This window comes from Lissotriton vulgaris, chromosome 1_1, assembly GCF_964263255.1.
Source record: "Lissotriton vulgaris chromosome 1_1, aLisVul1.2, whole genome shotgun sequence".
Taxonomy (NCBI): Eukaryota; Metazoa; Chordata; class Amphibia; order Caudata; family Salamandridae; genus Lissotriton; species Lissotriton vulgaris.
The window spans coordinates 618,328,005-618,400,093 of NC_141685.1; positions in this window are offsets into that span (position 1 = coordinate 618,328,005).

Genomic DNA, 72,089 nt, shown 5'->3' on the forward strand with positions numbered 1-72,089 from the left:
CACAACAGCAAGCAACTCTTCAGCATCGTCAACGAGTTCTCCAACCCCAGCGCCGGAAACAACGACATCACCCCCTCGCAAGACCTCTGCGACTCACTCGCCTCCTTCTTCCACTGCAAGATCGCCGACATACACAACAGATTCGGCGCACAGACCACGCACCCAACCACCGAACCAACGCCCGCCACCACAACCCTCTGCAACTGGACCCCAGTCAGCACCGAAGACACCACCCGCACGATGAACTCCATCCACTCCGGATCCCCCACCGACCCCTGCCCCCACCACGTCTTCAACAAGGCCGTCGCCTTCATCGCACCCCTTTTCCGGGACATCATCAACGCCTCCTTCCTCACCGCCACCTTCCCGGAGAGCTGGAAGAACGCCGAGCTCAGCGCCCTCCTGAAGAAGCCCACAGCGGACCCCACCGACCACGCTCCTCCCCTTTCCTGCCAAAGTCATCGAGAAGACCGTCAACAGACAGCTCGCCGCCTTCCTCGAGACGAATGGATCCCTCGACCACTCACAGTCCGGTTTCCGAGTCAACCACAGCACCGAGACCGCCCTGATCGCAGCCACCGATGACATCAGATCCCTGCTCGACAACGGGGAAACAACGGCCCTCATCCTCCTGGGCCTCTCCGCAGCGTTCAACACTGTCTGCCACCGCACGCTAGTCCAGTGCCTCAGCAACATCGGAATCCAAGAGAAGGCACTGGAGTGGACCATCTCGTTCCTCGCCGGAAGAACCCAGAGAGTCCGCCTCCCCCTGTTCAGATCCGAAGCCACCAAAGTCATCTGTGGAGTACCACAAGGATCATCACTCAGCCCAACCCTCTTCAACGTCTACATGAGCCCCCTCACGGCCATCGCCTGCCAACACAACCTCAACATCATCTCATACGCCGATGATATCCAGCTGATCCTCTCCCTCACCAATGACCCCGCCACTGCAAGAGCTAGTCTACACGAGGGGATGAGAAACGTCGCAGAGTGGATGAAGAACAGCCACCTGAAACTGAACTCAGACAAGACGGAAGTCCTCATCCTGGGATCATCGCCCTCCACCTGGGACGACTCCTGGCGGCCCCCTGCCCTAGGCACCACTTCCAAACCAACGGACCATGCACGCAACCTCGGCTTCATCCTGGACTCCTCCCTCTCGATGACCAGACAAGTCAACGCCGTCTCCTCATCATGCTTCAACACCCTGCGCATGCTCCGCAAGATCTTCCATTGGATCCCCACCGAAACCAGGAAGACCGTCACCCAGGCTCTAGTCACCAGCGGTCTGAACTACGGGAACACCCTCTACGCCGGAACCACAGCCAAACTTAAAAAAAGACTCCAACGCATCCAGAACGCCTCCACACAACTCATCCTCGACATCCCACGACACAGCCACATCTCCGGCCACCTGAGAGACCTGCACTGGCTCCCCATCAGCAAGAGAATCACGTTCAGGCTCCTCCCCCATGCACACAAGGCTCTCCACGACCTGGGCCCAAAGTACCTCAACGATCGCCTGACCTTCTACATGCCCACCTGCCAGCTACGATCAACCAGCCACGCCCTCGCCTTCGTACCACGCATCCGCCGAGCCACCGCCGGGGGAAGATCCTTCTCCTACCTTGCAGCAAAGATTTGGAACTCCCTCCCCATCCACCTTCAGCTAACCTCTCCTTCAGGAAGCAGCTCAAGACGAGGCTGTTCGAGCAGTGATATAACCCCTCTCCCCCAGCGCCTTGAGACCCTCCCGGGTGAGTAGCGCACTATACAAATGCCATGATTGATTGATTGGATAAATAGCTTGATAATGACCGTCACCCATCACCATCTCAGCCTTATTTAGTATATTTTGGCATAATATACTGATGTGTAGACCTGCCTAGTAAGAACAAGCTATGAAGTAGGGGTTGACTATGTCCCTTTCTGTTTCCAACTTTATCTTGCTTAACGGCAGTGCTTGCAATTGGCTTTGGCATGATCTTATGCAGTCTTGCATACTAATTTTGCTCTTTTGCGTGAATAGTGGCTTATGCTCAAGTGACTCTATTTTCGGAGTTGTCGCCATTTTCTGAGCTTCACTAGGTGAGGAGGCCATGTTTTCCTTTTCACTTGTTTTTTGCACTTTACTGACTAGAGAGATCTGGTTCTTGTCAGGGGAATGTGCTCACTCTGCTCCAAAGCCATAACAGACGCCTGGCCAGCTGAAGCTGTGGCCTTGGCGCGGAGTGGTATGGATTCTGATGGGAAAAGGGGCAGAGGCTCACCAGGAGCTTCGTCTTACGTTTCCACCGGTACTAAAGAAGGTGTCTGGGTTCTGTTTGGTGGAAGTTCATCACAGGGCAGAAGTGCAGCTGTGGCGGTGGGGCGTATAGTGTCACTACTGTCTCCTAGCTCAGCCGAAGAACCGTACTCCCCTTTGGCGAAGTGGGGTGGGATGGACAGGCAGTTGGTGAGGTGTTCCACTAATTTCTAATTTTTCTACTGTTCTTGATTACTATAAATTTATTTTTAAGTTCCATACATTTATATACATATATTTCTACATACGTTTTCCTGATTGCGTTTAGTAATCGTCTAATTGTTAGTTGGTTGTTGGCTAAAAGTACAGATTGGCCTACCATGTATCATATACTACTAATAAATCCACCCCGAAATTTACAAACATGTTTCTTCCTTGTGGCGGGAGATTGTATGTATGTATGTGGGGTTTTCTCTGGGCGAGTAATCTGTTATAGAGGATCGGTTCGGTTAATTGCCTCCTGCACAGCACGTGTTGTCAGAGAAATTGTTAGTGTTCTCCTGGCAAGCGAAGATTGTATAATTATGTTTTATTCCTGCCTTGGGTAAGTATTGTACAGTGTTATACTTTTGGATCCGGAGAGAGATGTGTCTGCATGACCTCTTGTTGACAAAAATTGGGTCATAACAGGTGGCAACCCATTCATAAACTGAAAGGGGTCACAAAGGGAACCCCTTCCCTTTGTGAATGGTTGTAAAAACGTTTTTAAGAGCAGGCAGGTAGGTAGGTCTATTTGCAACCCACTGGGAATCATTGCCAGTGTAAAACATACTATAGTACATCACGGTATGCGAGTACCTAAAAACGAAATACAAAACCTCACTGTTAGGTAATCGCAAACACAAACTTATGTACATCTGTCCCTTATTTATTTGAGTATGGTGCTCTGCTTTCAATCAATCAATCAATCATTTGTAAAGCGCACTACATACCGCGAGGGTCTCAAGGCGCTGGGGGGGCGCTACTGATCGAACAGCCAGGTTGTGAGTATCCTCCTGAAGGTCAGCTGGTCTTGGGTCTGTCGTAGGCTCAGTGGGAGGGTGTTCCAAGTCTTGGCGGTGAGGTGGGAGAAGGATCTCCCACCGGTGGTTGTTCTTTGGATGTGCTGGAGGTGGCGAGTGAGAGGTTGGCGTAGCATAGCTGGCGGTTGGGGATGTTCAAAGTAGGCTGGGCCGGTCTTGTGGAGTGACTTGTGTGAGTGGGTGAGGAGCTTGAAGGATATCCTCTTGTTGACTGGGAGCCAGTGCAGATTTCTCAGGTGGGGGGGTGATGTGGCCATGGTGCGGTACGTCGAGGATCAGTCATGCTGAGGCGTTTTGGATGCGTTGTAGTCGTTTCATGAGCTTGATTGGGGCTCCCGCGTAGAGGGCGTTTCCGTAGTCGAGTTTGCTGCTGACGAGGGCATAGGTGACTGTCTTTCTTGTATATGTCGGGATCCATCTGTAGATCTTGCGGAGCATGCGGAGGGTGTTGAAGCAGGAGGAGGAGACGACGTTGACTTGCTTGGTCACTGAAAGCGTTGAGTTGAGGATGATTCCCAGGTTGCGTGCGTGGTCGTTGGGTGTCGGGGCAGCCCCCAGTGCTGTCGGCCACCAGGAGTGGTCCCAGGCTGGGTGGGAGCTGAGGATGAGGACCTTGGTCTTGCCCGAGTTCAGCTTCAGACGACTGCTCTTCATCCAGTCAGAGATGGCCTTCATTTCTTTGTGGAGGTTGGCTTTGGCGGTGATGGGGTCCTTGGTGAGGGAGAGGATCAGCTGAGTGTTGTCGGCGTAGGAGATTATGTTGAGGTCGTGCTGTCGGGCTACGTGTGCGAGCGGGGCCATGTAAATGTTGAACAGCGTCAGGCTGAGGGAGGATCCCTGGAGTACGCCGCAGATGATCTCGGAGGCTTTGGAACGGAATGGGGGAGGCGGACCCTCTGGGTTCTGCCGGAGAGGAAGGAGGTGGTCCAATCCAGACCCTTGTCTCGGATCCCTGCGAAATGGAGGCGTGCACGTAGTGTGCGGTGGCAGACGTGTCGAAGGCGGCAGAGAGGTCTAGGAGGATGCCCTGGGTCCTGATGTCATCGGTTTTCGGCGAGGAGGGCAGTCTCGGTGCTGTGGTTGCTGCAGAACCCTGACTGGGAAGGGTCCAGGATTCTGTTTTCTTTGAGGTATCGGGTTAGCTGTCTGTTGACGGTTTTCTCGATGACCTTGGCCGGGAAGGGGAGCAGAGAGATGGGCCGGAAGTTCTTGCTGTCTCTTGGGTCTGCCTTAGGTTTTTTGAGTAGGGCGTTGATCTCAGCGTGTTTCCAGATCTCTGGGAAGGTCACGGTCTTGAGTGAGAGATTGATGATGTTGCACAGATGGGGTGCGATGGAGCTGTTTGTTCTGTTGAAGATGTGGTGCGGAAATGGGTCTGACGGAGAGCCGGAGTGGACTGTGCGCATGGTCTTGATGGTGTCATCGATGCTCACGATGGCCCAGGTTAGCAGGGGGTCGTGGTCGATGGTGTGTGGAGGGTCTGTTGTGTTGCTGTCTGTTGGGGCTGTCTGGGTGTTGAAGCTGTTGTGGATGTCTGCTATCTTGCGGTGGAAGAAGGTGGCGAGGGAGTCGCACAGGGCTTGCGACGGCGGGATGTTGTTGGTGTTGGAGCTGGGGTTGGAGAGTTCCTTCACGATGTTGAAGAGCTCCTTGCTACTGTGTGCGTTGTTTTCGAGGCGATATTTGAAGGAGGTCCTCTTGGCCGCCCTGATGAGGTGATGATGGTTGTGGATGGCATCCTTGTGTGCTGCATGGCTGTCCAGAGTTTGTTCACTGTGCCATTTCTTCTCTTATTTCCGGCAGGCTTGCTTGGAGGGTAGGAGTTCTGGGGTGAACCAGCTGGTCCTCTTGCAGGTGTCTCTGTGGGGGGGTTTCTTCAGGAAGGTGAGGATGTTGGCGCAGTCCTCAATCGGTCTTTCTGATGCTCATTAATTGTATTCAATCATGCTTTGCTGTCAGTCTTTGGCATGCTAATCTATTTCATTTGTAAGTATTCTCACTTTTGAAAAAATGAGGGGTGGTTAGTGTAGAGACCTCTTTTTCTAAAATATAGCACCAGTAACCAAATGCAAGCAGTGGTGCTCTTAATGGACATGCACCATTTGGATGACCTGTGCTGTCCGGAGATTTATGGTTAAGCAAACACAAGGAGATGATGGACTTAGTGCTAAAACTTTTTAGACACTCAACCCCAGTCACAGATCTGGGATGAATCCATCATCATTCTTTAGCTCACTTCGCCACCTCAATTCAGACCCAGCTATATGCAAATCAGTCTTGACCCTGTGCCTCATGGGAACATTCCAGCCCAAACTGCCAAGCTAGGTATTCCCTGAACCAGAAACAAGCATCCTGCAACCAGTTTCTGGGTAACACCCTTAATCAGCCAGGCTAGATTGAATCCAGAGGCAAAGTGAGCAAGGGACCCACGTCTGGGCATACCCTGCCGCCTGCAACTAATCTTCTTGTGTTTCCTTTAGTCGCCCTAAGTTGGCAGGGTATGCCTAGACGTGGGTCCTTTGCTCACTTTGCCACTGGATTCAAGCTATTCCCATGAGGCACAGGGTCAATACTGAGTTGCATATAGCTGGGTCTGACCTTAGGTGAAGAAGTGAGCTAAAGAATGATGATGGAATCAACCCAGATCTGTGACTGGGTGTGAGTGTCCATCATCTCCTTGGTTTTGCTTTGGGAGATTTATGGTTGCCATAAAAACTGTTTTGCTGGATTTGGATATGGGCGAACACTTTTAAAGGGTTTTAGAATGTTATGGTTATTCCATTGTTTATTCCATAACCCTATGAAATGCTCTTATTCTGTTGTATTTTCATGAGAATAACTTTGCTATTGTATTTTATGATTCTTTATTTTGTAATAGGTGTTATGATACTCATCTGTATGTATTTATTCTAAATGATTAAGACTTGTGGGTTTTATATTATTTAAAGACCAAGGGTCAAATAAACAATTGAACTGAACTGATTGTAGATGATATTTAGCTTGAAGGTAATCACTCACCCCAGCCCATTTTCCAAGGTTCAACATAGCTAGTGGTTTTTTAGGTTACAGGTTGTATTCGGGTACCTGAATAATTGAATTCATCACCAGATTTGTTAAGTGATATATAGACATTTTTTGTTTTTTCCTAAGTATACATACATATTCTTTACAGAGAGATAGATAATATTATGTGCATTAGGTAATATAGTAGATAGTATAAAAATATAGGAATGTACGAAATGCTGAAATTGGGGAAACTGTATGTATTCTGTTTGCTAATATACATAAATATATCAAGTACATTAGAAATAGATAAGAAGGCCTGTCATGAATGGTTGCGGCAATCGAAACACAAATACAGTCACAAAAACTCCAACAAATTACCCTATTTGTTCAAATATCATCTAATATGGGTATTGAACTATGCATCAGTAATGCTAGGATTCTTAATAGACGTATGCAAAGTAGATTAACCACATTGGACATTCACTTGAGTATTGTTAAAAGATGAAACTTTCATTACAAAGTTAAAACCAAATGTTAACATAGCTCTAGCTGAAAACACAATCAGTGGCATACCATTTAATTTAGGACTTACAAAAGGACACCAATATTAGACAGCACATGCTACACACTCTAATATAAATATTTTGGGCTTAGATAGCCAAAATATTTGATTAAAGAAAACATATTGAGCAAAGTTAGAAATAAGATGAGTATTAGCATAACAGCAAGATATTAATTTTTTATTTTTCAAAACTATTCTTTCCATACTGACTGTTAAGATATATGGAATACTGATGTACAAAATCTCCTTATATATCTTTGAACTAAACAATGGAATATGCACAGGAGCTTTATCATCTGAAACCTAGAAGCTAGCACAAGTTATCACGGGGCATATTATCAAGACAGGCGATAAAATTATCACCATTTTAGCAGCAGAAAACGACCCGTAAAACTGTTATAATGGGCTTGAAAATATGCTTTATGTAATTCCAATTGAAGCCCATGTTAGATGTCCTTCACATCTAACATGGGCTTCAATTGGAATTCCATAGAGCATATTATCAAGCCCATTATCGCCTTTTTAGCTGCAGTTTACTGCCGCTAAAACGACGATAATTTCATCGCCTGTCTTGATAATATGCCCCCATATTTCTTAAGAAAAATAAAACTCACATAAAACTCAACTTATATCAACTCATATCACTTCTATGCAATGACTATAAGATATTAACATGGTTCATAGCCAAGAGAATTAACACAATGAATAATTATCTAGTCATTCCATTGCAGCATGGATTATCCTTGAATAACAAATACAAAAGTATAATTGACAGATTGGTCAGAGGCCACTAATCAAGCCCTTTATTTAATTTCATTTCATGCAGAGAAGGCCTAAAACTGTGTTGAATGGCCTTTTTTGATAGTATTAAAAAGATGTAAATGACGATTCTCCAATTATTATGAGGGGAAAATCTTGATTTCATTAAAGACTTGCAAAGCTTATCAAAATCCCTATTAAAACATCAAGCACAGAGACCTCAAAGATCACGCTGAAATGCTCATTGTACACATATATTTCTGCATACATGGAAACAAACTAAAAAAGGCGTTTTGTTCTTCACCCATGGCACAGTGCTCTGGAGCATAGTCCTCTAGAAATCATTGAAGATCTAGAAAATCTATCCAAGTCTGTATGGCAAACAGGTTTCAAAAGTATCCTCTGCTTCATTTAAGGCAGAGAGGACCATCTCAGTTTATCAAAATGGAAACATCATGATCTAATCATCAGACTTCAACCTAAAACTCTTTGACAAAAATCTTTGGAACGCCCCTGAACATAAGGACAAAACTAACATTAAACAAGAACCATAGGTGTAAGTGATCCATCATGATTCTGATTCTAATAATGCATAGCCCCTCAGACAGCATAAATGACAAACTCACCCCACCTCACAATTCATATATGCCTAATAACACAAATGACCCACTAAACAAACTCAGAGATGAGACACAATCAAATAACACTAATTACCCGGGTTCTCCATCTACCAAGTCCCATACCACACCACTATATCCCTAGTAGACTCACTAGCACCTTCCATTCATACCTGCTTAGTACTCCTATTTTCCAGCTCCTTGCTTAACCTCAGCAAGAAAAACCCATTGTGTTTAACTATCTTCAGCTCATCTTCTTACTAACTATTTACTCTGTCAGGCTCAGTTCCTTTGAAACAATGCTCTCAATATGCCCTCCTTCAGCAAACACTGACTCTGAGTTTGATATTACACCAGGGTATCATTATGGACAAATGTTGGGAAGGGAAGTTAGGACGAATACTGCAAGTAAGGAGACTAGGAAGGAGACCATGAAGAAGACCAGGAAGGAAAAAGGTTAGTCAACAATTCTTAGTTCTACTTTCATGATGAATAACTTTTATATTTCCTACAAGAAAACACCAATTTATCCCCAAAGTACAGAATTGCACTTCCTTATGTAAAATAAGACAAAGTTCTTGATACGCCTGAATCAAAAGCTCTAACAGTTCTTTTTCAAGGTTCATTGTGAGGTCCCAAAACAAGCCTACATATCCAAAGACAAATCTCTACTTAAGCGAACTAGGAGTTAGTTCCCCCTGTGTCTCTTGTGCTATAGTTGGGTGATCTCCATTCACCAACCACTATTGCAGACCTAAATATGCCTCCAGCTCTCTACCTTTCTGGAATGCAGTTTTTTCCCAAATCACCAGAAAAGTTTCTGCTCGAGCAACAGATGGTGGTACCTCTTTCAAACATCTGAAGAAGGTGAGCAGGGACTGGAAACACGCAATTAGAGATTACAGTTTCAGAAAACACATACAGTCTTGATCTGTAGGAAGACCAGAACAGCTCTCTAAAAGGGTGCAAGCTATTTAGATGTGCTGTCTCAGAAGGCAGGCCCCTCAGGCATGTTCCAGAACTTAAACCTGCTGCCAACAAATAAACTTCAATAAGGTAACCAGAGTCAGCACAAACAGCTGAGTCATCAGTGTCAGCAGGTCATTTGAGCATGTTTCAGACCCACTCCTGAATTTGAGGGAAACAACAATGAAGTCAGCAGAGTCAGCCAAACAAATGAGTCATCAGGGTCAGCAGGTCACTTTAGTATCTTCTAGAGCTGATGTATTCTGCCGTAGCGAAAAAAACAATGAGTTATCAGAGTCAGCACAATAAAATGTCACATATAGAGAAGCTCCTTACTGGCATGAGTGTTAAAGCACACAAAACAGTAACAATAATGGCATTACAGTAAAACAACATATCTCGTTGTTTAAGCATTGGAACAGTACTGGTATGAACATGTAGATGAGATGGACTTTTAATACTTGCATTTATGACACCCACATTGGAAGCTATCAAAACACGATTACTACCTAATATCCACAAACATAACCACCTAAGGACAAAAACATATCTTCACTCAACACCATCACATCCAAACGGACAGTTACTGTATCCCACCTTCCCCATTTGCGACATCGACCATCTAAATGTACCAAACCCGGTAAAGCCCCATGACATCAATGGAGTCCCTATTTAGGATAATGCTGCTTTGGAATTTTTTCGCACATATGCAGTCCCTAAGCTTACCACATTGCAAAACTCATTCACACAATATATCATTGATAATATGAAGGCATCAACCTCCACTGCAACTGAAAATAAAACAGGCAGACCTCCCTAGTCTTGCATTGTTCTGACATTTCTGGAATGCCTTCTACATAGCTGTAGATATGCCATTAAATATAGCCTTGAGGTTACAGAAGTAATAACCATAAACAATCTAGGCATGATGTTCCTGAATCAAACCTCATGAATAACACATCTCAAACTGTATAAAACAGACATTGGATGTGCTAACACCCTAAGAATAACCTATTATTGGACTAGACAGAGGCAAAAGAATGGCAACAATGTGGCAACAAAAGCTTCATAGAATGCAGAAACATACTGAAAGATTAATTATTTATCTTCTGCTACTTCTCCCTAAAGATAAAACCAATATAAACAATGTCTACAATCCTACATAGACATATCATCTTCCCATTGACAAAATAAAGTTCCCAAAACAATGAAATGCTCACCAACAGTGCAGTCAATGCATACCACAATATCATCAGAGACTTTAAATTTGCATGCAGCCAAACAGAATCACTCATATCTAGAAAGCAATATTCTCATTAAATTCCAACACAAACAAAAAGGATCCTTCTTAGGCATCCTCATTGCCGAAGAGGGATTTCTCAAGAAAGGTTCTCCATGGACAGTAAATTGACCTGACCACCACTGAATAGTAACTCTGACAAAGCTCCAACTTATTGCAAACCAAAAAAAAACACAAAAAAGGTTCAGAGCCCTAAAAACCTAGACACATATACCATACGAGCCGACATTGATCAAGTGCTACATCCCACATAGGCTGTCCATAAACTCACCAATCAGTTCACAGTGGTCGTCAATTAATGGGATAATAGACAAAATTTGACCCAAAATGAAAAAAAATATAAACAATCGGTCTAGTGAAATTCTATAGAACTCATTCAGAGAAGGGAAATCCTCAAAGCAACCAAAAGACTACAGGGTCCCCTCTCCACAGATTCTCACTCACATTTATGGGCAGGACTTTATACACAAAACAGGCCTAAAAATCCAAATGCATTTTCAAAAAGGTAGTAATTAATTAAGCAATAATTTACCTTAAAAAAGTATTTTAAGTTATATAGCAAACCATGCTACCTCGATCATTGGTATTCGCCGTGGAACTCTGGAACCTCCTCGACACCACATCACCAGACGTCGCCTTCCTTACGGAAACCTGGATGAACGCCTCCTCAGCACCCAACATCGCCATCGCCATCCCGGACGGATACAAGATCACACGGAGGGACCTCGTCAACCAGACTGTAGGAGGCATCGCCATCGTCCACAAGAACACCATCCGCATCACAACCAACTCCGACGACACCCTCACAGCCGCCAAACACCTGCACTTCCAGATACACACCGACCCCAAGACCACCCTCAGAGGCACCCTCATCTAAAGAACCCCGGGACCACGCACACAATTCAGCGAAGACATCGCCGACTTCATCAGCCCGCACGCCTTCCCCTCCGCTGACTACATCCTCCTCGTGGACCTCAACTTCCACCTAGAGAACAACAACGACCGCAACACCACCACCCTACTGGACAACCTGGGACTCAGGCAACTGGTGACCACCCCCACCCACTACGCCGGCCACCCGCTTGACCCCGTCTTCTCCTCCAGCAAGGACATCTCCTTCAGCCACGCCCCCAAGACTCCACTGGACAGACCACAGCTGCGTCCACTTCAGCTTCAGAAGGACCACGCACCATCACCACCCGCAACAGGTCCCACGCAGAAGCTGGAACAAGATCACAGCCGACCAGCTCGCCACATCCCTGAGCCAGAACCCTCCCGCCAGCTCAGCGACCCCAACCAAGCCGCCATCAACCTCACGAGGTGGATCAGCAACTGCGCAGACGACCTCCCTCCACTGAGACCCCCCGCCAGACCCGGCACCAAGAAAGCATCCTGGTTTACCGATGAACTCAAGAGCTCCAAGAAGAACTGCGGGGCCCTCGAGAAAGCCTGGCGCAGAGACCCATCTACAGACAACATGACCACCCTCAAGCACGCCACTCGAAAACATCACCAGCTGATCCCCACCATCCAGAAAACCGCATTCAAGGAACGACTAGAAAACAACGCCCACAACAGCAAAGAACTCTTCATCATCGTGAAAGAGCTCTCGAACCCTAGCGCCGGAAACAACGACATCACCGCATCACAAGAACTCTGCAACTCACTCGCCTCGTTCTTCCACAGCAAGATCGCAGACATTCACAACAGCTTCTGCACACAACCAACGCACCCCACCAACGCACCAACGCCCCCCACCGCCACCCTTTGCGCCTGGACACCGGTCAACACCGACGACACCAACCACACGATGAACTCCATCCACACCGGATCACCAACCGACCCCTGCCCTCACCACGTCTTCAACAAGGCCAACGCCGTCATCGCACCCCATCTCCGGGACATCATCAACGCCTCCTTCAATTCTGCCACCTTCCTAGAGAGCTGGAAACACGCCGAACTCAGCGCCCTACTGAAAAAACCATCAGCGGCCCCACCGACCTCAAGAACTACCGCCCCATCTCGCTCCTTCCCTATCCAGCCAAAGTCATCGAGAAGACAGACAGCTGGCCGCCTTCCTCGAGACGAATGGATCCCTCGACCACTCACAGTCCGGCTTCCGGGCCAACCACAGCACCAAGACCGCCCTCATCGCAGCCACCGACGACATCCGAGCCCTGCTCGACAACAGGGAAACAGCGGCCCTCATCCTCCTGGATCTCTCCGCAGCGTTCGACACTGTCTGCCACCGCACCCTAGTACAGCGCCTACTCAACATCAGAATCCAGGAGAAGGCACTAGAGTGGATCACCTCCTTCCTCGCCGGAAGAACCCAGAGAGTCCGCCTCCCCCCGTTCAGATCAGAGGCCACTGAAGTCATCTGCGGCGTACCACAAGGATCATCACTCAGCCCCACGCTGTTCAACATCTATATGAGCCCCCTCGCGGTCATTGCACGCCAACACAACCTCAACATCATATCCTACGCCGACGACACCCAGCTGATCCTCTCCCTCACCAACGACCCAGCCACCGCCAGAACCAACCTGCACGAAGGGATGAAAGACATAGACGAGTGGATGACGAACAGCCGCCTGAAACTGAACTCAGATAAGACGGAAGTCCTCATCCTGGGATCATCACCCTCCGCCTGGGACAACTCCTGGTGGCCCCCTGCCCTCGGCAGTGCACCCAAACCAACGGACCACGCACGAAACCTGGGCTTCATCCTGGACTCCTCCCTCTCGATGATCAGACAAGTCAACGCCGTCTCCTCGTCATGCTTCAACATCCTACGCATGGTTCGGAAGATCTTCCGGTGGATCCCCACCAAAACCAGGAAGACGGTCACCCAGGCCCTCGTCACCAGCTGACTGGACTATGGGAACACCCTTTAAGCGGGAACAACAGCCAAACTCCGGAAAAAACTCCAGCGCATTCAGAACGCCTCAGCACGACTCATCATGGACGTCCCCCGACACAGCCACATCTCGGACACCTGAGAGACCTGCACTGGCTCCCCGTCAGCAAGAGAATCTCGTTCCGACTCCTCACCCACGCACACAAAGCTCCCCACAACCAAGGCCCCAGATACCATTAACGACCGCCTGACCTTCTACACTCCCACCCGCCAACTACGATCGACCAGCCACGCCCTCGCCGCCGTTCCCCGCATCCGACGAGCCACAACAGGAGGAAGATCCTTCTCCTACCTGGCTGCCAAGACGTGGAACTCCCTCCCCATCCACCTCCGCCTGACCCAAGACCACCTCCCCTTCAGGAAGCAACTCAAGACCTGGCTGTTCGAGCAGTAGAGGACCCTCCCCCAAGCGCCTTGAGACCCTCCGGGGGAGTAGCGCGCAATATAAATGCTTGATTGATTGATTGTTTGATTGATTGACATCTGAAGAAAAATGAGAAGAGTTTCCAACATTTAAAAAAAGAATATCTAGCTGTCTTCTATCCCCAGCCCCTCCTAAAAATGACCAGAACCAGAAACAAATCAACCAGAAATATAAGGCATCCTGGTTGTTGACAGTAATTCAGCCAAAAGTCAGGGGTAGTGAAAGTGATATCACACTATATGACTCCTCCCTTCATGACATCACAGGGAGTGACCTCGCATGCCTTTTGACCAAAATGACACATTGTTATGTCACCTACCTTTGAATATGTTAGCATTAAAGCAAGGGAAACCATTGAGCTTCGAAAACACACACAATAAAAGTAATATAAATAAAATAAAGAGAAAAGATATTGAACTGCATAAACTATAATTAATGTATAACCCATAGAGAGCTGCTATGGTTTTGTAAAGGTGCAACTACTATAGAACAAGTGAAAGGCAATCCTTGGCAGGCAGTACTGTATTCACGTTCACAAGTACAGCCTCAAATGGCCTAGTACAACATATTTTCCTCAGGCTCAATCATAGCATTGTCCTTTGAGATGTCATCAGTGATGTCATCAATGATGTCACTGACCATGTCATAAGTGATGTAATTTGTGAGGTCATAAGCAGTGTATTTCAGTGGCGTAAGTTATAGTTAGCTCAGGTAACTATAACTGCTGAATTTCACTGTTTTTGTACCAGTGAAATTTGAGTCTAACTTTAACGTCCCTGTAACTTTTGTTTTTTTCAGTGAATTACTAAGTTTTTTTAATTTCTAGTCCCTAACTCTAACATCCCTGTAACCTTTGTTTTTTTCAGAGAATCTCTAAGGTTTTTTATTTACTAATTGTAACGTCCTTGTGACATTTTGTTTTTAGAGTGAATATATACTGCTTATTAGTAAGTGGTACCTCGTTGGGTTAATGTCTAATGCACAGTGTACACTCCAACTGTGTAAAGGACCATGAGGTATTTCTATCTTTGGTGGAACTGTCCTCATATTCCTGGCCACCAGGAATGTGTTAACAAAATTGTTGAGAAACTTGCTCAAGAGCCCTTTTGGCAAACATTCCATCAAAATGGGAAGAGGTGTGATGACCTTTGCCTACTATTATTGTGGATGGTGGGGAAGCAAATGAGCAGTGCTTCTAAGTAATTTTGTACATTTGCATTCTCGTAGTAATAGAAAGGAACAATGAGTCTGCTTTCACGAGTACATGAGAAGAAAAAACACACTTGTAACACAATCAATCAATCAATCAATCAATCAATCAGGACACTTGTAAAGTGCACTACATATATGCGAGTGTCTCAAGGCGCTCGTGGGGGGGGGAGGGGGATGTGCTGCTACTGATCGAAGAGCCAGGTCTTGAGTAGTACTCTGAAGGCCAGTAGGTGGTGGGTCTGCCGTAGGTTGATGGGGAGGGTGTTCCAGTTCTTGGCGGTGAGGTTGGAGAAGGATTTGCCTCCGGCTGTCGTTCTTCAGATGCTGGGGACAGCGGCGAGGGAGAGGTTGGATTCCGGCGTCGTGTAGGCGTGTGCATAGGGTGTGGTGGCAGACCGGGTCGAAGGCAAAACTACTATGCTCCATATCCAGCGCTGGATGGACCTTAATCATTTGAAGCTCAACCCGGGCAAGTCGGAATTAGTGCTGTCCGGTAAGAGTGATGTCTTCTGGGGCCCGCATTGTTGGCCCAGTGAATTAGGCCCCCCTGCCCCTTTCCCCTCCGTGAAAAGTCTAGGGGTCACTATAAATGCAGATCTCTCACTCAGAGGACAAGTGGGTGCAGTGGTCTCCACCAGCCTCTTCCAACTGCATAAAATCAGGAAGATTGCTCATTTGCTGACCAACTCAGCCCTCACACAGGTTGTGATAGTGCTGGTTCTCTCACACCTTGACTTCTCAAACTCTCTCTACATGGGTTTGCCACTGTTTCTGCTTAAACATCTACAAATAGTTCAGAATCAGGCGGCAATATTAATTTACAAACAGCCGAGGTGGCAATTGGCTATGCCTTGGCTGTCAAAACTTCATTGGTTGCCTGTGGCTCAACGTGTTTCATTTTAGACAGGTTGTCTAGCCTTTAAGGTGCTGCACTGCAAGAGCCCAAAATTTATCAGTGATATGGTCATAAAGCATGTCCCTTGGCGCAATTTACGATCAGCCCACCTTCATCTACTAACCATCCTGGCCATCAAACTTAAAGGACAGTAAGGCTGCAAGTTCTCCTACCTTGCCTCCAAATTTTGGAATTCTCTCCCATTCACAATCCGGAGCTGTGTCAACCTCTTGGGATTTAGAAGGGCCCTGAAGACAAGGTTGTTTGAGCAAGCCTATTAATAGTCCTTACACAGCAACACTACGCATGATTAGAACCATGAAACCTCTTGGTGACCGTGCGCTTTATAAGCTTTTGTTAACATAACATAACATAACACTTCCTCTCCACTTACCATCCTTCCTCTTTGACATCTTTTCCCTCTGCTCTCTTCATTCTCCTCTGGCATTTCCCATTTTCAGTCTTTCCACAATCCTCTTTCTATGTTTTGTTTTAGCTATGTTTGTCCTTCCTCTTTTCCTTTAGTTCTTCTCTTTCTGTCCCACCGCTACTAACTTTTCTTTCTCTCTTTGTCTCTTTCATCTCCTATCAACACTCTTCCACCATCCTTTGCCTCTCTCTGCTTTCCATCTTTCCTCACCTTATCTCTTTCTCCTCTTACTTTATTCTACTCCTATTTCTCTTACTTGCACCACATTCCTCCTTTTGCATCTGCCTATTTCCTGCTATTGCCCTACTACTGGTGAATCATATTCATATTTAGTATCCTTGCCACTTGGAGTGTGAACATCTCTTTCTTATGTAAGGTTTAATTACTAACAGTTCCTATCAGCAAAAAGCAAGGGGTCTGTTACAAATGCCCCCTTACTTTTAAATCCGTCTTATGTATTCTATGATTCATAGTTTTACTTTTTCAGATTGAAATTAAATGTCCTAACAACAAAGTGAGGCAGGAAAACAATAAATGCTAAGCTATCAAAAATGACAATACCACCTATCAACTATGACAATTGAAGTAGCCCTCTTGCTATTTTGAGATCTACTAATGCTAAGCTGGAGCCACGGTGCTTCTGATTTGCTGACACATCAACTGTGATGAGGCATTGCTCGTTTGGAAGTTTTCATTAGGACAGGTGGGGGTGCTGATCATTCCAGATGCACAGGCTGGGATGTGGGGTGGGGGTTGCAGAAGCATGCTGATTGGGTGAAAGCCATTCTACACATTTCTCCAGTAAAGAGATGCAGCAGCACTTTTGCACAACCCAGGCGCAAGTACAGCCTCAAATGGCCTAGTCCAACATAATTTCCTCAGGTGCAATCACAGCATTGACCTTTGAGGTGTCATCAGTGATGTCATCAATGATAACACTGACCATGTCAAAAGTGATGTAATTTGTGAGGTTATAAGCAGTGCATTTCAGTGTTGTAAGTTATAGTTAGCTCATATTACTATAACTGCTGAATTTCACTGTTTTTGTACCAGTGAAATTTGAGCCAAACTTTTATGGCTGAGATACCCGCCACCCCCTCTCAACACAATCCCCAAAAGGAGGGAAACCGGAAACAGTTCTTGAAGTTTTTGGAAGAGGGAGGGAGTGACCCTCCCCGGCCGTATTTATTAAAACAAAATTCAAACGTTAAACAGTTCATATTAATGTACAATTTCATAACCACATTGCGATGTTTGGCTAACCTTAACAGATTCTCTAATACAGAGGTTCTCCTAGCCGAACTACCAACCTGCAAAACATTTTCTTGAAATAATGAAATTGTACATCCTAACGTTTAAGGGCCAACGGCAAGGTCGTAACCGGTGTCAAGATCCCTAACCAGAAATACCCCCCCCACTTGGGAGGGGCGACAGCACTGAGGCGTACCCCACGTGCAACTACCAATTTCCCTTTGACTTGTCGGGGGCCCCAATAAACTCGACGCCACTTAAAGGTCGTTCGAGAACTCGTGTGAGTATCTAGAAGGTAGCGTAGACCTCCCCCCAAACCCCACACAACTTACCACATCTGCTGTCGCAGACGTCACTGGCCCCGGGAAATTCCCCAAGAGGGGGCTGTAACCCCTCCTACACAGGAAGGGGCCTTGACCGCCTTTCCTTTCCTTCCGGCGGCCTCTCCTTAGACAGGACCGCCTCCCCGTTGAGGGGCCAATGGCCACCTCTCCCGAGCGCTCCCATCCGTGTTGGGTGACGCCCACTCATAGGGATCTTCCAATTACTGCTCACCGATCATGACCTTACCGCCTACCAAATAAATACGACAATGCTACCTAAACCAACAATCCATTGGCCACTATGACCCGAATAAGCATGCTTATAACGGACAAAAAACAGAATATCTTTAATCACAGAACATACAAAATTCGTCCAACTTTATTACACACTCAATATCAACATGATAATACCAACGGACAAACTGAATATCTTTAATCACGGAACATACGTAGAAACGTTCAACTTTATTACACCTCAATATCAACATGATAATACCACAACCTGTAAACGAAAAATTAGAATTATCGAACCATCTTAAAACAACTAGCTGTCCTCAGGGGCTGGTGGGTGGGTCAAAATTGGCTCTTCGTTCCGTCTCGAGCTCACGTGCAGCGGGGAGGTGCAGCTTCAGAGCACAGGAACAAGAGGATGTCTTCCGGTCTTGCGTCCCTTTTTATCCGTCTTCAGGGCGGGCGTAAACCCGCCCCTGCCTGCCCCGAGGGCGTGGCCAGCTGCGTCAGTGTCTAGGCCAGCCCACTCCAGGGCGGGAAAGAGCGCGCCCCGGCTACGCCGCTTCGGGCATACCAGCCGAGACGCGCCTCCCGCCCAAAATGGCTTCCCGGGGGGATCGAGGTACTCTGCCATAAGTTCGGGGGGACCGAGTGGTCGCCCCTTTCCATATGGCTGAGATACCCGCCACCCCCTCTCAACACAATCCCCAAAAGGAGGGAAACCGGAAACAGTTCTTGAAGTTTTTGGAAGAGGGAGGGAGTGACCCTCCCCGGCCGTATTTATTAAAACAAAATTCAAACGTTAAACAGTTCATATTAATGTACAATTTCATAACCACATTGCGATGTTTGGCTAACCTTAACAGATTCTCTAATACAGAGGTTCTCCTAGCCGAACTACCAACCTGCAAAACATTTTCTTGAAATAATGAAATTGTACATCCTAACGTTTAAGGGCCAACGGCAAGGTCGTAACCGGTGTCAAGATCCCTAACCAGAAATACCCCCCCCACTTGGGAGGGGCGACAGCACTGAGGCGTACCCCACGTGCAACTACCAATTTCCCTTTGACTTGTCGGGGGCCCCAATAAACTCGACGCCACTTAAAGGTCGTTCGAGAACTCGTGTGAGTATCTAGAAGGTAGCGTAGACCTCCCCCCAAACCCCACACAACTTACCACATCTGCCGTCGCAGACGTCACTGGCCCCGGGAAATTCCCCAAGAGGGGGCTGTAACCCCTCCTACACAGGAAGGGGCCTTGACCGCCTTTCCTTTCCTTCCGGCGGCCTCTCCTTAGACAGGACCGCCTCCCCGTTGAGGGGCCAATGGCCACCTCTCCCGAGCGCTCCCATCCGTGTTGGGTGACGCCCACTCATAGGGATCTTCCAATTACTGCTCACCGATCATGACCTTACCGCCACAGGTCCGGATAGTTGACCGGCTATCCGGACCCCCCACAAAGCTCCTACCTAAAGGTCATGCTTCAACGTTTTTAACCATGCTAGGAAGTCACCTATGAGTAACTCATTCCCCACCCGAGACAAATGCACACCATCCCCCAAATACACACTGTCACCATTAATACATCCATGCGGAATAGAATGCAATGTCCCGGAACGGAACAACCTACCCACTTTGTTATTAAGCTTCCTAACAGAGTGATTCAAAGCAGGAACAGAAATAGCCCCCCGCCACACCTTTCGTGGGATCATATGGGACCACGCAATTGTGCACCCCGGAACTCTCCTCGCCAACCAACTTACAGTGGAAAGCATTGCCTCCAGGAGAAGTCGTCTACCGGTGTTGACCAAATCATTACCCCCTAGATGTACTATGACTATAGACGGCGGTGACCTCGTCCGCCCTAACAAATCTTCAAAATATGCTTGAAACTGGTCAATACAGAGACCGCCTCTTCCGTAGAAGGACACCCTGTACCCGTATTCCCCAGCTACGTGAATCATGTCACCTGCTTTGAATACGTCCGCGGCACGCCTCACGTATGAGTGGCCCACGACCCACACCTCCTCTTTCACAGCCAGTGATGTCTGACCGCTGGCCCGGTGTTGGGTCGACTGCACAGTCCGCCCCGCCTCGTAGGCTTGCGCAACTGAAAACCAAACAAAAACAAGAGGCGTGAGTACATCATTACATCTTTACAACATGTGTAACCGCACATACCTCTTATAACAATTGGAGGACCAACGCCCCACTCGTTTCACTTGTTCAACATTAAGACCCCTGGCCGTAGCTTCTGTAGCAGCCCCTATCCGAAAGGAATGGGTCCCAAACTCGCCCGGGTTCAAGCCCGCAGCGGCAATTGACATCGCAAGCACCCGCTGAAACTGAAACCTCGTCAGTGGGGTGGCGTCCGCGTGTCTCAACAAGGTCCCCCCCCATACTGCCACCCTTCGTGCTAGGTAATCTTCTAAACACTTTACCGGGCATATGGAGGACCCGGGAATCCTGCGTATGATTATGCAGTCACCCCTCCCATCTTGATCGGTCTTGGACTTGACAAAGGAGACCGTCATTGCCTCTTCTCTGATCTGAACGTGTTCTTGGCACAAACCCCCCGCCACATCCTGTTTGTTCCTTGCCACCAGTTCGCTTACTCGCATCGCCCCGTGAAATGCTAGCGTAAAAGCGGCTCGGAACAACACCGCCTCAAAAGGAGATGAACATGTGGCAGGGAGTGTAGCCAACAACTGGGCCAACCTATCCAAACCTATCGGGCGCCTCTCATCTACTCTGCGACCCTCAAGGCGTTGCCACCCACGCAGCGCTTTCTGTACAACGAATGACGCTGTCGGGTCCTGGATACTATGAGCCCTGGCAAAGAAGGAAATAGAAGCACGATGCCTCTGAGCCGTAGCCACAGATTTCCCAGCCCTATGTAAGGACATCAGGAAATTCACCACCCATTCCTCATGGCCCCAAAGCTCCTCTCTATCAGTCCCCAAGAAGGCTAAATAGGACCTAAACGCCCCTTCGTATGCCTTCCTCGTCCGTGGTGCTAGACTCTCTCCCACGAGGTGACGAAGTTCGGGGCACCGAGAGACCAGAGAGCTTCTGGGAAGGGTGCCGGCTCTGGGTCCGCTGAGGGAAGGAAGCCCGAGAAAGCCTGCATATGAAAACGAGACAGTGCATCAGCCGCCTGATTCTGTACCCCTGGGACATGTTTTGCTCTGAACAGCACATTTAGTTGCATGCACAACAAAACAATCTCTTTGATTAGTCTTAAAATCAGCTTACATCGTGCTGCCTGACTATTGACGCACTCAACCACAGTCATATTGTCGGACCAAAATATCACAGAGTGATCCTTGAACCCTTCTGGCCAGGTTCTCAAGGCCACAAAAATGGGAAAAAGTTCCAAGAAAGCAATATTACTTGTCAGACCATTGTCGTGCCACCACGTCGGCCACCTTTGTGCTGACCATTTTGTGCCGAAGATGGCACCAAAACCTGTGCTACCTGCTGCATCTGTCCATAGCCCCAGCTCCGCAGAGGATACGGCTGGTTTGTTCCATATGACTCGGCCATTGAAGTCCGCCAGAAATGCTAACCAAATACGCACGTCCTGGCGGACCTCAGCAGATAGTCTCGTGCGGTGATGGCCCTCCTTTATGCCGACCATAGCTTGGGCAATTGACCGAGAAAAGGGGCGGGCCATCGGTATAACTCTAAGGGCAAAATTCAACTGTCCCACTAACTGCTGTAACTGATGCAGCGTAATTTTAGATCCATTTAAACACTCTTGCAGGCTTGCCCTGAATTTTAACACTTTGTCAGTTGGCAAACGAAAACAACCTTCTCTGGAGTCTAACTCGATCCCCAGAAACTCGAGGCAAGTCGTAGGACCCACCGTCTTACCTGGTGCCAATGGCACACCAAACTGTTTCATTAATACACAAAATTCGGCCAAGGCCCAACCACATTCAATATCCCCGGCTGGCCCCAGGAACAGAAAATCATCAAGGTAATGCATTACATGTTGGAAACCCGTCTTCTTTGTGAAGACCCATTGCAGAAAACTACTGAATTTCTCGAAATAAGCACAAGATATAGAGCACCCCATCGGCATACACTTATCCATGTAATAACAACCTTGAAAATTAAAACCTAGGAGACGCTGATCGTCCGGGTGTACCGGGAGCAACCGGAACGCTGACTCGATATCTGACTTCGCCATCAGCGCCCCGGGCCCCAGGCGATTCAAAATGGCTACGGCCTCATCGAAGGATGCGTACCGCACCGAACACACTTCTGGGTCAATTGCATCATTTACAGAAAGACCACGTGGGGCAGACAAATTATGAATCAGTCGGAACTCACCCGGGTCCTTCTTGGGGACCACCCCTAAAGGAGAACAAACAAAATTCAGCACCGGAGGTACAGTAAACGGGCCGGCGACACGACCCCTGATAACCTCTTTCCAGATCTTACCCTGCACTACAGCCGTATGCTGCAGGACGGAAAGTTGATTTTTGCATATCCCGACACCCTGAAAGTCCCCCACCGGAATGCGGAAACCATATGAAAAACCGTTTCGCAACAATCCAGCAGAAGTACGATCTGGGTATTCACTGAGCCAGGGAATCATCGCCAAGGTATCAATCGGGGTTGGTAAAGGCGCCCCTCGGACTATATTAGACCTGTTTGGCGCCTCCCCCTACCCCATTCTCACCCGTTTTGGCTCTGCACGAGGACTCAGGATGGGACGAACCGCAACCACTACACTTGTGCTTGAATTTACACGATCCCTGTGGCCTAGTACATTTACCTTTGTTGAAATTGAAGCAGAAACCCCTTTTCCCTGTATTACTGGCAGATCTCGAGTAGTCGTCGGTACTCGTACCTGACCGAAAGGGCGTCCCCGCATATTGGCGGGAGGACTCGCCAACATTGCTCCCCACCAACGGCATTTTCAACATTCCTGACTCTTTCATTTTATCCCATGTCAGAGAATCATAACAGTCCCAGGTTAAACTTTTGTTATGCTCCTTCGCTTTCCTAAAGAGATTATCATAACAGAACCAATGGTTACCCTGGTGAGCCGTCGAGTACCCCATAATTCGTGACTGATAAATCGGTAACTCAGAAAGCAATTCGGGCCTACGTTCCCCTAAGATCGACGTAAAAATTCCCCATGCATTGCCCCAATTACCAATATTCTCATTCACTTTAAAGGCGGCCATTTTTGCGCGCCAAACACTCGGATGCATCAGATCCTTCTGACCTTTAACATGCTCCACCTCATAATGATCAACAAGCAAGGAGAAAATGTTCACATATTCCCCCGCCCAAATCTTTTCCTTTATTGCCAAAGGAACATGTTGCCCCAGCTTTTCTCTACGAGAGGGTGCTGACTCATCCCTCGCGATCGGCAATGGCCGCTTACCTGCACCGGACGCTGCTTCCGTGGTCGCAACCGGGGCCTGCGGCTTGTCTATCACTGCAGCCGGCGCGGGCACCTTGGCTGCATCTCGCTTCTCGCGCAACTGTTTCATCAATACTTGTGCCTCGGCAGCCGTGGCGCCCTCGCTACTGTCGCCCAACCACGCTGCTAGCTGTGCCGCCAACTCGGGAGGCATATCCTCAGTGGATGTCGGGGAGACCACGACGGGAATCGGGTTCCCCTCCGGTACCGGGGTTGGCGCCTCGAGCGGGGTACAGGGAATCGGGACATCTCCCCCGGCCGGTCCCCTTCTAGGCCTCTTGGCTCTGCCTCCAGGGGCTGCACCAGCCGATGGACGCCCCGATCCCCCCTCCCCATCTCGCTCCGCCACCTGCTTTCTTAGTTCGGACATCTCCTTCATGAGGACCCGAACCATCTGATCCGTCGTCATTCTCTTCGCACCTTTCCTGGGCATCTTTCCGACCAAGTATCTAGAAGACAAAAAGAAAGATTAAAACGCTCAAAATTGGCTCTTCGTTCCGTCTCGAGCTCACGTGCAGCGGGGAGGTGCAGCTTCAGAGCACAGGAACAAGAGGATGTCTTCCGGTCTTGCGTCCCTTTTTATCCGTCTTCAGGGCGGGCGTAAACCCGCCCCTGCCTGCCCCGAGGGCGTGGCCAGCTGCGTCAGTGTCTAGGCCAGCCCACTCCAGGGCGGGAAAGAGCGCGCCCCGGCTACGCCGCTTTGGGCATACCAGCCGAGACGCGCCTCCCGCCCAAAATGGCTTCCCGGGGGGATCGAGGTACTCTGCCATAAGTTCGGGGGGACCGAGTGGTCGCCCCTTTCCAAACGGCGCTGTAACTTTTGTTTTTTCCAGTGAATTACTACGTTTAATAATTTCTATTTACTAAATATAACTTTCCTGTACCTTTTGTTTTTGCTAAGAATTTCAAAGGCTTTTTATATATTCTATTCCCTAACTCTAACATCCCTGTAACCTTTGTTTTTTTCAGAGAATCTCTAAGTTTTTGTTATTTCCTAATTGTAACGTCCTTGTAACATTTTGTTTTTACAGTGAATATATACTGCTAATTAGTAAGTGCTACCTCATTGGGTTAATGTTTAATGCACATTATACACTACAACTGTGTAAAGGACCATGAGGTATTTCTATCTTTGGTGGAGCTGTCCTCATATTCCTGGGCATCAGGAATGTGTTAACAAAATTGTTGAGAAACTTGCTTAAGAACCCTTTTGGCAAACATTCCATCAAAATGGGAAAAGGTGGGATGACCTTTGCCTACTATTATTGTGGATGGTGGGGATGAAAATGAGCAGTGATTTTAAGTAATTTTGTACATTTGCATTCTCGTAGTAATATAAAGGAACAACGATGGAGTCTGCTTTCCTGAGTACACGAGAAGAAAAAACACACTTGTGACACACACCTACAGAGTGATTATGGTCTGATGGATGAACCCTGCATCAAAGTTTCACATTTTTTTCAAGGTAAATCACAGAGAAAAGACACTTCCTTTGTGGTTGCCAAGCCCAAGAAGTTTAGATAATTTGTCCTTTACTGGCATTGAGTTTCATCTGGAGCGCTCAATATTTTTATATTTGTAAGTGCTTCCTGTTGAAATTTAATTTTATGAAATGAGCACGAGGGCAAGAATGCAACGTAATCTGCCCATTCATCGAACCAGGGTCCTCAGTTTTGCACAAATTGTCTACTCAACTGGAATACTTTCTCTTGGGCTATTCCTAAGTGGTACCTTGATAGATAAATATTGAGTGCACAATCTACTGTACAGATTTGTAATATTCCAAAAAGAAAAGTCACCACTGACTTTGCTTGTATTTAATTTTGGGAATGTCAATAAAGAATAGTGCATAGTTTAATAATAAAGCCATCAAAACACGAAAAGGTAGTTCATCTGGAGGGGCCGGTTAGACCCTAATTGTGGCAGAATGAGCCTTGTCCGACCATGTGGATCAGGGGATCCGAGTGATCAGATCGTGATGCCCTCACACTGCTGGTATGGTGTCATGCTTCCTCATTGGGTGCTCCTTGTCAAGCCAGCTCGGCAATGCCTGACAGGCCTGTGGACTCTTTTTTGGAGATCTTTTGATCTGTTAATGCCATAAGGTGAGTGCATGTGAGGGGCTAAGAATAGGGTGGTGATGGGAATGACATAAAAAGGGAGTCCAGAAAAGTTTTAATCCTGTTGGACTCCATTGAAATGATAAAAACCAGTGATGATATCTAAGAGTCATTATGTACCCTAATAGCTATCATGTGAAAAGAGTTAATGTAATGGGGTCAACAAACATGTTTCATGCCTTATTTGCCAGAAGATTCAATCGACATTTCTTCAGGTCCGAGACATTACCTACCCTATGCCAATCACTCACATAAGGTTGTATGTCAATACAACGCGGGCTTTTACCCCGTGTGCCATTACCACACAGGCTTTACAATGCAAGTCATTACCACGACTTGCGGTGTAGGGTGCTGGACTTAGGAATAGTAAGATTTACTATTCCAACTTCAGCCTACGTACAGTTGGGAAGGTGTTGGAATAGTAAATCTACTTTTCCTTAGACTAGAGCGGCCTCCAGCACAAGTCTTGGCAACGACTTGCATTGTTAAGACTGTGTTGTAATGGTAGTGCGGTGTAAAAACCGCGTGGTAATGGATGTTCCACCTCACATAACATAGTGATCAGTCATTCTGTTGTGCTCCCTTCAATGACATTATACTGATGTGATATAGGTGTTTGTTAAAAGTGAGACAAATAAAACACACTGAAACAGTTGCAGAACAGATCTAGAACATAGTAATTTGTTGTAAGTAGTACTTTTTTATGTGAAGAGTAAGTTTCAAGGCGCTTTTAAAGAAAATAAGAAAAAATTTTCTTCATATACTTATCAGGCATCTTATTTTGCATAGATTTTATAGATTGCATTTGGCAGCATGCGTTTGATATTTTTTAATGTACTCACCCAGGATTCTGGCAGGAAGTACCCCTTAGGGGAGGCAGAGGGCCGTGGCTCACCTACGGAGAGACTGGTGCTACCAAATAGCAAAAATAGATGCAGTGTAAGGTATTTGAAAACCCACCATGAATAGATAGAGGGGTATTCAATTAAAACACTCACATGATCCTTGCGTGAGCAGTGCCCTTGACCCACCCTCCTCTGCCAGCCTGTAGGTATTGAGTGAGGGGAAGGGGCTTGTTTTAAAAAGAGAACATCTGCTGGTTTTCCACTACACGCTGTTGTGATTGCTTCTTATGATTCGGAGGGCTCTGGATTTTTCGGACCAGAGTTGTGGAAAGGATCCAGGATGGGCGAGCGGATTGTGTAGTGCTACTGACCCGGAAACTCGGGTTACTGCGCATGACGTCAGTGGTGTCAATGTGCGATGTACTGTGGTGCAAGTCAGATCGGGGTGGGAGGAATGTGTGCACTGTGCCGGTGGCCATCCTAAAGTGGGCATCATGTATCGAAGGACCTATTCACAAACTGTAGCACAATTCATATCTTAAACACTCTTTTTAACAGATGTAAAAATTTAAATGTAGTGCTTATATAGCACACGAATCAGCTCCAAAGGGGTCTCAAGGTGCTGTACACGTACCGCTGTGGAACCCTTCCTGGCCTTTCCCTGTGAAGAGCCCACTCCTGTGCCACCCATCCTAGCACTGTTGGAGCCACTGTGGAGATTAAGCAAGCTATTGCCCAGAGTTACAGAGTGGGACCCATGATTAGAATAGGCACCGAGGCGAGAATTAGCAGGTCTGGGGACATTGACCTCAAGACCCGGGAATTGAACCCTGGTCCGAGCCAAACCTCTGCATCAGGGTCTGCCACTCTAACCATTGAGCCACGCTTCTCCACTAATGGAGACTTGTAATATTTGGTGTGTGTGTATACTTTGTGAGTAGAACAAGCCTGTTGTGGTCATGTAAACATACTGTATTCAGAAACTAAACACTTTTAAATGTGATGGTCTAAAATGGGCCTTAAAAGAGATGCAACAGCTGAAACACTTAGACACAGGCTATGAATATATGGGCCTATCAGGCATGATCCTGTGAGCCGTAACGTATGAATAAGCTGAAACCAGGAGCCTTTCTTGCTGCATCACACTCAGACGACATAAATTAGACAAAGACAATCAACACCGAAACAGCATAGAGTAGCTAGGATTGATAGCTTGGTTTCTTTTACCAAGGAGAGTCAGTGAATACATTGCCAGCTTGACACTGAGAGCATAATTGATGTTATCCATACGGTGAAGGACACCCACTATTAGATTCTCCGTCAAATTCAGTACTTTTCTCCAAGAATTTTAAAATTCTCTCTTACTGAATCCTTCTAAGTCAAGCTGTACCAGAGAGAAGATGAGGTAGTTTGCGTAAGGCAGAATCAGTGCTTTCCTTGTTATACACAAGGACACTTCAAGCATCCTCAGTTGTTATTCTTCTTTCCATGTTTCAGCTGCCCAGTTACTTTTTTCCACTTCTTCTCCACTTACCATCCTTCCTCTTTGACATCTTTTCCCTCTGCTCTCTTCATTCTCCTCTGGCCTATCCCTTTTTCAGTCATTCTACATTCCTTTGTCTATGTTTTATTTTAGCTATGTTTGTCCTTCCTCCTTCCCTTTAGTTCTTCCCTTTCTGTCCCACCACTACTAACTTTTCTTTCTCTTTTTGTCTCTCTCCTCTCCTTTCCACACTCTTCCGCCACCTTGCCACTTGCAGTGTGAACATCTCTTTCTTATATAAGGTTTAATTACAAACAGTTCCTATCAGCAAAAGGCAAAGGGTCTGTTACAAGTGGCCCCTCACTTTTAAATCTATATTATGTATTCTATGATTCATAGTTTTACTTTTTCGGTTTGAGAATAAATGTCCTAACAACAAAGCGAGGCAGGAAAAAAATAAATGATAAACTGTCAAAAATGACAATACCACCTATCAGCTATGACAATTGAACTAATGCTAAGCTGGAGCCACTGTGCTTCTGATTTGCTGACACATCACCTGTGATGAAGCATTGCTCGTTTGGAAGTTATCATTAGGACAGGTGGGGGTGCTGATCATTCCAGATGCACAGGCTGGGAGGTGGGGGCGGGGGTTGCAGAAGCATTCTGCACATTTCTCCAGTGAAGAGAAGCAGTAGCATTTTTGCACAACCCGGGGCGATTATACAGTAGGGAAAGACACAGAGCCTAAGAGGGGCTAGGAGAGTTAAAAACCCTGACGGTGTGGAGAGCCATCTGAGTCAAGTTGGTAGAGGAAAGGAATTGTAGGCATGGGGGTGGCTTGGATTAATACGAACCTCTATGCCATAGTACGAAAAAGTGGGATGGACGGAAGATGGCTTGAAGACTGGCAGTCTGAGCACTGTGCTTCATGACAGGGTATATATGTGTACTTTCAGCCATCAGCTAATGTACGGTGCTATGACTTGTGCCAGCATTCACAAGTGGGCATGGGTCCTCATGTTTGTACCTGAGTGAACCCTGACCTTTTTCTTCACTTTAGGTATACATTTCAAGAACTCCAGTTGGTTTCTCACTTATACATTGCTGTTGTGATGTGTCCCGAGACAGAGTGGTGAAGCGAACTTGTGGCTTCTCCCTGAAACCCATGAGCGTGAGAACTTCATATTTTGCAATCTCTTTTGAAAGTTTTTAGGAAACCAAATCACAACCTTTTTAACCCACACACAAGTTCAAATACAAAACGTATTTACTCAGGTGACCATGAGCGATAGCCAGTTTACTTTGGGCAGGAAGAACACTGCAGGGACATTACGTTTTAAACACTTTATCTGTGCATAATTTGATGAGTCAGGAACCACAACAGATTGACCAGAAATTTGACAAATAAGAATATAAATAATAAGACAGAGTAGGCAAGAAATTACGATAACACTTTAGACATTGTTACCTGGGAAGGGTGGGAAAGGGAAGTAGCACAAGGACATTCCACATAGATTATATTTATCTAGAAGGATTTGAGGACCAACCCTGGCCAAAGGCTGGGGCAAACAAAGGCTCCTGACTAATCAGGTGCCAATGGGACAGGACAGGTGCAGATCAGGACAGGTGACCTCCGCTAAGTGCAAAGCCAGCGTCACACCCCTCTATATGGCAATTTTGATACCCTGACTGGGTAATCGATACTTCTCCCTCAGCAAACCCCGATTCTTCTGACAGAATGCCCTGCCAGCACCTCTGCTCTCCATTCTCCATAAGCATATGTTGGGTCAGTGACAGGTATGTGACAAGTCAGACAAATAAACTAACTAAGCCTACCTTAGTTATACCATTTTCTGGGCAATGTACCACCCCTAAATGTTGCAAATTCTATGTGTTCTCTTCATTTGATTGGTCAGAAGACGAGGAGAGGTCATCACACCATACTAAAATGAGGTAATTTTAAATGACTTATATTGATGAAGTTCCCGCCCATAATTTACTTTCCCGTGAATTTTATTTCACCCAGCAATATTATTTCATTTTAATATACAAAGTTTAATAAAGTTGCGATTCGTTTTCTTTTCCCAGGTTATGGGTTGGAGTTCCCAGGCGCGTTGCAGGAAAGACAGTCAGTTCAATGTCATTGCTTGAGGACTCTCAAAGTTCCTCGCACTTGCGCAGAGTGGATTCAATATGGCTGTTCATGTCACTCTTAGGCCCACATACGAGCTATTAATAAAGTCAAAGAGAGACACATTAGAATACAAACATAAATGAATGCACTGTATACCACTTATATCTACTTTAACCCCATTACTTAATTTTAACTATAGCATTAGTGGTTAGGCTAAACACACAGGTTTTAGTACAAGCAGCAGCATGTGCATTAGTATGAGAAAGCATGAAGCTGCCATCTTGGCACTAGTGCGCAGATGCAAGAAATTCCCACCAGAAGCGAAAGACGTCACACCACATAGAGTTCCCGCGTTTTCGGCAGCTATTTTAGGATACTCGGGTTACTATTAGTAAAAGCACATAGACAAGTTTCCCCAACTTACTAGAAATGCTGTGTAATGTAATTTTAGTAAAACAAAACATGTTGAATAATTAGTTATATGTTATTTCGAGAGGACTGAGTCAAAGCAAGTTTCTGTATGTATGAAACATTGCTCCATCAGTACTTCCAGCATGCTGAAGCATCTTAAAACAATCCACCGCAATTGTTTTCTAAGAGCCCAGAAAGAGCTGGAGAAGACCCAACAAGGAGCATCTGCTGGAGATGATGGAGAAGAGCCAGATACTTCATCAGGTCCTCAAATCGGATCAGATGTTCCTGGGACTGTCCCAGAATTTGCATACCTCATGACATTTGAAACACACAAGTAGTTTTTTTTGCATTACATTTTTTTTGCATAACTTTGGATTATTTTGTTGGAAAGCAGTATGTTTTACAGTTTTGTTTAAACCGAAAAACACCAACAATGTAAAGAAAATGTAAAAAAGGTAACAAAAACCACTTATTTGGTTTAAGAAAGAAAAACTATATGTTACATGCATGCTTGTAACAATGTGAATATGTATTTTATGTCTGAGAGTGTGTCAGTGAGTGTAAGATGAGTTAGTAGGCATGTTAGTGTCTGCATGGCTGAATAGGTTGGTGTGCCAGTGGCTGCATATGTTAGTTAGTGTATGTGAGTGCCTGTACTAGTGAGTGACTGTTTGTTAGTAGCTGTATGAATAACTGAGTGGGTGTGTGAGTAGCTATATGGGTGAGTGAGTACCTGTGTGAGTGGCTGCATGAATAAGCGAGTGACTTTATGGGTCTGTCAGTGTGTGTGTGTGTGCATACAGGCACACACACATACAAACAGACCCATACCGTCTGGAGGTCTGGAAGTCGATGTTTTGGTATGTGGATGGGTGTGTGAGCAGCTGCATAGATGAGTGAGAGGGTGCATGAGTAGCTGTATAGGTGAGGGAATGGGTATGTGAATGGATGTATGGGTGTAGAAGTGACCATTTGAGTGGGTGTTTGGCTAAGTGAGTTGGTGTGTGAGGAGCTGTATTGGAGAGTGAGGGTCTGTGTGAATAACTATATAACTTAGTGAGTGGGTTCATGAGTGGCTGTATGGCTGAGGGAGTGGGTGTGTGTCAGGGACTATATTGGAAAGTGAGTGGTGATGTTAATGGCTGCATAGGTGAGTGAGTGGATGCCTTAGTGTCTGTATGAGTGAGTGTGTGCATGAGTATCTGTATCAGTGCATAGCTGGATGTGTGAGTGGGTGTATTGGTATATGAATGGGTGCGTAAGTATCTGTAGTTTGAGAGTCTCCATTGGTGTACACAGTGAAAATGTAAGTTTCTTCAACGACACAGCTGGACATATAAATGATTTATTTAAGCAGAAAATGTACAGCACTTCAGCCAATCTGCTTCACGTCATCAATCTGATCAAATGTTTTAGCCAAATATTGAGCCTTATCCCTATTTGGAAAATTAATGAAATCAATATCTTTACCCATAACATTATTTACCAACCTTGCCTCAACATTTTAATTATTCTGACTCAGTTTCTTCACATGTGTAAACACTTTTCTAATCCTACAGTGTAGTATGGTTTATGGGCCTCTTTCTGCGTGCATGTTAAGTTAGCATGGCTTAGTAGGAGGTTAAATGCCATTTTTCCCCTTTTGCTGCTTTTGCACACAGCGCTGCTTAGCTGTTTTTGCTGAGTTACGTTTCACGAAGGTCTGTACATGAGAAAAGGTTTGTTTTTCGACATCTCTATACATACACCGTGCCCCCAGTCTGTACAGTGAGTGCTGAGCCGCCAAGATTATCATAACTAAGTGTGGGTGTAAAATCGGATTTTCAGCAATTTCGCAATCCGCGAATCTCGCAAAATTGCCAAAAATTTGCAAATTTGCTCGCATATTCGTGGATAATGCAGGCAGGATTCATTCTGGCACGATCCACCTGTCACAAAAATTAAACCTCAACAGGAAGCACTTACAGATATAAATAAAGCAGGTGCCCGAGTTGAAGCTCAAATTCAGTCACGCATTACAATCAGCCCAAACAACTAGTGAGCGTGGTTGAGGCTAGGCAGGTGTGCTTCCTCCCCATATCTTCTACCTACAATTAGATGTAATCCTTGATGGAGGACTTTGCATCCACGAGTTTCTTGAGCGCAATCCCCGTGTACTTACTGTGACCAGGAGGCTGCTTCCTTCTCATCTGCTGCTCTGAATGGTCTATGGCCCTTAGAAGAGGCATGTGAACTCGCATGGAAGCCTCACCCATGTGGCCCTGCCACACACGCTCAAATTCAGTCACGCATTACAATCAGCCCAAACAACTAGTGAGCGCGGTCGAGGCTAGGCAGGTGTGCTTCCTCCCCATATCTACCCCCTACAATTAGATGTAATCCTTGATGGAGGACTTTGCATCCCCAAGTTTCTCAAGTGAAATCGCTGTGTACTTACTGTGACCAGGAGGCTGCTTTCTTTTCATCTGCTGCTCTGATCGGTCTCTGACCCTTTGTAAACAAGAGGTATGTGAACTCGTATAGAAGCCCTGCCCGTTTGGCCCCGCACCACACACAATAGGGTACACGTGTCACATTATTGCAAATGGCAAAAAAATCTGTGATTTCGCTGGAAAATCCGCGAACTTGCAGATATTTTTGCCATTTCGCGCAAATTTACTGACCGCGGATCCGCCAAATTCGCCCATACTAAATTATAACGTGCAGCCTGTTTATCGGCGTGTCAGTGTAACACATTCTAGACACAACATTTTGTCAGCTGCAAGCCGAGTAGAATTCTGGCACCTTTATCATAGCACACTGGCCAGAATTGAACACACTTGGAAGATTCCAGGCATGCAGATAGACTAACCGGTCCTGATGTAATTTACACTTACTAAGCGGACAGGGAATGGGGTCCCCCTAAAAAAGCTCAAGAGACCTTCTACAGTTTTATAATACATAGTTCCTAGATAGTGAGGGTGCTTTAAAATGGCGCTTTTATCACCTGTTTGCACTGTCATAATAATATGATTCCTCCTTTTGTATTTTATGGAATTGTAACCATGCTGACCGTATTATTATTAATCATATGTATGCTTATGTTGATTAAAATACTGCGCTTGAGATCACGTCGTTAAAATAAACATTTTAACCTTATCGTGTCTCTATTTTACTTGTGTTGTGGACTGGCATTAATGTATAACAAAAGTGTGTTCTCACTTCCCACCATTCCTGAGATGGTCCTTAGTCTCATGTTCTAGGTTGTCTAATCATTGGTTTCTTTGCTATAGGACGAAGAGCTAATGTGACACTGATTGCTAGTCTGGTAGGGTATTGTGGGTACTAAGGTGAGGTTTGGCACACCGTAATTCACTGAGGTCCTAACTTTTTGTGCACAGTTCTATGTTTGCGCAGAATCCCTGTAACAGCAGTTCTTGAAACAGATTTATTCAAAGAACCCAATTTTGCTTGTAGTTTTTCACTTAGTAAGATTGTTACTCTCTGTAAATTATTCGTCATTTCCAAAATATCTTATTTCTCCAGCTTCAGTTATTGTTTCTCAATGTTGGAGCAATCTTGAAGTGTAGGCTTTAAACAGACAAGGAATTCGTCTTCTTTAATGAAATCGTGCATTAGTTGTGCTGCTGTGTTGTTAGGTGAAAATAGTTTCTTGATTACTCCACCTTCCAAAGCATGTTTCCTCCTTCTTGTTTGAATCCCTACTCTAATGTCCTGCAGGATATGTCCATATTTTGCATCAGATACTTCATGCATATTTTTCATTAGTTCCTTTATTCCAAATTTAACCAAATATTTTCATGGCCAATACTTCCCAAAGAACTTCTTGTTTCATTATGGAGACGTGGCTTGAAAACAGGCTGCTCTTTCATGGGGGTGTGTTGCAGTAGGTCTCCGAAGACAATTAAATGTTTTCCTCCAACAGAAAGTCATACTCTGTTTATATGATATGCTGCATTCTTAAATGTATGAAGGCAAGCATTAACTTAGAAACTGTGCTGTTCTCATCGATGATTAAAAGCTTCAGTTTCTTCAATACTCTTGCTACCTCATAACAAGCTTCACAAGATAACATCTGGTATTCCAGTTTAATTTCATGTTCAACAGGAAGCATAAGTAGTCGATGTAAAGTAATTCCTTTAATGTTATGTGCAGCTAATCCAGTTGGTGCTGTTACTGCAGACAATCCATGCTCTATTTTATCTTTCACTTCGATAAAAATTTCTTTATGTTTTTTTTTCAGTTGCGCTACTAATTTTTCAATATCAACACTTTCCTCTCTTGCTTGTTACATTGTAGTCTCCACCTCATTCATGGCTAGGGATGCTTCATATTGAATAACTGATTGTCCAAGAGGATCTTGATTGAGTGATCCAGAATGTTGGCTCCTTTGTGAACTCCCCTTATCTACAATCAATCAATCAATCATTTGTAAAGCGCACTACATACCAGCAAGGGTCTCAAGGTGTTGGAGGGGGCACTAATGATCGAACATCCAGGTCTTGAGTATCCTCCTGAAGGTCAGCAGGTCTTGGGTCTGTCATATGCTCAGTGGGAGGGTGTTCCATGTCTTGGCAGCAAGGTGGGAGAAGGATCTCCCAGCGGTGGTTGTTCTTTGGATGCGTGGGATGGTGGCGAGTGAGAGGTCGGCGGAGCATAGCTGGGGGTTGGGGATGTAGAAGGAGAGCCATCTGTTGAGGTAGGCTGGACTGGTCTTGTGGAGTGCCTTGTGTGCAGGGGTGAGGAGCTTTAAGGATATCCTCTTATTAACGGGGCACCAGTGCAGGTTTCTCAGGTGGGGGGTGATGTGGCCATGGCGCGGTAAGTCGAGGATCAATCGTGCCAAGGCGTTTTGGATGCATTGTAATCATTTGATGAGCTCGGTCGGGGCTCCCGCGTAGAGGGTGTTTCTGTAGTTGAGTCTGCTGCTGACGAGGGCCTGGGTGACTGCCTTTCTTGTATCTGTCAGGATCCATCTTGCGGAGCATGCAGAGAGTGTTGAAGCAGGAGGAGGAGACGGCGTTGACTTGCTCGGTCATTGAGAGCGTTGAGTCGAGGATGATTCCTAGGTTGCATGCGTGGTCAGTGTGTCGGGGCTGCTGCCAGTGCTGTTGGCCACCAGGAGTCATCCCAGGCTGAAGGGTTGGAGCCGAGGATGAGGACCTCTGTCTTGTCCGAGTTCAACTGCAGACGGCTGGTCTTCATTCAGTCGGTGACAGCCTTAATTCCTTTGTGGAGGTTGGCTTTGGCAGTGATGGGGTCCTTGGTGAGGGAGAGGACCAGCTGAGTGTCATCTGCGTAGGAGATTAAGTTGAGGTCGTGCTGTCGGGCTACGTGTTCGAGCAGACCCATATAAATGTTGAACAGTGTCGGGCTGAGAGGGGATTCCTGGGGTACGCCGCAGATGATCTCGGAGGCTTTGGAATGGAATAGGGGGAGGCGTACGCTCTGGGTTCTGCCAGAGAGGAAGGAGGTGGTCTAATCCAGATACTTGTCTCAGATCCCTGCGGCGTGGAGGCGTCCGCGTAGTGTGTGGTGACAGACGGTGTCGAAAGCGGCAGAGAGGTCTCGGAGGATGAGTGCTGCGGTCTCGCCATTGTCCAGCAGGGTCCTGATGTAGTCAGTGGCGGCGATGAGGGCAGTCTCGGTGCTGTGGTTGCTGCGGAACCCTGTCTGGGAAGGGTACAGGATTCTATTTTTTTCGAGGTGTCTGGTTAGCTGTCTGTTGACGGTTTTCTCTATGACCTTGGCGGAAAGGGGAGCAGAGAGATGGGCCTTGAATTCTTGAGGTGTCTTGGGTCTGCCTTAGGTTTTTTGAGTAGGGCGTTGATCCCGGTGTGTTTCCAGATCTCTTGGAAGGTCGCGGTCTCAAGGGAGAGATTGATGACGTTGTGCAGGTGGGGTGCGATGGAGCTGCTTGCTCTTTAGAAGACGTGGTGCGGGAATGGGTCTGCCGGAGAGCCGGAGTGGATTGTGCGCATGGTCTTGATGGTGTCATCGATGCTCACGCTCGCCCAGGCTAGCAGGGGGTCGTGATCGATGGTGTGCAGAGGGTCTTTTGTGTTGCTGTCTGTCGGGGCTGTCTGGGCGTTGAAGCTGTCGTGGATGTCTGCTATCATGTGGTGGAAGAAGGTGGCGAGGGAGTCAGGATGTCGTTGGTGTTTGAGCTGAGGTTGGAGAGTTTCTTCAGGATGATGAAGAGGTCCTTGCTATTGTGTGCATTGTTGTCGAGGCGGTCTTTGAAGGAGGGTCTCTTGGCCACCCTGATGAGGTGGTGGTGGTTGAGGATGGCGTCCTTGTATGCTGCATGGCTGTCCGGAGTTTGTTCACTGTGCCATTTCTTCTCTAATTTCCGGCAGGTTTGCTTGGAGGCTAGGAGTTCAGAGGTGAACCAGCTGGTCCTCTTGCTGGTGTCTCTGTGGGGGGTTTATTCAGCAGGGCGAGGGTGTTGGCGCAGCCCTCGATTCAGCGTCTGAGAATGTGGACAGCGACGTTGGTGTTGGAGGGTTCGGTGGGTGGCCTGAGAGCGAGGTTTGCGTGTAGTTGGTCTTCAGAGATTTTGCTTGCGCAGCGGCGCGGGATCTGTTGAGTGTGGTGGTGAGTGGTGGGTTTCTGGAAGGTGAAGTGGATACAGCAGTTGTCGGCCCAGAGGAGTTCTGTAGTGTGACTGACGGAGACGTGCAGGCTTGAGGAGAATACGGGGTCGAGTGTGTGGCCGGTGGAGTGGGTGTGCGTTGTGATGAGTTGCTTCAATCCAAGGTTGGCGATGTCATAGATCAGGGTTGTAGAGTTGTTGTTGCTGTTGTTGTTCTCAAGGCGAAAATTCAGGTCTCCGAAGAGGATGTAGTTGTTGGAGGTCAGGGCGTGCGTGCTGATCAAGTCGGCAATGGAGTCACTGAACTGGGGGCGGGGTCTGGGGGTTCAGTAGACGAGGGTGCCTCTGAGGATGGAGTTAGGGTCTCTGTGGATCTGGAAATGCATGTGTTCGTCGGTGCTGAGCGGGTCGTCATTGCTAGTCAAGACCCTGGTGCTGTTCTTGTGGACAATGGCGATTCCTCCTCCAACTCAGTTGGTGCGGTCTCTGCGGGTGATCTTGTAGCTATGGCAATGTCGGGTGCGGAGGAGTTGTTAAACCAGGTCTCTGTCAGGAAAGCGACGTCCGGGGATGTTGTGTCGAGCAGGTCCCAGAGCTCGACGGCATGCTTGTGTGCTGAGCGGGTGTGCAGTAGTATGCATCGGAGGTGGTTGGGATCTTTCTTGGTGGCTGGTTTGTCGGCTCTTACGGTGGTGCAGCTGCAGTTCCGGCAGGTGAATGGTCCGTGTGTGCCTTTCGGGGCGGCCATGAAGCAGGTGTGGCTCCGTCCGGAGTTGAGAGTGTACAGAGTGCTGACGGTCGTTGTGGCAGGTGCGGGGGCCAGGGGTTCTGGTGCGGGCGTGGTCCAGGCGCGGATGGGCACAGACGGACTTGCCTTAGGCTCGCCTGTGGTGCCCCAGCGGTGCTCCCGCTCCGTGCGGCCCCACAGCGGCTGGCTCATATGTGAAGGTGGGAGGGTGCAGCAGCTGGCAGGTGGGAGGCGGGGGCAGCGAAAGGACAGTGGGTAGTCAGGGGGTGGGGCCTCAGGGGTAGCAAGGGACACAGCGGCGAGGGCGGTGAGGGATAACGAAGGTAGAAGAAGGAAAAAAGGGCACTGAAATGAGGGAAAAACGAGTGGCACAGAGAGCAGAACGGCACCAAAAAACGAGTGGAACTGATGGCAGAAGGGCACAAAAAACGAGTGGAACAGAAGGCAAAAGGGCACAAAAAATGAACGAAAAACGAGTGGCACAGAAGGCAAAAGGGCACAAAAAACGAGTGGAACAGAGGGAGGAAGGGCACAAAAATGTGTGAAACAGAAGGCAAAAGAGGCACAAAAACAAGGGAAGTACGAGTGGCACAGAGGGCCGAAGGTCACAGAAAAAACGAGTGGAACAGAGGGCAGAAGGGCACAAAAAACGAGTGGACCAGAAGGCAGAAGGGCACAAACAACGAGGGAAAAACAAGTGGCACAGAGGACAGAAGGGCACAAAAAAACAAGTGGAACAGAGGGCAGAAGGGCACAAAAAACAAGTGGAACAGAAGGCAGAAGGGCGCAAAAAATGAGGGAAAAACGAGTGGCACAGAGGGCAGAAGGGCACAAAAAACTGAGTGAAACAAGGCAGAAGGGCACAAAAAACAAGTGGAACAGAAGGCAGAAGAGGCACATAAACGAGGGAAAAACAAGTGGCACAGAAGGCAGCCGGGCACAAAAAACGAGTGGAAAAGAAGGCAAAAGTGGCACAAAAACGAGGGAAAAACAAGTAGCACAGAAGGCAAAAAGGGCACAGAAATACCAGAAAAACAAGTGGCACAGAGGCAAAATACAGAATACAGTAATACAGGGGCAGCTGAGAACAGAAGGCAGAATAGGCAGAGAAGCACGGGGGCAGCGAGGGGAACAGAAGGGAAAACCAGACAGGGACACGGGGGCAGCGAGGGGTACAGAAGGAAAGACCGGGCATATAGAGCACAGGGACAGCTAGGGGAACGGACCACGTACAGGCAGCAGGGGAAGACAGACAACAGCAGTCACAGAGACAACGCTGAAAATACAGGCAATACAGTAAAAGCAATAAAGCAGAGGATGAACAAACCTACCTATGGCCTACCACTGGCCACCAGGAATGAGGCGCTGGTGGTAGCCTGCGGTTGGTGGAGGGCTTCTAACATCCTCAGCGGTGGCAGTGGCAGCTGGGGCAGGGAGACACAGGCAGTGCTGTGCGGAGTGGGAGCTATCTACCTGGTAGGGTCAAGCTGCAATAGTTTCTTTCTGTTCAATCTTATCTGTTATCATTTGCAAGTACTTTGTGAATGCTGTCTTTCACAGTGTTGAAAGAATCTTCATAGGAGTCATAGAGTCCAAGTTGTTCTGATTCAGCATGCTGAGTCTTTATCAGCTGTAGAAGTGCCATATAGAAAAACTTCTTCTGTCTGGAGTTTGTCAGCTCAGATTTCTGTGGTTAATTAGATTTCCTTTGTTGTGTCTCACCAAAGAACTGTGACATCCAACTACTGCATATTTCCCTTCTACTTGTTACTTTGCATCTATATCTGTATATCTATATCTGTAGTGTTGAAGTACTTCATAAAGACATATGTCTCCAAGGTGTAAACTACTTTTTTGATAGTACCTGTCCAACATATTTGATTTCATAATATCTGTGCTTTCCGGGTCAAACTCTGTTAGATAATGAATTTCCATAAAATACTTCAACACTCTATTTTGTGGGCTTGCCAGGCCTAGACTTACCCAAACAATTCCACTTGAATTCAAACTAGCCTAGCTCGACCGATCCTAGTACTCATAGGACCCTATCTCTTGGTGGGAAAGCATTTTCAAGCTAAGGCTATACAAATTCTTTGTAAAACTCTTTTCTGCAGAGATCTCCTCCCACATCTCCTTCATCTCTGTCTTCTCTTATTTAATAATATATGAAGAGAAAGCAATGGCAACTGAGATGTCTGCAACAAACTGTATATCTATGTTGGCATTCCACATTTTCAGAATGGCTGTGTTGCAGTCATTAATATACTTCAAGACCTCTGTTGTTCTCAGGTTGCATGTGTTTTTCAGTGATTTTCATGTCTGTTATGTCTGACTGCAGAGAACATATGTTTACTCTTCCTTGTGAAATGAGAGGTCATGGGATTCGAAAACGACATCTTGTATAAAATTTACCTTTGAATCTGTATTTTTGACAACAATATTTCCCACATCTCTGAGTTTGAAAGTGCAGAGCTTGTTGTCTCAAGCATTTTTCACCACCACCTTTTGGGATGGCGTATGTCACATACAGATCTATTGAAGAGAGGACAGACTCATCAATGTTCAACATTTTGGTGCATCTTTTATCCATAACACCATGTGAATATGAGAAGCACCACTTGGTATTCTTTACTCAAAAAGATATCAGTTACTTCGCAAAGAGGAGGATTTGTTTTGCTGCAGATGAAATACATCATAGCCTGAAACCTGCGGTTAAAATTTCTGCAAACAGTAGCGGGATCCAAGGAGTAAACTCAAAAATTCAAGCAGGTCATCCCATGCATACTCAGCACAACCAAATGCCAGAAACCAAGCAATTGCTCCTAGGTTTTTCAACATGCATTTCAGCTCACCATGATGATGATACCAATACTCAGCGTGACGTTCAGGCCATCAAGTTAATCAAGATGTATCCAAGCTTTTCATACTTTCCATAAACTTTCTCAATGAACTCCTGTCAGAAAGGTTTTAGAGATTTACTCCAGTCTTTAGTATTTGGTTTCCACCATATGAAAGTCCAGACAAATCACTCTCAAACAGAAGATGGAATATATATGGAATACACTTGAGAAATTATATCTGGTTGAGCGGTATTCAGTTGCTGGTGTCTGTTCACCGCAGTCATCATTGCAATCACTTTCTCCAGTGGGAAACAGTTGTGGAAAACAGCTAGCCTCTAAACATTTCTCTCACACATTCAAGGGAGCGCCTTTTGCTTGTTTCATTTGACACAGATCAATATAATCACCAATAACTTCTTTAGAATGCAGAGGGCGAATGTTATAGTGTTCACACATTTCTTTCGTTATCAATTGCTCCACTTTTTTAATCTGACTACTTGATGGTAATGTTTCATCCTCCATATGTCTTATATCTTGAAAAACATCACATTTTCATAATAAACATGATTTATTACCAGGTATTGGTATCGCTTTTTAATAAACTTTTTTAACAGTCACTAACTCTTCCCATATTTTTTTGTTCTTAGTAGGAACATCATTTATCAGAATAATAAGTGGATCAGAAAAATCTCTCGCTGCCACTATAGTTTCCATATTCTTTTTTAAATAAAATGGCAAGTACCCAACTCTACCTTTAAGTCCTTTCTGTAGCACTGTTGGAGGCAATTTCCCAGTTTTGGGTTCCATACGAACTTTAGCTTTGAAAGGACGTATACATTGCCTGGGAATTGATTCGCAAACAAATTCTAAATTGCTATGTAACTGATCTAGCCGGCATTTTATTACCCTCTAACATAGCATAGCTGTGGGGACACATCAAATAGTTAAGCAGCAAATTCTTGCTACTTATCTCTGTTCTTCTCAGGTTTTCAATACACAACAACAATACACATTTGACTTTTGTAGTGAGTGTGTTGATAACATATGCAACATATTTTGGATTTCTCTGAAGAAACTGTGTAATACTTCCTAATCTCTTCTGTAAAGTTATAAACACTGATACCTGTGTCCTGCTCCTTTACACTTGTACATACCAACTCCTCATTTTCTCTACAGGCCTCTTCAGGACCAAAGAAAATAAACGGATCATCTTCCCAAACTTTTTCTACCTCTGCTACTGTACCATGCTAAAGAGCACTATTAGTTTCTCCTATACATAAGGCTGGAGTTTTCACATGATGAATTCCCCTAACTAACATTCACATTATGGAGTGGTGAACAGCTAACATTCTGAAATCATGAAAGGTGCTTTGGCATACTTTCTTTGACAAACATGTACATTTATGTACTTCCTGACTTTGCATGGCTCTAATCTTTGCAACATACTTATTTTCTTTTTCAGATTTTTGAAGGGAAACATATTAAGGAAAGTTTTAAATATGACTACTGAGTCCTGCCAAACACTGCAAATACTGCCACAGTTCCACTTTGTACACAGGGGCCTCCCTGCACCTTCCCTGTATCTCTTCACCCATCACAACTTCAATATTCCTAACTACCATCACCTCGTTTTCAATGTGAATACCATCCTTCATCTCATAACATTGTCAAATTATCTCAACTGCATACACTAATGTGTTCTCTTGAAAGTAGCTTTCTGCATTAAGAAAAGGCTCAGTACTGGAACTATGATTCCATATGGCTGAGATACCCGCCACCCCCTCTCAACACACTCCCCAAGGATGGGAAACCGGAAACCGTTCTTGAACTTTTGGAAGTCGGGAAGGGAGTTACCCTTCCCGGCCGTATTTATTAAAATATGAAACAAAATTAAAACATTAAAAATAACAGTTTCATATTATGTACAATTTCATTACCACATTGCGATGTTTGGCTAACCTTAACATATCCTCTAATACAAAGGTTCTCCTAGCCGAACTAACATCCTACAAAACATTTACTTGAAATTTTGAAATTGTACATCCTAACGTTTAAGGGCCAACGGCAAGGTCGTAACCGGTGTCAAGATCCCTAACCCAGACATATCCCCCTCCCTTGTGAGGGGCGGCACGGAGGCATACCTCAAGTGCAACTACCAATTTCCCTTGACTTGACCGGGGCCCCAGTAAAACTCGACGCCACTTAAAGGTCGTACGAGGCTCGTGTGAGGTATCTAGAAGGTAGCGTAGACCCCCCCCCACACCCCACACAACTTACCACATCTGCCGTCGCAGACGTCCTGGCCCCGGGAAATTCACCAGGAGGGGGCTGTAACCCCTCCTACCCATGAAGGGGCCTTGACCGCCTTCCCTTTCCTTTCGGCGACCCATCCTTAGAAGGGACCGCCTCCCCGTTGAGGGGCCAATGGCCACCTCCCCCGAGCGCCCCCATCCGTAATGGGTAACGCCCACTCATAGGGATCTTACAATTAGTGCTCACCGATCATGACCTTACCGCCACAGGTCCGGATAGTTGACCGGCTATCCGGACCCCCCACCAAACTCCTATCTAAAGGTCATGTTTTAACATCTTTAGCCAAGCTATGAAGTCTCCTATGAGTAACTCATTCCCCACCCGAGACAAATGAACACCGTCCCCCAAATACATACTGTCATCATTAATACACCCATGCGAAATAGAATGCAGTGCATTGGACCGGAACAACCTACTCACTTTGTTATTAATTTTTCTCACCGAGTGATTTAAAGCAGAAACAGAAATAGCCCCCCGCCACACTTTTCGTGGGATCATATGGGACCACGCAATTGTGAACCCTGCAACTCTCCTCGCTAACCAACTTACAGTGGAAAGCATCGCCTCCAGGAGAAGTCGTCTACCAGTGGTGACCAAATCATTGCCCCCAAGATGTACTATGACTACAGACGGCGGTGACCTCGTCCGCCCTAGCAAACCCTCGAAAAATGATTGAAACTGGTCAATACAGAGACCGCCCATTCCGTAGAAGGACACACTGTACCCGTATTCCCCAGCCACGTGCACCATGTCACCTGCCTTGAATACGTCCGCGGCACGCCTCACGTATGAGTGGCCCACGACCCACACCTCCTTTTTCACAGCCGGTGATGTCTGACCGCTGTCCCGGTGTTGGATCGACTGCATAGTCCGCCCCGCCTCGTAGGCTTGCGTAACTGAAAACCAAACAAAACAAGAAGCGTGAGTACATCATTACAGCTTCACAACATGTGCAAACGCACATACCTTTTATAACAATTGGAGGACCAACGCCCCACACGTTTAACCTGTTCTACATTCAGACCCCTGGCTGTAGCCTCTGTAGCAGCCCCTATCCGAAAGGAATGGGTCCCGAACTCGCTCGGGTTCAAGCCCGCAGCTGTAATTGACATCGCTAGCACCCGCTGAAACTGAAACCTTGTCAGTGGGGTGGCGTCCGCGTGTCTCAACAAGGTCCCCCCCCATGATGCCATCCTTCGTGTTAAATAATCCTCTAAACACTTCACTGGGCACATGGATGACCCGGGAATCCTGCGTATAATTATGCAGTCACCCATCCCACATTGATCGGTCTTGGACCTCACAAACGAGACAGTCATTGTCTCCCCTCTGATCTGAACGTGCTCTGCGCACAACCCTCCCGTCACATCCTGCTTGTTCCTCGCCACTAATTCGCTTACCCGCATAGCCCCGTGAAATGCCAGCGTAAAAGCGGCTCGGAACAGCACTGTCTCAAACTGAGATGAACATGTTGTAGGGAGTCTGGATAATAACTGGGCCAACCTATCCAAACCTATCGGGCGCCTGTCATCTACTCTGTGACCCTCAAGGCGTTGCCACCCACGTAGCGCTTTTTGCACAACGAAAGACGCTGTCGGGTCCTGGATCCCATGAGCCCTAGCAACAAAGGAAATGGCAGCCCGATGCCTCTGGGCCGTGGCCACCGATTTCCCTGCCAGATGTAAAGACATCAGAAAGTTCAAAACCCATTCCTCCTGACCCCAAAGCTCCTCTCTAGCAGTCCCCAAAAAGGCTAAATAGGACTGGAACGCCCCTTCATATGCCTTCCTCGTCCTGGGTGCTAAACTCTCTCCCACGAGGTTACGAAGTTCGGGGCACCGAGAGACCAGAGAGCTTCGGGAAAGGGTGCTGGCTCCGGGTCCGCTGTGGGAAGAAAACCCCAGAAGGCCTGCATACGGAAACGAGAAAGGGCATCAGCCGCCTGGTTCATTATCCCCGGGACATGTCTTGCTTTGAATAGCACATTCAATTGCATACACAGTAATACGATTTCTTTGAGCAGTCTCAAAATCCATTTGCATCGTGCTGCCTGGCTATTGATACACTCAACCACGGTCATATTGTCAGACCAGAATACCACAGAGTGATCTCTGAACCCTTCAGGCCACGTTCTCAGGGCCACCAAAATGGGGAAGAGTTCCAAGAAAGCAATGTTACTTGTCAGTCCCCTGTCGCGCCACCATGCCGGCCATCTTTGTGCAGACCATCGAGTACCGAAAATGGCACCAAAACCTATACTCCCTGCCGAATCTGTCCACAGCCCCAGCTCCTCAGAGGACACGGCCGGTTTGTTCCAGACGACTCGACCATTGAAATCCGCCAGAAATGCCAACCAAATGCGCATGTCCTGGCGGACCTCTGCCGAGAGCCTTGTGCGATGATGGCCTTCCTTCAGTCCAACCATGGCTTGAGCGATCGAACGGGAAAAAGGGCGGGCCATTGGTATAACTCTTAGGGCAAAATTCAACTGTCCCACTAACTGCTGTAATTGATGCAGCTTAACCTTAGATTGACTCATACACATCTGCAGGGATGCCCTGAACTTTAACACTTTATCACTTGGTAAACGGAAACAACCTTCTCCGGAGTCTAACTCGATCCCCAGAAACTCGAGGCGCGTCGAAGGACCCACCGTCTTACCTGGTGCCAATGGCACGCCAAACTGATTCATTAAAACACAAAATGCAGCCAACGCTTGCCCACATTCCGGATCCCCGGCTGCCCCCAGGAACAAAAAAAAAAATCATCGAGATAATGCATCACATGTTGGAAACCCGTCTTCTTAGTGAAGACCCATTGTAGGAAACTACTGAATTTCTCGAAATAGGCACAAGAAATAGAGCATCCCATCGGCATACACCTATCCATGTAGTACTGACCCTGAAACATGAAACCCAGGAGACGCTGATCGTCTGGATGTACCGGGAGCAACCGGAACGCTGACTCGATATCAGATTTTGCCATCAGCGCACCGGGCCCCAGGCGATTCAAAATGGCTACGGCCTCATCGAAGGATGCGTACCGCACCGAACACATTTCCGGGTCTATCGCTTCGTTTACGGAAAGACCACGTGGGGCTGACAAATTATGTATCAGCCGAAACTCACCCGGGTCCTGCTTGGGGACCACTCCTAAAGGTGAACAAACAAAGTCAGCAACCGGGGGCACACTAAACGGACCGGCGACTCGACCTCGAGTAACCTCCTTCCGGATCTTTTCCTGTACCACGGTCGTATGCTGCAAGACCGATATCTGATTTTTGCATTTTTCCACACCCTGAAAGTCCCCCACTGGGATGCGGAAACCATATGAAAACCCGTTCCGCACCACCCCAGCGGAAGCACGATCCGGGTATTCACTGAGCCAGGGAATCATTGCCAAGGTATCAATCGGGGTAGGTACAGGCGCCCCTCGGACTATGTTAGACCTGTTTGGCACCTCCTCTACCCCCGTTATCACCCGTTTTGGCTCTGCACGTGGACTCAGGATGGGATGATTGCCCACACCCACTACATTCGTGTCTAAATTTGCACGACCCCTGGGGCCTAGTACATTTACCCCTGTTAAAGTTCCAACAAACCCCCTTTTTACCTGCATTACCGGTAGGCCTCGAGTGATTGTCGGTACCCGTACCTGATCGAAAGGGCGTCCCCGCATACTGACGGGAGGATTCGCCCACGTTACTCCCTACTAATGGCAATTTCAACATACCAGTATCCTTCATTTTGGACCAGGACACAGAATCATAACAATCCCAAGTTAAGTTTTTATCATGCTCTTTTGCTTTTCTGAAAAGGTTATCATAGCAGAACCAATGATTACCCTCGTGTGATACCGAGTACCCCATGATCCGTGACTGATAAATCGGCAATTCGGGTAGCAATTCGGGCCTTCGTTCTCCCAAGATCGATGTGAAAACCCCCCACGCCTTGCCCCAATTGCCAATGTTTTCATTTACCTTAAAGGCGGCCATCTTTGCGCGCCAAACACTCGGATGCATGAGGTCCTTCTGACTTTTAACATGCTCCATCTCATAATGATCAGTAAGCAACGAGAAGATGTTTACATATTCCCCTGCCCATATCTTTTCTTTAATAGCTAAAGGGACATGCTGACCCAACTTCTCCCTTCGAGAGGGTGCCGATTCTTCCCTCGCAATCGGCAATGGCCGCTTACCTGAACCGGACGCCGTCTCAGCGACTACAACCGTCCCCTGTGGCTTCTCTACGGCCGCAGCCGGCGTGGATACCCTCGCTGCTTCCCGAGTTTCACGCAGTTGCTTCATCAACACCTGCGCGTCGACAGCCGTGGCGCCCTCGCTACCTTTACCCAACCACGCTGCTAATTGTGCTGCCAGCTCGGGCGGCATATCTTCCCCGGACACGGGGTGACCACAACGGGAATCGGATTCCCTTCCTCCGGCACGGGAGTGGGTGCTTCGAGCGGGACACTGGGACCCGGGATATCTCCCCCAGCTGCTCCCCTCCTGGGCCTCTTGCCTTTTCCTCCCGGGGCTGTTCCCTCCAAAGGACGTTTCGGCCCCCCTTCCTCGTCTTTATCCATTCGCCTCTTTAAGTCGGTCACCTCTTTCATGAGAACACGCAGCATCTGGTCGGTAGTCATCCGCTTTCCCGCCTTCTTCGGCATTCTCCAGCAGAGTATCTAGAAAACAAACAAGAGGATTACAACGCTCAAAATTGGCTCTTCGTTCCGTCTCGAGCTCACGTGCAGCGAGGAGGTGCAGCTTCAGAGCACAGGAAGAAGAGGATGCCTTCTGGTCTTGTTTCTCCTTTTATCCGTCTTCAGGGCGGGCGTAAACCCGCCCCTGCCTGCCCCAAGGGCGTGGCCAGCCGCGTTAGTGTCTAGGCCAACCCACTCGAGGGCGGGAAAAGGTGCGCCCCGGCTACGCCGCTTCGGGCATACCAGCCGAGACTCGCCTCCCGCCCAAGATGGCTTCCCGGGGGGATCGTGGTACTCTGCCATACGTTCGGGGGGACCGATTGGTCGCCCCTTTCCATTCGCCACTGAACATTTTGCAAAGGTTACTTCTATTCAGTAGTCTTTTCTTGTGGCTTCTTTTCCTTATAGACAGCACTATTTTATCAAGTATTCTCATTCTGCTCAGAATGTAAATAAAGAGCTTCCTATTGAGGGCAAATGCCTTATCAACTACAGCCTCAACACTTTCCTATTTTTTGATTGCTTTCCTTCTCCTTTTATATTGCTTCGTAATTCTTATGAGATTGTGAATTACCCTTCGACAAAACATTTTCATTCCAATTTTTTTAAACTGCCTCTGTATTCTTTTTACCACTAATATCTTGCAGTTTTTGTCCTTTCTTAGCTGATTTTAAAGTTTACTTTTTATTTACATGCTTTTGCTCGCTTTGTAGTTTTCCACATATTATTTTAAGAAACATTTTGTTTTATTACCAGCTGCTCTTTTCTCTTTCAATAAATTCTCTCCATTTTGCTCCTTTTGTTTCTCAATTGTGAGGAGAAAGTGCCCTTTCCTCTGATTCTTGCTTCTTTCAGTTATTGATGGCTTTGTAATTAAGTTTTTTTTTAATAGAAGTAAATGTCTGGAGTGAGTTTATGAGAAGAAACACACCTAGGCAATTGTATCCTCTTGTCTACACAATGATAAATGAGAGAATTAACACATCAAAAACAGAGTTCTGTCATTATTATTAGGATTTTTAATAGTTCTTACAAAACACTTTTTGTTATACATACATCAGTTAAAAAATTGTATCAACATACAATATGCAACAAATCAAACATAATATTATAACAAACAGTTCATTAAAAACAAAATCACAAGCATAAATAAAATGTGAAACAAAAACAGGAAAATGTGGCACAATAATAGTCGATGCGTGTTTCGGCGAACCAGCGCCTTCTTCAGGAATAGCCACTAATTACCTGAGGAAAAAAGTATATGGTGAGATACCTTTATTAAAATAATATTACATTCGATGTATCACCAAATAACATTAATATTCTCTATTAAAGAAAGCCTATTCTATTAAATAAATTGTAACAACATAACGACAAAACTCATATTTTGACAGACCTAAAAGATATTCTCCCAACAATGGACAAGAAAGACTTATACACAAATCAAGTCTATATATATGGTTTACCATAGTGCTCATCTAGATCTCTAATCAATTTTGCTTACATAGGCACGGGATCAGGTTGCTACAATTTTTATTTTTAGCCTATTTGAAGTATAGGGGCAGATCATAGTTTGACAGGATACTTACGTAAAAGACATTCACGATAATTCAACAAAAAATGATAAAGATTTGCAGGTCACATTCGTGGTCAATTTTTCTAAAATAAAAGAAAAAAATCCAATATAAACCAAAAATGAAAACAAACGATGCATTTGGTAACCATCTAAGGATTAAGATATTTACTTACTGGAATTTTAAGATTTACTTTTGTTCTAATTTCAATATTACGTTATGATTTGCTGTCTAATTCGTGATGTCTAATATGGCAGGGATAGCTCAAAAGGGGAGTTATTATTCACGTTCTCCTTATCTGATTAGATATAATTCATAGATTAATTTTAATAATTTTTGTTCGTCATGAATAATTATTGCTTGTCACGGGTAACACTAAAGTATATAATTAGATACTTCTAAACGAAAATTCAAAGGTTAAATTTGAATACGCTCTAATTAATTGTTGCAAATCAAATATCCACATCATAAGTGTACTTTTTTATAAATCAACAGTAATGTCACAAACTTGACAAGTGAAAATTCATTGTGAGCACTGAAAGCTTGTAAAGTTTGATCAAAGAGACTAAGCTGTTTAGAGTGCAACAATGAAAAATGAGAAACAAATGGATACTTCTTATTGAGTAAATACCTTAAACGTTTCAATGTTGCGACACAATCGTCCACAAGATCATGGAAATTAAGCATAGAAAGTGCCTCATTATAGACTCTTGCAGAAATAGCCTGATAACTAAATCTGGAAAAATGATACAAAGAGAAAATAGCATGTATAATTAGAGTTGCACCGTAAGGGGGCAATACAGTTAGACACCCAAATGTAGAAACTATAAATCACATTAATATAAGTGAGCACTAAAGGCTTGTTAAATTCGATCAAAGAGACTAAGCTGTTTAGAGTGCAACAATGAAAAACGAGAAACAAATGGATACTTCTTCTTGAGTAAGTACCTTAAAAGTTTCAATGTTGCGACACAATCGTCTACAAGATCATGGAAATAAAGCATAAAAAATGCCTCTTCATAGATTCTAGCATAAATGGCCTGATTATAGAATCTAGAAAAATGATACAAAAAGAAAATAGCATGTGTAATTAGAGTTGCACCATGAGGACGCAATACAGTTAGACACCCAAATGTAGAAAATAAGACTCGCATTGATAGCAGTGTCATTACCTAGTGGGCCTTGGCAACAAGCGTAGCCTTCGATTTTTAACTGATAATACTTGAAGCTGTAGAAAGGTAATAAAAGGGGCTATTTAAACAAAATAGTTGACAATCGATCAATCTAAACTCACACCTAAATCGTGGTCATTTGGTAGAAGTCTTAACATCTGCAAAATAAAAAAGCTCGCTCAAACGAGGCCCACCTGGAATTATGCTTCGCCGAGGAAGTTCGAAGGCGAACAGAGAGTCCCAGCGTCTTACGTCACAGGAAACGGATGGCGGATAGATATCAACGAGACATCGACATGCAAGGCCTTAAATACTCGTGTTTGAGTGGTTAACAACAAAGGAATGCATCACGTGACCTGACACATGACCTCTCATGGAGGTAGATAAGTTACTATCAACGCGTGGCTCGTGAAGAAAACTACTTTCGCACATTGCATTAAGACACATGTCTATATATAATACACATAAAAAGGATGTAACGGATTCTCAATATATAATTAGGCGTATTTATAAAATAACACCCACAGATGTCAAAGGCTGTATTTATTTAGATGCACTAAGATCGTCCTATAAGAGAAATGATTGTACAGGTTACGAATAATTTTTATGAAGAAGTGAAATATAGATAATGACTAAAAAGAAACACAGAAAAGGCAAGGGGGAACCGGGCAAGATAAAAGCCAAAAAAGAAAATAATTAATTTTATGAATAAAAAACTAGGCTAAGAATCCTGTTGGTAATGAAATAAATAATAAACCAAATAACTGAGAATGCAGTTATCAGTGATAATAAAAAATAGCGTTTTCCCATGGTATTTCGCTATTTAATCGGTTTTTGAAGGTGTCTAAAGAAAATATCCAAAAAAACTCACATATTTTTCTTCCGCACAGACCTCCTTTTGTGTCTGGGGTGTTGATTTTCTGCAGAATTCGCCATTTGAAATCATCTGGTCCATGGTTACAATCAACAAAATGTTTCACCATGGGGACAACAATTTTTTGGTTCTTATGGCAGAACGATGCTCTGTAAGTCGAATCTAAATGGGCCTCGAAGTTTCACCGACGTACCCAAGGGCACAAGGGCATTGGATAAAGTAAACAGTGTTGGGTGTCTTGCAATTCCACATATGGGTAGCATGAGTGGTATACCCATTGTGGGTGAAACTTTCACCATCCAGAATATCTTTGCAAGATTTGCAAGACGAACACTTCACTGTTCCTTTAATCGGTTGATTTGTATCTATGGATTTTTGCAAAAAGATGTCTTGGTTTTGTGATCCATTAAAACGGGAATGGGCAATCTGGTCCTTTATGTTCTTATTACGCCGATGGGCAAACAAGGGTTTAGCTAGTTCCTGTTCCTGTGTACAATTACTATTCAGAATGTGCCAATACGAGTTGACAATTTGTTTTACTTAAGCGTCCAAGGTGGAGTGTTTAGTAATGCAAACTAATTGCTTGTTTTCTTTAACTGTATTTGATCTCAGAAGGCAATCTCTGTCGAAATATTTTGCCCTGTTATAGGAGTCCCTCACCACACGGTGGGGATATCCTCTCTCCAGGAATTTCTTTCTCATTTCTATTGCCTGTATATCAAAATCACGGAGATCAGAACAGTTACGCCTCACTCTCAGGAACTGTGAGAAAAGAATACTCTGCTTCTGATTTCGCGGATGGAAACTATGAAAATGTAGCAGGGTATTCCTCGCTGTAGGCTTCACATATAAGTCTACCTTCAGTTTACCCTGATCGTTCAAAATCAGAATATCCCAAAACTCAACTTTATCAGCACTAATATGGGGCGTGAATTTAAGATTATGATCCGTAACATTCAGCAACTTAGAAACTCCAATAAAGCCTCTCTCCCATTGGTCCAGACAAAGAACACATCATCGATGTATCAGGATCAATAGGAGACAGACTCATAAAATGGGGCAACCTCGTTATATATAAATCTGTTTTCAAAAGCAGCCATGTATATATTTGCCACAGATGGAGCCACAGATGCGCCCATGCTCACGCCTTTTACTTGGCGATATAATTGCTGTCCAAGTTCAAAGATGTTTTCAGTCAGAACTATCTTAAGGCATGCAAGAGAAAATGTTTTATAGCAGGGTATTTTCTGATCGTCAATGAACCATTCAGTTGCCTCCATAGCTTCTATCAAGGGGACATTGCTATAAAGTGATTCTACATCAAGAGTTACAAGTAGGCCATTAGAAGGATTAAAATTCACATTTTCAACTTTCCTAATCATATCTCCCGTGTCCTTAACATAGGAGACTATTGCCCAGATGCATCAAACTACTTTTTTGCGATTCCTAATTTGCGAAATTTACCGAATCGCAAATTAGGAATTTCAAAATGGTATGCATCATTTTTCTCTCATTTTTTTTGCGATTCGGTAAAAATCACAATTTTTACCGAATCGCATAAAAAATTCGATTTTCAAATTGCGAATTCGCAATTCCCATCCATTCCTATGGGCTGAAATGCCCATAGGAATGAATGGGAATTGCGAATTTGCAATTTGAAATCGCAATTCAACAAAGCATTTCAAGGGTGGAGAGGGGGGTCCAAATGACCCCCCCCCCTGCACCCATGAAATGCACTTTTACATTATAAGTTACATACACACATGTCCTAAGGACATGTGTGTCTGTAACTTAACAGTTCAAAAAATGCATTGTTGTGCACTTTTAAACAATTTTTAAAACAATTTTTAAACAATTTTGCAACAATGAAAAACGAGAAACAAATGGATAGTTCTTCTTGAGTAAGTATCTTAAAAGTTTCAATGTTGCGACACAGTCGTCCACAAGATCATGGAAATAAAGCATAAAAAATGCCTCGTTATAGATTCTCGCATAAATGGCCTGATAACAGAATCTACAAAAATGATACAAAAAGAAAATAGCATGTGTAATTAGAGTTGCACCATGAGGGCGCAAAACAGTTAGACACCCAAATGTAGAAAATAAGACTCGCATTGATAGCAGTGTCATTACCTAGTGGGCCTTGGCGACGAGCGTAGCCTTTGATTTTTTAACTGATAACACTTGAAGCTGGAGAAAGGTAATAAAAGGGGATATTTAAACAAAATAGTTGACAAACGATCAATCTCAACTCAAACCTAAATCGTGGTCATTTGGTAGAAGTCTTAACACCTACAAAATAAAAAAGCTCGCTCAAACGAGGCCCACCTGGAATTATGCTTCACCGAGGAAGATCGAAGGTGAACAGAGAGTCCCGGCATCTTACGTCACAGGAAACAGATGGCGGATGTATATCAACGAGACATCGACATGCAAGGCCCTAAATACTCGCGTATGAGTGGTTAACAACAAAGGAATGCATCACGTTACTATCAACTTGCGGCTTGTGAAGAAAAACTACTTTCGCACATTGCATTAAGATACATGCCTATATATAATGCACATAAAAAGGATGTAACGGATTCTCAATATATAATTAGGCGTATTTATAAAATAACACCTACAGATGTCAAAGGCAGTATTTATTTAGATGTACTAAGATCATCCTATAAGAGAAATGATTGTACAGGTTACAAATAATTTTAATAAAGAAATGAAATATAGACAATGACTAAAAAGAAACACAGAAAAGGCAAAGGGGAACCAGGCAAGATAAAAGCCAAAAAAAGGAAAAGAATTAATTTTATGAGTGAAAAACTAGGCTAAGAATCCTGTCGGTAATGAAATAAATAATAAACCAAATAACTGAGAATGCAGTTATCAGTGATATTAAAAAATAGCGTTTTCCCATGGTATTTCGCTATTTAATCCGTTTTTGAAGGTGTCTAAAGAAAATATCCAAAAAACATCACGTTTTTTCTTATGCACATACCTCCTTTTATGTCTGGGGTGTTGATTTTCTCCAGACTTTGCCATTTGAAATCATCTGGTCCATGGTTACAATCAACGAAATGTTTCACCATGGGGGACAACAATTTTTTGGTTCTTATGGCAGAACAATGCTCTGTAAGTTGAATCTGAATGGGCCTCGAAGTTTCACTGACGTACCCAATGTCTGGAGTGACCACTTAATATTAAATATAATTTTTACAGCATTTAACTGACACTATAAGCAGTTATATCACATTAGTATAGCTACTGTAACTATGTTTTTCATGTGTACATCTGTTTGTCTCTACCTGTATTTGCATATTCAACAGTGTGTTTGTGGGTATACTACCATATGGATCACTGTGATCATGGGTTTCTAAGCATATGTGTCAGTGTGTGTTAGAGAGGCTCATTGTATGTATAAATGGCTGTCTGGGTGTGATACAGTATGGCAAAGTGTACAGTAGCGGCTCCAGGAGGGAGTGCTGCAGGGCAGTGGGGCGAGCGGGAGAGGGGCAGGGTGGGGGGGTAGTAAACTCCGGCATACGGCTGATTGGGGTTAGGTAAGGAAATAAATAAATCAAACAAATTAAATTGTGCACGCTGCAACTCATTTGGCGTTGCAGTGTGCGAAATTTAATTCATTTTATTTATGTACTGAAAGGATATGGCTCTGTTTGTCAGTGTACACATAAGTGTGTCTTTGGGTGTGTCAGTGTATGCATGAGAATGTACATGCATATACCACTGTTTTCTTCACATTCTCCTTGGTTGTGAAAATCTACACATCAGTGTACACTTGGGTATGCTACTCTAACCATCAGAATGTACCTGAAGGTGTGTTAAGATACATATTAATTTCTACCTGGGTGTTTCAGTGAATGGATAAGTTTATGTGTGGTAATATCTCTGTATGCCTTAGAGTGCACCCGAGTGTCTTAGTGTTTACATAATTCTGTGTCAGGGTGTAACAATCTATCCTTAAGTCAGTATTTGGATGTGTTAGTGTATGTATAAGTGTGTCCCTGAGTATGTACACAGTATGTCAGTACTTGTGTACATATCTGAGATAGTGTATCAGTCTATCTGTGGGTGTGTGACTGGAAGTCTAAGTGAATACATCACTATTTCACTGCCTATCTTAGTAACTATATGGGTCTCTAAAAGCATGTTACTGTATCCTTGCCTTACTGGCTGTGTTAGTGATTGTTGAGGTATGTGACTGTGTCTGCAACTGGCTCTGTTATTGGTCGACACATAACTGGTATATTAGTGTCTTAGTCTATGTCCGAGTGCCTCTGTCGCTGTCTGAAGGGTGTGTGAGTGGAGGTATCCTTTTGTACATAGATATGTGAGTCAAAGTGTGGGTAGGAGACTGGGGTCCTCCTTAATGAAAAGTGACGCATCGCTGCGGGAAAACAGTAATGCGTCAGTTTTCATTGCAGCCTCCTTGGAACACCAATGATGTGTCATATTTAAATGATGACACATCATGTCATAAGGAGTTACAGATACGTCCGTTTTTCTGACGTATCTGTAGGTGCAAACATGACAAATTATTAGAGTGTGTCACAAAAAAAATGCAACTCCAGCAATGGTTCATTACAAATGGGCAAGTCCCATGTTAAATGTTCCTGCTTTAGTGGTATGCCTGCCATGAGGAAGGAGTAAGATATTGCATCCTAGAAGTGGTGCAGTAAATTCTGTTAGACTTCACTGCGTCACTTCTATTACCCTTGCTTGCATTGGAATGCCCCCTGCATACATTATACCTGGTGCAGGTATAATGTGGATCAGGGGTTTACAAAGTGACACATCTACCTGGATTCGTCACTTTGTAAATATGGCGCAATATGGCACATTTTTTACACCACTGGTGCGTCACAAAAAGTGATGCACCGGCGGCGTAAAAGTGACGCAAGGCCTGGATGTATAACTGTGCATATAGATCTGTAAGTGACTTTGTAACTCACTGAAACTTCAAATGACATGTATTACCTGTTAAGCACATAGAACCATGCCCTGTGGCTTACCTACAGCGTACCTCAATGGTGAGTTATATAGAGAAGAAAGGGAGTTTAATGCTTGGCAAAGTAGTTTTAATTGCCAAGTCAACCTGTCCATAAAACTACACACACATGCTCTGCAGTACCAGGCTCACATTGTGTTTAAAGGACTACTTTTCTGGATGGGTATCTAAGTCTCTCACTCCTTGACTACATATCTAAATGATTGTATAATTTTCTTTGGTTGTGCCACCAGATGTTGAAGTAATTATGCCAGTATATCAATTAGTACATCTATTGATTTCTACATGTGTATGTAAGTGGCTTTATGAATTGCTTACTAGATGTATTAGTGAGTGTGCATGTATGTAACTGTGTATACAACTGCCTGTGATACTGCTGCGTACATAACTACTCTGTGGGTGTGTGAGTGAATGAATATGTGTCTCTCTCACTATTTGACTGGGAGCGTGAGTGGTTTTTGTGTTTGTAAATGGATATGTGACTTGCAGTATGGGTAGAAGCCTACATGTATAACTGGGTGTAACTGTGAGCAAGTGAATGTGCAACTCAGTGAAATTCAAGCGAACATGTCTTTCCGTTTAAAGAGAAAACACTTTGTCCTATGGCCCACCTACAGCCTAGCTGAGGGGTGTGTTATGTTTAGTAAAAGGAGAGTTTAAATCTTGTCAAGTAGTTTTTAATGCCAAGTCGAGCTCGTATTAAAAATGCACACACTAGCTCCCCTGTTGTAGGCCCAAGCCATGTTTAAAGTACTACTTGTCTGAATAGGTGTCTAGGTCTGTAACTCATTGACTACATATCTAAATTAGTGTATCACTACCTCTGTGGTTCTGCTACCAGATGTTGACATTAGTATGCCACTATATCAGTTACTGTTTTAATAACACTATTGATGTCTAAATGTGTATGTAAGTGGCTCTATAAAGTGCTTACTGGCTGTGTTAGTGAGTATAGGTATATGTATCGTATCTGCAACTGTCTCTGATACTGCTGGATACCTAACTCTTGTGTGGGGGTGTGATTGAATGTATAGGTGCCTCTGTTGCTATCTAATTGGGTGTGTGAGTACCTCTATGCCTTTGCGTAAATAGTTTTATGAGTTGCAGTATGGGTGGGAGTCTGCATGTATACCTAAGCATATGTGTCTTAAATGTGCTTGAAACTCATTAAAACTTTAAAGTGCATGTTGTACCTTTTAAGCAGGTACCACTGTCCTATGGCAAAACTGCAGCCTACATTACAGGTGAGTTTTACGTAGTAGAAGGGGATATAAGACTTGGCAAAGGGGTTATAAATAGTAAGTCATCGCACACACACAGCCTGTGCATTAGTGAGCCTGACACATGTTTAAAGGGCTACTTCTCTGGATGGGTGACTTGATTGTGTCAGTACTTGAATACAGATGTGACTGCGTGTGACAGGCTTTCTGTGGGTATGCGACTACATGTTTAAGTAACTATATCGCTATTGAACTTGCTTTCTTACTAATTGAATTGGCTTGCACAACTGTATGCATGAGGCTGTATGGATAGCTTATTGACTGTTTTGTAACTGCTTGATATATAAGTAGTCTGTCCGTGTGTGAGTGATTGTCTAATTCCCCTTTTCTCTGTCTGACTGGGTGTGTGAGTGCCTGTGTGCTTTTGTAAATAGGTTTATGAGTTTCAGTCTTAGATGGGAGACTAGATGTATAAATGGCATATGGGTCTATAAGTGTGTATCAAACTCAATAAAACTTCAATCTGCATGGCTTACCTTTTAAGGACATATTACCCTCCCAATCACATACCCATGGCCTGCTTTACAAGTGACTTATATTCAGTGGAAGGGGAGTTTAAGGCTTGACAAAGGGGTTTAAAATGGCAAGTCGATTTGGCAGAAAAACTGCACACACAGGCACTGCAGCAGTAGGCCCAACAAATGTTAAAAGAGCCACGTTTCTGAATGGGTAACTTGATTGTAACAATACTACAGTACTTATGTGAATGAGGGTATCAGTCTCTCTCTCGGTGTGATACTGGATATCTAATGAACTATATATGTATATGAGTGTCTCTCTCACAATTTTATGCATTTGTAAAACGGTATGCAAGCAGCTGTATGGTTAACTTGCTGGCTGTATTAGTTAGTGGTTGGGTATGTAACCGTGTGTGCAGCCAACTCTGTTGCCACTGGATAGACAAGTGGTATGTCAGTGTTTAAGTGAATCTCTAAGTGACTATGTTGCTATCTAGCTGGTTGTGTGAGTGCCTCTATGCTTTTGTGAATATGTTTATGAGTTGCAATATAGGCGAGAGGCTGCATGAATAACTTAGCATTTGTCTCTGTAAGTGCGGATTAATCTTACTAAAATTTCAAACAGCATTGGATGTATGAGTGACATATGGGTCTGTAACCTATATCAAACTCAATAAAACTTCAATGTTCATGTCTTCGCTTTTAAGCACACACCACCCTCCCTATCACCTACCTACGGCCAACTTTACAGGTGACTTTTTTGTAGTGGCAGGGCAGTTTAAGACTTGTCAAAGTTGTTTTCAATGCCATGTCGATTTGACAGTACAAATGCACACACAGGCTCTGAAGTAGCAAGCCCAAGCCATGTTTAAAGTGCCACTTCTCTGAATGGGCAACTTGATTGAAACAGTACTTGAGTACCTATGTGAGTGAGTTTATCAGTCTCACTGTGGGTGTGCTACTGGATGTCCAATTAACTATACCAGTATGTAAGTGGCTCTCTTATTAATTGTATGCATCTGTGACCTATTATTCCGATATTTATTAGTTTAGATGAGGTTCAGGAGGGTTTAGTAAAGAATAACGGTGGTAAAGCCCCAGGCCCTGATGGTGTGCCCGTGGATTTATATAAGCACCGAGACAAACTTATGGGCACCCATCTTAACGTGTATCTTCAATGCTGCAATTGAAGTGAATCTTCCATCGACTTGGGGCCAATCCATCATTATCCCCCTTTTTAAAAAAGGCTCCAGGTCAGAGGCACGCAATTACCGTTCCATCTCCCTTCTGGACTCGTCGATCAAAGTACTAAGTAGAATCCTCTTAGACAGATTAGGAACATGTGCGGAGGAGAATGCCATCTTATCGCCCGTACAGTTCGGGTTCAGAAGGGGGATGGATACAATGGAGCAATGTATAAACCTTGATCTTATTATTAAGAAATATACTACAGTAAAAGAAGGAAACCTATTTTTTATGTTTTGCGGATTTAAGCTCTGCTTTTGATTTAGTTGAACATTCCCTTTTATGGCCTATTTTATTGGAAATGGGTGCACCCAAGGAGGTTATATATTTTCTGGCAAGACTTTACGAAAGTCTGTCGAGCAAAGTGCGCTTCAGCTCTGCCGGCGAGTGCACCCCGTTTCTTAAGGTCAATAGAGGCATTAGGCGAGCTGCGTTTTAGCACCGCTTTTATTCTATTTATTTATTAATCAGATTGATACAACTCTTAGAATGACTGCAGCGGATGCCCCCATGATTGATGGCAAGCCTATCCCAATTCTGTTGTACACAGATGATGCGGTCCTCCTATCACGCACCCAAATTGGTCTCCAACGCCTTATTGATAAATTCCAGACGTTTATAGTCAGCAGGAAATTGTTAATTAACAAAGAAAAAACTTTTGTAATGTCATGTGGGAAGAAGATTAAGCAAAATACAACCTTTTATTTAGAGACTGTAAAGTTAGAAACTGTAAAAAAAAAATCTGTTACCTTGGCATTACATTTTCTGGAGACGGGAGGTGGACCAATGAAAAAGAGTGTGTACGGCTAAAAATGGTTAGGAACACTAATAGTGTTTTTAGATTTGCCACCAAATTGGGGAGCCGCAGAATAAAGGACATGGTTTTTATCTATAACATAAGGTGTCTGTCATCTGCACTATATGGGGCAGGTGTATAGGGGCATCATACTCACAGCGGCAAGCTAATCCAACATGAGGAAAATCTATTTTTGGAACGCCTGCTGTGTGCCCCTGCATCTGCCTCCATCGAGCTAATCCATAGGGAAGTAGGCTTACATCATATCAAGGATTTAAAAGCCCTGCACCCACTGACTTTATGGCGGTCTATATGGTCCAAAACCGAAACTAAATTTACACAAAGCGTAATTAATGATTGTCTAAAGCTTGAATACTGTATGTGCACCCCATGGCTTAGACATATTCAGTTTTGGTTACTTTTTGATCTGGACCCTTTCCGGGAAATGGAACATGGTGCATCCATATCTAAAAAAGAGCTTAAGAAATCCTTTTTAGAAAACACAGGGAATACAAGGGATGTTGAATATGCGAAACAGCGTACCTTTGCTTTTTACCAGGAACATAATGTAAGCGAAGGTTTCCAGCCATATTTGACAGAAGTCACAAGAAATTCCCATTGTTTTGCAATTACACGATTAAGATTAGGTACTGTGCACCATCTTGTAGCCTTCCCTTATACTAGACAATACTATACGGAACAGTACCTCCCCTTGTCCCTGTGATGGCATATCCAAACAGAGTTGTTGTCATTTAATGCTTTTTTGTAATTTTTTTTTTTAAGGAAATTTTATTAAAAACCCATTTTTTTAAAGTATAAAATAAGAACTACCAAGGCTGCAATGCAGATAATGTTTGAGCTTGGAAGCGCGGATGTATGTTTTTATGTAGCTACATATATTTTAAGATGTGTGTCTGTGAGGAAATCATTTATTATATGAACATGCGGCATTAAGCCCTATTTTATATTATCCTTAGTTCGAGAAATGTCTTCTTTTTATCCTAGTATGAGTTGTTTATTAGCATGAGGCACTTTAACATTGCAATTTTTGCACATGTATTAATATTAAGGTAATTGCACCTTATTATTGCGAGTCTTGCACAAGTGTCTTAAAGGAAATCGTATGTATTTACTTTCCGGTTGGCACGAGTCACTTTACTATTGCGAGTTTTGCACATGTGTCTCAAATGAAATTGTATGTATATATTTCCTGGCAATTGGCACGTGTCACTTTATTAATTCGAGTTTTGCACTAGTGTCATAAAGGAAATTGCACTTTATTTGGCCTGCCCTGCTCCCAAATAGTACTGTGTTTTTTTGTATCCAACTTCATACCCGTTTATTTTTACCGGCAAAATTGCTTTATGCTTAGGCACAGATATTACAAGGTTCATTTTTGTAAACAAAAACTGTATTTTCTTTTCTATATGTACTGTAAAGTTTTATGCCTTGTCTGCTATATGGTTATATATATATACCGAATAAAGCATTTTGAACTTGAACTTGAACTTGTATGCATCTGTAAAACTGTATGCAAGATGTTGGATGGATAGCTTACTGGCTGTGTTAGTTAATGTTCGGGTATACAACTATGTGTACAACTAACTCTATTACTGCTGGAAACATAAGTGGCATGTCAGTGTTTGAGTGAATGTCTAAGTGCCTATGTTGCTAACTAACTGGGTGTGTGAATTCCTATATGCTTTTGTAAATAGGTTTAACAGTTGCAGTATGTGTGGGAAACTGCATACATAGCTGAGCATATATGTCTGTAAGTGCACATGAAACTTACTAAAACTTCGAAGTGCATGTCTTAACTTTTAAGCAGATACCATCCTGCTGTACGGCCTACCTTTGGCCTACTTTACAGCTGATTTATATGTAGTAAGAGGGTAGTTTAAAGCTTGGCAAAGGGATTGAAAATGCTAATTTGACTTAGCAGTAACACTGCGCACAGGCACTGCATTAGGAGGCCGAGATATGTTTAAAGGGCTTCTCCTCTCAATGGGTGACTTGATAGTGTGAGTACTTGGGTACATATGTGAAAGACTGTATCAGTCTGTTTGAGGGAGTGTGGCTGGATGTCTAAGTAACTATATAGCCATTCCACTAGCGTTCTTAGTAACTGTATAGGTTTGAAAAACTGTATGAAATGGCTGTATGGATACATTACTGGCTGTGTTACTGAGTGTTGTAAATGTAAATGTGTTTGCAACTAAATCTGTTACTACTGCATACATAATGGTGTGTCAGTGCCCCTTTCTCACTGTCTCACTTTATTTTTGAGTTTCTGTATGGTTTTCTAAATAGATATATCAATGAATACATAGAAAGATGAGCTGATGTTTAATGGGGTATACTGCTCTGTAACTGCATTTCTAATTCACTTAAACACCAAACTACATGCTTTGCCTTTTAAACACATACCTTAATCCCCAAATAGCTACATACACTTTACCTCAGGGATAATTTAAATGTAATAAATGAAAACCTAATGCCTTTCCAATACATTATAAATGTCATTTCAATGTAGCTGTCTAAACTGAAGACACAGGCACTGGACTATCACACCTTGCATACATTTGAGAATCTCCTTCTTTAAGTTGTGCAATCTAATAGAATGCGTCTACTAAATTGCTATGTTGTTCTCCAATTTTGAATGCACTTTTACTTGAGATTTCTAATCAAGAAGAATAATAAGTATTGCCCTCAGTAGAAAAGAACCAGAAATGGCAATATTTCCCACTTTTTTTGAGTGATACAAGTGTACTTAGCAAACCGCAACCTTTTTTTCATTTTTCTTTTGTTATTCCACTTCTGAAGGGTCCGTTCCATCTAACCCTTTCTGCTAAGAAACCCAATCTGTTGCAACACTTAGGAAATTTGTATTTCTGAATAGATACTATGTGTACACTACTCTCCTTTCTAGTTTGAAAGTACAGTGCATTCAGAACCCTTCACCCCAAATTAGTTTACCTCGGATGCCATAGAAACCTTTTTTGCAACACTCTACTGTACCAATATGTTATAAGTCCAGAACACCTTCAGTCAGTAGCATACTAGCTTCAAGTTCAATTGTAGCAGGTGTGTTTGAGTGTTTGAAAATGTTAGCATATTCAAAACTTCATAACTTATTTTTACATTAACCAGAACCAATCACAAATCCACCTTCTTTATGTATTAAATCACTACCTATTTTTAGCTACCAACATATTTACACCATCCAATCAAATATGTCCTTCTTTTAAACTGGGACCTGACCTCCATTTTAACTGCCTTTAATTTTAAGGACAGTTTCATTCAGATATAGCCCTCTGTGAGCTGCTGCTCCTTGTCTTCCAAATGGTTAGAGTGTGAATTGTGGGTCACAGCTCTGCGTTTTGGGCCAGAGAATGTGCTACAAAGAGTGGTATTGACAGGGACGTGCATTTGGCTTATGTGGGCATTACTTGGGTTGGCCAGAGAGGGTTAAAGTGGTGTCAATTGCTGCTGTTGGTTGAGAACATTGTGAATTGCCAACATCCAGACCTCGTGAATGTGCAATGTGGTGGCAATGACCTAGGCACATTCACTGGGGTTTGACTCTAAAACCTAATGAAGGAGACCTTTGGTCAATTAATGGCACTTTTTCCGCATTCTGCCTTGGTGTTCTCTAACATGTGCCAAAGGCAGAAATGGAAATGGTGAAACAAATTCTGTCCACGGCTAGACAAAGCCAGAAAACATGTTAGTAAAACTAGTTCTGCATTTTTCAGAGACCATTAAAGGGATCCATTTATAACAACAATATCCACTTTGACATCACCATATATACAGAAGTAATGGAGCACATTTCTCAGAGAAAGGCAACAGCATATTATTTAACAACTTGGAAGACTGCTTCCTGTTTTATGTAGTTATTACCTACACACCATGAACACAAAGGCTCTTAGCAGGACCACCAATTGCCAAATACTGGTTAATTGTCTACTAAAATCCCTCTTTAAAAACGTTTTTGAGTGTATTTGAGAATCCTTCTCAAATCCAAAAGCAAAAACACACATTCAATACAGAACAGCTCTATATAAGGAAAACATGGCGGCCAGCTAGATAGTCGGTCGCGAGTGCCTGGGAAGAAGGTGGTGTGCTTAGGGTGAAAATAACCTTCAAACGCAGTGGTGGCGGCATGAAAAAAAACGTAGAGTTACGGAGAGGTCTTACCTGCCTGGTAGATTTCTGAGGCGCCTTTGTGGAAACATTACCGCAGTGAGGTGCTGCAGCGGCAGCAGCGGTGTATGGCGGTGCAGGATATCGAATGTTCACCCGAGCAGGAGGAGGCGGAGCCTTCAGCGGAGCTCCCCGTGGGGAATGAGTTGTGGAGCAGGGCGGCTGCTGAGCTATGGCGAGGCAGACGAGCTGCAGCCAGGATCCAGTATTGAGTCGGAGGGGCGATAGGAAGAGGCATCGTTAGCGGTGAGAAAGAGAAGTTGGTCGAGGGAGGGAAACACTCGGTTGGAGTTTGCACGCCAGGAGCAGGGTTAGTGGACAACAGGGGGGTAAGGAGGGTAGTAAGGAGCCAGTAACCTCTCTAACCATTCGAGACGGAAAAAAAGCATAAATCAATTTAAAACTAAAAAAGAGGCAAAATTAGAGACCACTAGATACAGTTTGAGGAGTGCTGGTAGGGGCACAGGGGCGGAAGATACGGTGAATACACAACAAGAACGTGGGAACAGGTGCCCCAGGGTTCAGAGTATAGGAAATAAGGGCAACATAGGAATCAAATCGAAGAGTACAATTAAGAAATACACCAGGCAAGGCAGTAAGGCAGGGATATTAGACAAGAAAGTGACCCCTCCCTAAACACCTATCTTAAGCCTGTGCCAAGAACCTTGATACTACAGAAGGATTCCGCTCCAGATATAGTTACACCAGAACTGTTAGACATATCTACGAACGAGCTGACGAGTAGGAAAGATTTGGTGAGTGGCAGGTGGCTGGGTTAGAAAATAACTCGATAGACTGGACTGAGCATTTGAGCCCAAATAGATATCAGGTGTTAGTTATGGAGGAGGATAAGCAGGAGGCAGAACAAGTTGACTTGGGGGAAGGTGGTGGAGGAGGTAATGAGAATGTAATTCAGGGTGAAAAAGAGTCCTCTTCTATTGGAATATCAAGCAGGGTTGGGGAAACAGGGAGTGTTGGAGGACCATGTATGAGTCTACCTGTGTTGGAAGATATGGACAATACAGTTATCGCCCTCTTAAAGAAGCTGGACATGGATGTGCATAAGGGTTTTGAGGAATCGAAGGTAAACCAGGAAGGGATCAGGGAGGTGTGCGGTCTCTTAGAAGCTAAATTTGACGAGTTGAATGTATGAACGGCAGCGCTTGAGATGGAGGTTAAAGAGACCAGAGGACAAGTGGACTAAAGATTTTGAAACTTCCGGAGGGGAAAGAAGGGTCAGACATAAAAGGGTATGTGATACAGATGTTAAAAGCAGAGTTACAGTTGGAGGAAACTGAGGAACAGATTTCTATGGATATTCAAAGCATACATCGTGATCCCTTCAGACTGAATCCAAATTGCTCTAAGCCTAGAAGGATTCTGATAAACTTTCTAACTTATAGTCTAAAGGAAAAGGTCCTGGCAGCTGCTCTGAAAAATGGAGCACTGATGGTGGATGGTAACCGGGTTGAGGTCAGGTCAGATCTCTCTGTTGTAAATGCAAACAGATAGTGGGAGCTAGGTAAAAGGATTGAGCCTCTTAGAAGTTTGGGAGTCACTGTGCAACTGAAATTCCCGGCTTTTTTTAAAGTCATGTGGAAGAACAAAATGCATACTTTCAGGTTTGTCGAGGATGTTGACGGCTTCCTGGAACAGTGTCAAAGTGGTTGTATTTGAAAGTATATTCAAAGCATGAGTTAAAGTAGGTTAATAGGAGGATTTAGTACTTTTGCCGCGTTGAGGTTCATTGTTTGTAGAGGAAAAGTTAAGTGTCAGAAGCGACCATCATTTAAACCAGGCACTCGAAGGACCAAGGTAGGGTCTTAGAAAGCTGGTTGGGTTTTCCAGGGAGGGGGGCAGGAGGCAGAAGGACAGGAGGATAAGGGAGGGGGAGAGGAGGGCGAGGGTGGTTTGACACGGGTAAAAATCTGAAAAAGGCCTCAGGAGCTGTTTTCTCACCAGGTGGATTAAGAGTTGTGGCGGGGCATGTTATGAAAAGAGGTAATGCCGCAGAGTTGACTCAAATGTCATGGAACGTGAATGGTCTACGAGTTAAGTCAAGAAGGGATCTGATTATGAAGTATTTGAGAGATAGCCCAGCTCATAATATGATTCTGCAAGAGACTCATTTAACAGGGGAGGAAAGCAAGAAAATATGTGGGACATAGCGTTGGCTGAAATATGCCTTTTACACACCACATGTTGTAGATACTTGGGTTGAACCCATGTAGTCAGTGGGACCTGGGTAGAGAATGAAGTATATATAAAGGGGTCCCAGACCAAACAAACAATAATTTATTTATACTCTCACAATTTTGTTGAATTGATCCAAAAACAAATGAGGGTGCAAAGTGTTTTTATTTTCACTGCACCATGAGCCATTCAATGATTGAAAAATCAATAGTAGAATACACAAAATTCAATGCGCCCACATGGGGAAGGGAAAGAGTGCTAGGGAAGGAACACATTTCAAATAGTTACACATCACTAATCAAAATTTCATTATGCATAAATCCACAAGTCAAATCATAAATACTGTTGATCCACATAAGAGAGGTCAAAAAAAGGAATATATCAAAAACACATTTTTCGTGGAAGAGACTCCTAGTTTGCTGAATATATCAAGCTAGGGTTAGGAGTTCTTGGTTGTAGATGAATGTCTACGTTTCGACCCAATGAAATGTAGGACAGTGGATCCTTACTACGCGGGTCTTCATCAGGACGTGAAGGGAGGTGGAGGGTGGGGTGGGGCTGATTCCTAAGCACAAAATAGAGGTGAAATCACATTACTTTAACCGGTCTCAAAAGAGTCCTGACACATTTGAATAACGGAAAGACCCGTTACATTAAGGTTAAGGATTAGATTAGGTTGATTTAAGTTAAAGTTAAAAAAGGGGGGGAAAAAAATTATACTGAGGATAAAGCCACATAACACATTGGACATTGTAGTAATTACCTGGCGGAGCAGACAGAAAACGGCCAGAAAAAAACGTGGTCCGTGACCAGACAATGCCTTGTTCTGCGCTGTGTGCTGTCCGAATCTAAAGGACCGTAATAGAAATATATTGGCACCATCCTATTAGTGATTTGCCAGAGGTATCGCTAAACCGTATGTATTGGAAGTACTATTGAGCAGCCTACCTTTTTGTCAGGACAGTTAGATTTGAAGAAATAAACTCATTAATGTTCCTCCGTCAGAGCGGGGTTTCTTTTAAATCCTTAAAGTGAAAAAGATCACTCGTACCACATCTGAAAAAAACCAAGGGGTAAAACGACGTATCAGTTCTAGGATCAACCCCTGGTGACAGATTCAAAAAAGGGGAACAAGCGCGCCGCTTGTTCGGGACTTACCCGAAGGGATTATGATTGTCAAAAGGAGCGTGCGAGCCGGCGTCTCCCCGTGTCTCCTAGAACCAGGAAGTGCTGCCAGGGTAACCAGAGAGGTTTACAAACCTCGTAGAAGAAAGACTAACTACCGTTGCTAGGGTTACAAGGGAGCAAACATGTGGGTATTTTTTCAAAGCGTGGGAAGAAAGACTAACGTTAGAGTTTATTGTTGGATGGTGATTACGAACCAGGTAAATCACAGCCACTGGCTGTGTAGGAAACATATTAATGTATTGTTATAAAAATTGAGGGAAACATAATCATTTTAAAACCACAGTAGGCTGCATCATGAGTTGCGCGGACCTGCTACGACACTGCGGTCAAAACGCGCCATGACTCCTCACAAAGTCAAAGATAGCATTTGGAAAATCCAGAAATGTAAAGATTAGACAAAAGTTCCAATGTCAAACAACACAATAAATTGAAAAAGGGGGAAATTTCAATGAAAATCGGTAAAAGCGCGGACCTGCCAAACATGGTAGTCTGGCGCCCAGTACTAGAAAAGGATTAGAAAAATTCTTTTGTTAGGGTACCGCGAAAGTAAAGATTTTTATGTTAATGGGTAATCAATCATTTAGACCATTGGGACAGCCAGATTATTACCGTGGGGCGAAAGGTGTCTCAATTTATCATCAGATAACATACATGCCACAGTGATTCTATGAGGGTGCGGACCTGCCAAACATGGTGGTCGGGCACTCATTGCACATCAGAGACATTTGAAGAGTAACATTTGAAAAAGCAGCACAGAGCCTTATTAAAACATACATAAAAGGCAGTGGATGATCGTAACACCAGATTTACATGAACCTCCCACAGGTGATAGGATGCATGCACAGTTCAAAGGATGGCCATTTGGGCGAAACTACTTTCAGACTCATTTAAACCCATGCGTACTGAGTCAAAGAATCGGATCCATTTAATCTCCCTCACATTGAGAATAGGTTCTATGCTACCACCCCTTGGGCTTAATCTAACCTGTTCCAAGATAGTCCACCTCAAGCTTTCCGGGGGGTGATTTTTGTCATTACAGTGGTCAACCAAGGGGGCTCCTGCGACCTTACACCTTACACGGCTGCAGTGCTGCAAAAACCGTACTTTAGCTCGTTGTTGTGTCTGTCCCACATATATCAAGTCACAGGGGCATGTTATGCAGTACACCACATTGGTGGAATTACAGTTTGTATGTGACTTTAGTGGAATATGTTGCTGTTTATGAGTGAAGATTTTGGTTTGAATTGTTGCTGGGCAGGCCTTACATGAACCACATCGGTAGTGTCCCACAATAGGAGGTAGATTCCACATGGTTGTTATGGATGGTTCGTCGGGGGTCGTGAGGAATGAGCACACCACGTGATCTCGGATGTTCTTCGCTTTCTTGAAGGCGTGAAGGGGCGGGCAGTTGCTATTAAGGTCTTCGGATATCAAATTCCAATATTTATTGATGGTTTTCTTTATCATGTTACTTTTTGTGGAAAAAGTAGTTACACTGATAAGACGTTCATCATTATTGCTCTGTTTTTCTCCAGACTGTAATAAAGTTTCTCTGGGGTTGAACCATGCTCTCTTTTTGGCTTTCTTAACCAATCACCTCGGGTATCCACGTTCAAGTAGTCTATCCATGAGTATTGTTGATTGCTCCATGTAGTCATCCTTTTGACAATCATAATCCCTTCGGGTAAGTCCCGAACAAGCGGCGCGCTTGTTCCCCTTTTTTGAATCTGTCACCAGGGGTTGATCCTAGAACTGATACGTAGTTTTACCCCTTGGTTTTTTGCAGATGTGATACGAGTGATCTTTTTCACTTTAAGGATTTAAAAGAAACCCCGCTCAGACGGAGGAACATTAATGAGTTTATTTCTTCAAATCTAACTGTCCTGACAAAAAGGTAGGCTGCTCAATAGTACTTCCAATACATACGGTTTAGCGATACCTCTGGCAAATCACTAATAGGATGGTGCCAATATATTTCTATTACGGTCCTTTAGATTCGGACAGCACACAGCGCAGAACAAGGCATTGCCTGGTCACGGACCACGTTTTTTTCTGGCCATTTTCTGTCTGCTCCGCCAGGTAATTACTACAATGTCCAATGTGTTATGTGGCTTTATCCTCAGTATAAATTTTTCCCCCCCTTTTTTAACTTTAACTTAAATCAACCTAATCTAATCCTTAACCTTAATGTAACGGGTCTTTCCGTTATTCAAATGTGTCGGGACTCTTTTGAGACCGGTTAAAGTAATGTGATTTCACCTCTATTTTGTGCTTAGGAATCAGCCCCACCCCACCCTCCACCTCCCTTCACGTCCTAACGAAGACCCGCGTAGTAAGGATCTACTGTCCTACATTTCATTGGGTCAAAACGTAGACATTTATCTACAACCAAGAACTCCTAACCCTAGCTTGATATATTCAGCATACTAGGAGTCTCTTCCACGAAAAATGTGTTTTTGATATATTCCTTTTTTCGACCTCTCTTATGTGGATCAACAGTATTTATGATTTGACTTGTGGATTTATGCATAATTAAATTTTGATTAGTGATGTGTAACTATTTGAAATGTGTTCCTTCCCTTGCACTCTTTCCCTTCCCCTTGTGGGCGCATTGAATTTTGTGTATTCTACTATTGATTTTTCAATCATTGAATGGCTCATGGTGCAGTGAAAATAAAAACACTTTGCACCCTCATTTGTTTTTGGATCAATTCAACAAAATTGTGAGAGTATAAATAAATTATTGTTTGTTTGGTCTGGGACCCCTTTATATATACTTTTACACACCACAAACAGCAGTCACAAAAGGTATTGCAGTGATGGTTAGACAAGGGCTAGACTACAGGGTTGAGGGTGAGGTGGCGGATGTTAAAGGCAGATGATTGATTGTTAGTCTCAAACTAAGAGGTTAGGTTTATAATATCATAGGATATTACGGTCCGAATAAAGATGATGTGGGGCCATTAGATGAACTGGCTAGGGAGATAGTGGATCTCTCGGGTAAAATTGTTTTTGCTGGTGATTTCAACACAGTGCTGGACCACAAGCTAGATAGATCATCTAACAGTAGGGCGTTATTGATGGACCAGATAGGTCTATGTGATGTTTGGAGACAGTGGTCAGGTCAGGAAATAGGCTTTACTTACTATAACAATAAATATAGTCATAGATCACGGATTGACTATATTTTAATAGATCTGAGATTGATGGATAGTGTGAAACAGATAAGTCATGTAAGGGTCCATATATCAGACCACTCAGCAGTTACTTTGGTTTTAAGGACAGAAAGTGGTGATTTTGGTTCAGTCTGGAGGTTGGATCGCACTGTGTTATATGACCATGAGGCTTTGGAGAAATTAAGACAGGAAATAGACTGCTTTTTGGATGTGAATGTGGGTTCAGCAAAAATCGATATTGTCCGGGAGACTTGCAAGGCTTTCCTTCGGGGGAGGATGGGAGCTTTGGGTGCGGCTAAAAGGAGAATATTTTATAATAGAGTTACTGATCTGGAAAAGGAAATTTGGGTGCACGAGGCATAGATAGTGAGAGCAGGGGGATGTGAGGCAAAAGATAAGAATTTCCAAGTACTAGAAAAGCTAAAAGGAGAGCTGGATATGGTCTTAAGTAATAGGGATAAGGAGATATGGGAAGTCGGCAAATTGGCGCATTTTGAGTACGGTGAAGATACAAGTAAATTGTTAGCGTGGAAGGCGAGGAAAATCGGGTACGAAATATGATTAAGGAGATGAAAGTGGGAGAGCCAGAGCGAATTGTTACCGACACTAAAGATATCGTGGAGGTCTTTTTTAGGCATTTCGAAGAAGTATATCGTGAGGATCTCTTTCCGGATAAACAGGCAGTAGAGCAGTGTGTGAAGGAACTGAAACCTCTATCAGAAGAGTTTCAAGAAATTTTGAATGAAGAGATTTTGCAGGGAGAATTTGTGGCAGCAATTAAGCAGGCGAAGAAAGGGAAGGCACCAGGTCCGGATGGGCTTCCCTTTGAGCTATATAAGGTGTTGATTGGGAGTATGGCACCTATATTAACAAAAGTGTTTAATGATGTTTTTCTGGGAAAAGCTGCTCTCCCACTATCATGGAATGAGGCGAATATTATAGTACTCCCTAAACCTGGGAAATCACCAAAGTACAAGGACTCGTATAGACCAATATCGCTTTTAAACTGCGACTATAAGCTATTTGCGAAGATTATGGCAG